At 44.1% G+C, this 72089-nt stretch overlaps 1 protein-coding gene across 1 annotated transcript; it reads left to right on the top strand.

The window, feature by feature from the left end:
• Positions 1–9998: 9998 nt before the first annotated feature.
• LOC119804741 (A-kinase anchor protein 17A) lies at positions 9999–14330 on the top strand. The gene is made up of 4 exons (XM_038316375.2): positions 9999–11905; positions 11990–12138; positions 12328–12568; positions 13349–14330. Exons 1-4 carry the CDS (start codon positions 10592–10594, stop codon positions 14090–14092), a joined length of 2448 nt encoding a protein of 815 aa, XP_038172303.1. The 5' UTR covers positions 9999–10591; the 3' UTR covers positions 14093–14330.
• The last annotated feature ends 57759 nt before the right edge of the window (positions 14331–72089 follow it).

Consider the following 72089-nt stretch of genomic DNA (forward strand, 5'->3'; position numbering starts at 1 on the left):
TGTTCAATTACTTTCTATATGCTGTATTTGGAAAGATAAGCTGTTTCTTTTGAACGTGTATTTAGCTTCTTAGAAGCTTTTGGGAGAAATGCACAATCATTTCTCTCAAAAAAGAAGCACTCTCTTCAAACACATCAAAGCATTGTTATAAGTGAAAGGAGTGTTGCATTTTTTCCTAAATGCTGTACTTTGAATGATAAGCCCTGTCTTTTCAAAGTGTATTTAGCTTCTTAGAAGTTTTCATGAGAAACGCATATTCGTTTCTCTCAAAAGAGAAGCACTCTCTTCAAACACTTTAAAGCATTGTTAGAAGTGAATGGATCGTTAAATTACTCTATATGCTATAGTTGGAAAGAAATTCTATTTCTTTTGAAAGTGTTATTAATTCCTAAAGCTGTCATAAGAAATGCGCAATCGTTTCTCTCAAAAGGGAAGCACTCTCTTGAAACAATTCAAAGCATTGTTAAAAGTGAAAGGAATGTTCAATTACTTTCTATATGCTGTAGTTGGAAAGATAAGAACTTTCTTTTGAACATGTATTTAGCTTCTTAGAAGCTTTCGTGAGAAACACATATGTGTTTATCACAAAAAGAAACTCTTTCTTCAAACACTTCAAAGAATTGTTAGAAGTGATTGGAGTGTTAATTTACCTCTATATGCTGTAGTTGGAAAGATTAGCTTTTGCTTTTGAAAGTTTTCTTACTTCCTTAGAAGCTTTCGTTAGTGATGTGGGAGAGTCTTCTGTTTGTGTTGATTTCATTCGTTAATAAAGAAACTTGGCCCATTTAATAGGCCAGCCCTTAGGTGGGTGGAGTAGACAGAACAGGAAGAAGGAAGTGAGGCAATGGCTCAGAAAATTGCCCTGCCTCTCCTCTCTGGGACAGTCACCATGAAGCCAGCCACCAGGTCAGACATGCTGAATCTTTCCTGGTAAAACACCACTTTGGGGTGCTATACAGATTATTAGAAATGGGTTAATCAAGATGTGAGAATTAGACAATAAGAGGCTGGAAATAATGGGCCACGCAATGTTTAAATGAATACAGTTTGTGTGTTGTTATTTTGGGGCATAAGCTAGCCAGGTGGCCGGGAGCCAGGCAGGATGAAAAATTTCGGGAGTAAAGCTAGCCATGTGGGAGCCAGGCAGGAACACAGCCTGCTGCTCCTCACTACACATTAGAAATGCGCAATCATTTCTCTCAAAAGAGAACTGTCTTCAAACACTTCAAAGCATTGTTAGAAGTGAAAGGAATGTTCAATTACTTTTATATGCTACTTCTGGGGTACTACGAAGGAAGTAGTCTCCTGTGCCCATTTGTTGTAGACTACTTCCCACTTTCTCTTCTATCAGGTTCAGTGTGGTCAGATTGATATTGAGTTCTTTAATCTATTTGAACTTGAGTTTTGTGAATGGTGATAGATATGGATCTACTTTCATTCTTCTACACATTGACATCCAGTTATGCCAGCACCATTTGTTGAAGATGCCCAGTAGCACAGACAATAAGAGCAACAATGAATAAATGGAACCTCCTAAAACTGAGCAGCTTCTGTAAAGCAGAAGACACTGTAATTAAGACAAAAAGGCATCCTACTGATTGGGAGAAGATATTAAACAACCCCAAAACAAAGGTCTGATCTCCAATATATATAAAGAGCTCAAGAAACTAGAATTTAAAATGCTAATTAACCAAATTTAAAAATGGGGTACTGATCTGAACAGAATTCTCAACTGAAGAAGTTCAGATGGCCAAAAGACAATTAAGGTCATGCCCAACCTCCTTAACAATCAGGGAAATGCTAATCAAAACAACTTTGAGATACCATCTTACACCTTTCAGAATGGCTAAAATCAAAAACCAATGATAGCCTATGCTGGAGAGGATGTGGAATAAGGGGTACACTCATCCATTGCCAGTGGGAATGCAAACTTTTGCAACCACTTTGGAAATCAGTGTGGTGGTTTCTCAGGGAATTCCGGATCAACCTACCCCAGGATCCAGCAATACCACTCCTTGGAATGTACCCAAGAGATGCCCTATCATACTACAAAAGCATTTGTTCAACTATGTTCATAGCAGCATTATTTGTAATAGCCAGATCCTGGAAACAACCTAGATGCCCCTCAATGGAAGAACTGATAAAGAAAGTGTGGAATGTATATGCATTAGAGTACTACTCAGCGGTAAAAAAAAAAGATGACATCTTTAATTTTGCATGCAAATGGATAGAAATAGAAAACACTATCCTGAGTGAGGTAACCCAGACCCAAAAAAGATGAATATGGTATGTACTCACTCATAAGTGGATTCTAGACATAAGGAAAGGACATTGAGCCTATAATTCATGATCCTAGAGAAGCTAAACAGGAAGATGAACCCAAAGAAAAACATGCAGTTATCCTCCTAGATATTGGAAGTAGACAAGATTGCCAGGCAAAAATTGAGAGCTTGGGGGTGGGTTGGGGTGGAGGTAAGGGGAGATGGGGAGAGAGAAGTGAGAAGGGGAGGATGGGAAGATTGGAGGAATGGAAATGTTGGGATGGAGGAAGAATGGATATGGGAGCAGCAAAGTATATATCTTAATTAATAGAGTCCCTTTAGGGTTGGCAAGAGACTTAACTCTAGAGGGGTTCCCAGGTGTCCAAGGAGGTGTCCCCAGCTTGTTCCTTGAGCAGCTGAGGACAGGGCGCCAGAACTGACTCTATACTATAGCCACACTGATGAATATCTTGCATATCACCATAGAAAATTCATCTGGCGATGGATGAGACCCATATTGGAACACTGGACTGAGCTCCCAAGGTCCAAATGAGGAGCAGAAGGAGAGAGAACATGAGCAAGGAAGTCAGGACCGTGAGGGGTGCGCCCACCCACACTGAAGGTGGCTGATCTAATGGGAATTCACCAATGCCAGCTGGACTGGGACTGATGGAGCATGTGATTATACCGGACTCTCTGAATGTGGCTGACAAGAAGGGCAAACTGAGAAGCCGAGGACAATGGCACTGGGTTTTGATTTTACTGTATGTACTGGCTTCATGGGAACCTAATCTGTTTGGATCCTCACCTTTCTAGACCTGGATGGAGGGGGAAGGACCTTGTAATTTCCACAGGGCAGGTAACCTGCCTTCTTTTAGGACTGGAGAGTGGGAAGAGGGTGGATGGGGGAGAGGGAGGGAAATGGGAGGAGGGGAGGAGGTGAAATTTTCTAATAGTAATAATAAAAATATAAAATAAAAAAGAAGTGACAGGAGTGTTGCATTTCTTACTAAATGCTGTAATTGGAAAAAAAAAACACTTTCTTTTAAAAGTGTATTTAGCTTCCTAGAACCTTTCGTGAGAAAAGCACATGTGTTTCCCTCAAAAGAGAAGCACTTTCTTCCCTCACTTCAAAGCATTGTGAGAAGTGAAAGGAGTGTTGCTTTTCTTTCTAAATGCTGTAGTTAGAATAGCACTTTCTTTTTCAAGTGTATTTAGCTTCTTAGAAGCTTTGATGAGAAACACACGCATTTCTGTCAAAAGAGAAGCACTTTCTTCAAACACTTCCAAGATTTGTTAGAAGTGAAAGGAGTGATGCATTTCATTCTAAATGCTGTCCTTTGAAAGAATAGCACTTTCTTTTGGAAAGTGTATTTAGCTTCTAGAAGCTTTCCTGTGAAACACACATTCGTTTCTCTCAAAAGAGAAGCACATTTTTCAAACACTTCCAAGCATTGTTAGAAGTGACAGGAGTGTTGCATTTCTTACTAAATGCTGTAATTGGAAAGAAAAGCACTTTCTTTTTAAAGTGTATTTAGCTTCTTAGAAGCTTTCCTGAGAAAAGCACGTTTCTCTCAAAAGAGAAGCACTTTCTTCAAACACTTCCAAGCATTGTGAGAATTGAAAGGACTGTTGCAATTCTTTCTAAATGCTGTAGTTGGAAAGAAAAGTCCTGTCTTTTAAATATGTATTTAGCTTCTTAGAAGCTTTTTTGTTTCTAAGACCTCTCAGCCATCATTCACTTCTGGTTCTTGGGTTGAGAGGGCTGGGCCTGGGGGTCACTTCCTGTTCCTTTCTGTGCACTTTCTGTCTCCAGTGGGCGGTACCCCACTCTGTCCTGTCAATCAATCACGAGAATGGGTACATGGGAGGTAATTTGTATTCTCATGAGCAGGCAGGATTGAGAACACTCAAGGTGATTTGCATATTTATGCACAGGCTGGATGGGGGACACTGGAGGTGATTTGCATATTCATGAGCTGCCCTGATCCAGGGTTCAGAGGTGTAGCACCGGCTGTGATTTATATATTCATGAGGTGACCTGATGTGGGCTGTTAGAGAGATGGGGCCATTTGAATATTCATTAGCCAGCAGCGTTGGGAATAAATGAAGTGATTTGCATATTCACAAACACATGTGATGAGCTAAGATGATTTGCATATTCATGGGCATGTACATGGTGTGCTGGCATGATTTGTATATTCATGATTTGCATTCATGAGGGCGTGTTGGGGCTGATTTGCATGTTCATGAGCATGTGCAGCATAATTTTCATATTAATGAGCTTCAGAAGGGTGTGTCTATAGCGATTTGCATATCCATGAGGGTGTGTTGGGGCGATTTTCATATTCACGAGTATGTGCAAGGTATGTCTAGAGTGATTTGTATATCCATGAGAGTGTTCTGGGTGCTATTTGGATATTCGTGAGCACTGCAGGGTGGTTTGTCTGATTTGCATATTCATGAGCACTGTGGGTGTGTTTAGGGTATTTGCATATTCGTGAGGGTGTGTTGGGAGATTTGCATATTCATGAGCATCCAGGACTCTTTGTCCCCAGCCCATGGACCCTTGGTGTGATTTGCAGTCATGAGCAGTTATGCAAAACTGGAAGTGATTTGCCTGTTGGGACCTGGTCGCTGGGACATAAGCATATTCATGAACTGCTTGTGCATGATGATCAGGGCTGATTTGCATGTTAATGGCCACCAATAGAACTGGAAGTAGAGGTCAGGCCGGAAGTCCATGACATCACTGGTGAGACCCCGGAGGAGGGGGCAGGAGGTCAGAGGTCGATCCCAGGATTCTCTGTGGCTGGAGGCAGGCGGGGCAAGGAGAGTAGGAGGAACAGGGACATGATTGACAGTTGAGGAGGACAGCAAGGAGCATGACGGGGATGACTGACAGCTGTGTACACGAGAGGGGGCGGGACCGGGGATGATTGACAGCCAGGGAGGATAAGAAGGGGCGGGACCTGATATGACTGACAGGAAACCATCCCTGACTCTGTCGGCCCTACCCTCCCTACCAGCGGTCCTCGGTAACATCACTTCTGGGACCAGGGCAGCCTGTAGCTTGTAGCAGAGGTGGTTGTGCAGGAACCCCATGGTGCAAAGGAAGTCGCCCTATTCGTGCTCCACCAACATCTCCCACCAGCATCTCGACCAGTGCCTGCAGCACGTACCCGCCAGTCTTCTCCCTGTGTGGGGGGAGGGGGCAGCAGGGTGTGGATAAGTCAGGGACATACCAAACACCCCCAGAATATGCCCACTTCCTGTCTGTCCGTTGGGGATATGGACAGGGAGTGTGGGGCTTTGTAGGCAACGTAGGAGTTCGTTTCTCCAGTTTCTGGAGATGACAATATCGCGCAGCCCGTCTCGTGTGATGAAGTCACTGGGCCCCACCCTCACATGGTGATGTCAACTGCCTCATCCTTTCACATGGGCTCCCAGCTATCCAGGTAGTCCCGCAGCAGCTGGGACTTTCTACTGGACTGTCAATCATTTTTGGTCCCACTCCTTCCTCCATGACCCCTCTGCACAATCCTTCAGGCCTGGATTACTCCACGCCCAGTACCCACCCACTCAGTTAAGCAGCACTACCTTCTCCAGCTGGCCCCACCCTCAAAACGAAGGAACCTCCTCTACCTTCCCCAAGGCCCTCCTTTTGTAAGACTCTGCCCCTCTGTCAGTCCCACCCCTCTCTTCCCCAGGCACTGCCCCTCCACTCCCACAGGCCCTGCCCGCTCCCAGGACCCAGCCCGGCCCCCTGCCCCTTCGCCTCTCAGACGCCGTCCCTCCATCCATGGCCCCACTCCTCAGTTACTTAGGTCCCGCCTGTCTCCATAAAACTCTGCCCCCCTAAACAAGGAAGTGAAAGATCTATTTGACAAGAACTTTAAGTCTTTGGAGAAAGAAATTGAAGAGGATACCAGAAAATGGAAAGATCTCCCCTGCTCTTGGATTGGGAGGATCAACATAGTAAAAATGGCAATTCTACCAAAGGCAATCTATAGATTCAATGCAATCCCTTTAAAGGTCCCATCAAAATTCTTCACAGATCTTGAGAGGACAATAATCAACTTTATATGGAAGAACAAGAAACCCAGGATAGCCAAAACAATCTTATACAATAAAGGAACTTCTGGAGGCATTACCATCCCTGACTTCAAACTCTATTACAGAGCTACAGTATTGAAAACAGCTTGGTACTAGCATAAAAATAGAGAAGTCGACCAATGGAATTGAATAGAAGACCCGGATCTTAACCCACAAACCTATGAATACCTGATTTTTGATAAGGAGCTAAAAGTACAAAATGGAAGAAAGAGGGCATCTTCAACAAATGGTGCTGGCATAACTGGATGTCAACCTGTAGAAGAATGAAAGTAGATCCGTATCTATCACCATGCACAAAACTCAAGTCCAAATGGATTAAAGACCTCAATATCAATCTGAACACACTGAACCTGTTAGAGGAGAAAGTGGAAAGTACTCTACAACAAATGGGCACAGGAGACCAATTCCTACGTATAGCCCCAGCAGCACAGACATTAAGGGCAACATTGAATAAATGGGACCTCCTGAAGCTGAGCAGCTTCTGTAAAGCAAAGGACACTGTCACTAAGACACAAAGGCAGCCTACTGACTGGGAAAAGATCTTCACCAACCCCGCAAAAGACAAAGGTCTGATCTCCAAAATATATAAGGAACTCAAGCGACTAGACTGTAAAATGCTAATTAACCTAATTAAAAAATTAAAAAAATCTGAACTGAACAGAGAATTCTCAACAGAAGAAGTTCGAATGGCCAAAAGACACTTAAGGGCATGCTCAACCTCCTTAGCAATCAGGGAAATGCAAATCAAAACAACGTTGAGTAACCATCTTACATCTATCAGAATGGCTAACATCAAAAACACCAAAGATAGCCTTTGCTGGAGAGGATGTGGAGTAAGGGGTACACTCATCCATTGCTGGTGGGAATGCAAACTTGTGCAACTGCTTTGGAAAGCAGTGTGGAAGTTTCTCAGGAAATTCGGGATCAACCTACCCCAGGACCCAGCAATCCCACTGTTGGGAATTTACCCAAGAGATGCACAATCATATTACAAAAGCATTTGTTCAACTATGTATATAGCAGCATTATTTGTAATAGCCAGATCCTGGAAACAACCTAGATGCCCTTCAGTGGAAGAATGGATGAAGAAAGTGTGGAATATATACATATTAGAGTACTTCTCGGTGGTAAAAAAACAATGACATCTTGAATTTTGCATGCAAATGGATGGAAATAGAAAACACCATCCTGAGTGAGGTAACCCAGACCCAAAAAGATGAACATGGGATGTACTCACTCATAATTGGTTTCTAGCCATAAAGGACATCGAGCCTATAATTCGTGATCCTAGAGAAGCTAAATAAGAAGGTTAATCCAAAGAAAAACATATAGTTATCCTCCTGGATATTGGAAGTAGACAAGATAGCCGGACAAAAAATGGGAACTTGGGGGTGGGGTGGGGTGGGATGGGGGGATGGGGGGAAGGGAAGAGAAAAGTGTGAAGTGGAGGATGGGGAGAGCTTGGGGGAATTGGATGGTTGTGATATAGGAAGGGTGGATATGGGAACAAGGAATTATATATCTTAATTAAGGGAGCCATTCTAGGGTTGGCAAGAGACTTGACTCTAGAGTGGTTCCCAGGTGTCCAGGAAGATGCCCCAGCTAGTTCCTTGGGCAGCTGAGGAGAGAGAGCCAGAAATGTCCAGGTCCTATTGCCATACTCATGAATATCTTGCATATCACCATAGAACCTTCACCTGGCATTGGATGGAGAAAATGACAGAGCCCCACAAAGGAGCACCGGACTGAGTTCCCAAGGTCCTGATGAGGAGCAAAAGGAGGGAGATCATGAGCAAGGAATTCAGGACCGTGTGGGGTGCGTTCACCCATTGATACTGTGGGACAGAACTAACGGGAGACCACCAAGTCCAGTTGGAATGGGACTGTTAGAACAGGCGACCAAACGGGACTCTCTGAATGTGGCTGACGGTGAAGGAGGACTGAGAAACCAAGGACAACGGCGATGGGCTTGGACTCTTCAGCATGGACGGGCTCACTGTGAGCCTTGTCAGTTTGGTTGCTCACCTTCCTAGACTTAGGGGGAGTTGGGAGGACCTTGGACTTAACATAGTAAAGGGAACCTTAATGGCTATTTGGCCTGGAGAGGGAGGGAGTGGGGGTATGGATTGAAGGGAGGGGAGGGAAGAGGGAGGAGGAAGGGAAATGGAAATTTTTAATAAAAAAATGAGAAAAAAAAGAGAAGAAAAAATCTGCCCCCTCCCTCCATCATGCCCTGCACCTCCTGCTTCCTCATGCCCTGCCCCTCAGTTATGGAGCACCGCCTCCTCTGATCCCCCAGGCCCAACTCTCTGTCCTCAGGCTCCACCCATATATCCAAGGCCCCACCCCTTTTATCTCCAGGCCCCACCCCCTCAAAAGGCCCCTTTCACCAGTGCAGCATCCAGGTGTCCTTGTCCTGAGGCTTCTTCAGAATCAGCCCGGCCATGGCCTAAGGTTGGAGGGGGAGGGGTTGATGTGTGCGTAAGGGGCGGGGCTGACGTGCGGGGAGGGGGGACACGGGGTTGACATGCATGTGTGTGAGGGGCGGGACTGGCGTATACACGAGGGGCAGGGCTGACGTTCTCGCCACCATGGTGTCATCTACAATGATGACATCCTAGGTCCTCTGGTCTTAATGTGTGTGTGGGGGGTGAGGGGTGACGTCAGGGTCGGAGCCTGAGTAAGGGGTGACCTAACCTCACGCAGCTGCAGAGCCTCCTCTAGTGCCTTCAGTGCATGTCTGGCTGCCAGTGACTTAAGGAGGTGGGGCCTGGAGGAGGCGGGGCCTCGAGGTTAATGACAGCTACACTGACAAATGGCCGCCCCTCAACTCCTGCAGCCTCTCCACCACCTCCAGCGCCTTTTGCCGTTCTTTCTCCCGTGCATAGTCGTGCGGGGTCGGGAATGCAACGTGGTCCAGGATCTCACGGACCCAGAGTTTATGACCTCAAACGGGGGGGGGGGGGAAGGGGGAGGCGGTATCAGTATCTGTTAATCATTGTGTGGCACCGCTCACTCTCTTTATCATCCACCCCGGTTCCCGCCCCGCAAGTCGTCACCGTGAGGCAAAGGATGTCCCGCCTCCTCCGGTACGTGCTCGCAACCACCACCCTCCGCCCTCAGAGCCTCAGGAACACCGGGGTCAAAGCCGTGGCCGGACCTCCAAGGCACTTCCGGTGTGCGGCGGGAACTCCGGGTCAGAGAGCACAGCTAACGATCGCTACATTAAGTGAGAGGACTGCTGGAAATATATGTCGAGCCCATCGGGAAACTTCCGGTGTGGAGAGTGTGCTGGTTCACAATCCCACGCTTGGATTCTTCCGTACAGGCAGGGATTTCTGTGAAGACATGTCGGCCCCCATCACACAACTTCCTGTGGTGGAAGTGCGCTTCCGGATCAGAGAGCACGGTTTCCGATCCCACGCTTGGATATTGCCATAGAGTCTGGGATTACTGTGAAGACAAGTCAGGCCACTTCCGTTTTGGAGAGGGAGCTTCCTGGTCAGAGCTGGCAGTTCCCGATCCGTTACTCGACTGTTACCGTACAGGAGGAGACTCCGGTGAAGACATGGCGGCCCCCATAGGCCACTTCCGGTTCGGAGAGGGAGCTTTTCGGTCAGAGCGCGGGGTTCCCTATCCGTTACTCGGCTGTCACCGTACAGGTAGAGACTCCGGTGAAATCATGGCGGCCGCCATCACGGAACTTCCGGTTTGGAAAAGAAGCTGACGGATCAGAGGGCACGATTCCCGATCCCTCACTTGGATGCTGCCGTACAGCCAGGGATTACTGTGAAGACAGGCGGCCCCCCATCAAGGAACTTCCGGTATGTGGAGGAAGCTTCTGGGTCAGAGGGCGCGGTTCCCAATCCGATTACTCGGCCGCTGGCATACAGGCGGAGGCTCCTGTGAAGATATGGCGGCCCCCGTCCGTATACTTCGGGTCCGGAAAGAGCGCTTCCGGGTCAGAGTACTCGGGTCCCGCGATATTCATTGAATAACAGTCAGCGCCCCGTCAATTTAACAAGCAGGTGAGGGCGGCGGAAAAGGGGGTCACGGTCCCATGGAGAAGGGTCCGGAGAAGATCGGAGTCGGACCCGGGAACAAAGCGGGTAGCGGGTACGGAACGAAAGCGCCAAGGCGTCACCGGGCAAGGTACATCCGGCGGAAGCCGACCCGAGTCCACGGGCGCCGGTGTAGTTCGGTTAGGATCGCGGATGCGGCAGAAGCGCTTCCCTCTGTGGCGGTACTTTTTTCGCGCAACCGAAAGAGTTCCTCTAGTCCAACGGTACTTTTTTCGTGCGTCGGGAAGCGGAAGCGCGTCCCTCGTCCGTCGGTACTTTTTTCGCGCGTCCGGGAGCGCGTACCTCGGCCGGCGGTACTTTCTTCGCGCGCCCGGAAGCGGAAGCGCATCCCTCGGCAGGCAGTCGGTTTTTTTCGCGCGCTGGGAAGCGGAAGCGCGTCAGCGAAGTCCGGGCGTCCTCCAGGCAGCGTTGCTGACGGAGCGGCGGAGACCGCGGGCGTGGAAGGCGGAGGCCGCGGCTGCCCAGGACGGAAGCTCAGCCCGCGCCGGTGAGTGGGGAACCGAAGCCCCCGCAGCCATGGCGACCGCCGCCGCCACTATCGTTCACGACCCCTCGGAGGCGGTGCCACTGTGCCCGGCGCTCGGCCTCTACCTGAAGCCTATCACGAAGATGACGATCAGCGTGGCTCTGCCTCCGCTGCGGACACCAGGGAAGTCGATCTCGAACTGGGAGGTGATGGAGCGGCTGAAGGCCATGGTGGCGGGGGCGGGGGATGGTGTGCAGGCACAGTCCGCGGACGGGGCGGAGTCAGCTGCGCCCGCGCCACCCGCCGCGCACGCGCAGTTCTCGGCGCTGCGAATCGCCAAGAGCACGCTCGACTTCATCCGCTTCGAGGGCGAGGTGGAGAATCGCGCGCTTGTGCGCCGCTTCCTGGCGCGGCTGGACGGCAAGACCATTAAGCTCAGTGGCTTCCCAGACGCGCTGCGCGTGCGTGCCGCCGAGTTCCGCCCAGACTTCCCAACGCGCCACGACTGGGACTCGTTCTTCCGTGATGCCCAGGACATGAACGAGACGCTGCCGGGGGAGAGGCCGGACACCATCCACCTGGAGGGGCTGCCGTGCCGCTGGTTCGCGCCCCGGGGTGACACCACGGCCTCCTCTGCGTCTTCTGGCGGCACTTCCATTCCTGGCGCTTCTGCTTCCAGCGCTGCTCCAGCCAACACTACCGCCAGCAGTGGGGCAGAGCGTCCCAGTGAGGCACTGCTGCGCCAGGCCTTCCGCGTCTTTGGCGACATCAGGCGCGTGGACATCCCGATGCTTGACCCGTACCGCGAGGAGATGGCTGGGCGCAGCTTCCACACATTCGGGTTCGGAGGCCACCTCCACTTCGAGGCCTACGTGCAGTACCGCGAGTATGCGGGCTTCGTGCGTGCCATGGCGGCACTGCGGGGCATGAAGCTCATGTTCCGGGGGGATGACAGCAAGGCGGTGGCCTGCAGCATCAAGGTGACGTCATTGTGGGCATTGCCACGGTGATGTCGCGGTGGGCAGGGCCATGGAGTGACCGACGGGCTCACCCCTCCCCTCCAGGTCTCCTTCGATGCCACCAAGCACCTGAGCGATGCCTCAATCCGGCGGAGGCAGCTGGAGCGGCAGAAGCTGCGGGAGCTGGAGCTGCAGCGCGAGGAGCAGAAGCGGCAGGAGAGGGAGGCTGAGGAACGGCGGCGAGCGGAGGAGCGGTGTGGTGCAGGGGTCACAGGCCGGGGCTGGGGCTGTGATGTCACTGGTTAACCCCTCCCCAAAGAGATGAAGCAGCTGGAGAGGGGGCGGGGCAGGGAGAGGAGCCTTGAGGGGGTCACAGTGCAGGGCTTAGCAGGTCATGGGTTGGGGCTGAGGGCGGTAACATCATAGGGAAAATCCTGCCCCAGGAAACAGAAACAGCTGGAGCAGCAGGAGCGGGAGCGCCGCCGGGAAGAGAAGCTGCGCAGGCGGGAGCAGCGCACACGGGACCGGGAGCAACGGCGAAGCCAGCGCAGGGCAGAGAAGCTGCAGGCAGAGGAGCAGCGGCGGCTGCAGGAGAGGATCCGCACCGAGGAGCGGAAGCTGCTGCTCGCACAGCGCAACCTGCAGTCCATCCGGCTGGTGGCGGAGCTGCTGAGCCGCGCTGAGGTGGGTCTATACATGGGTACATGTATGTGTGACGTGTGTATGTGATGTGCATGTGTGCGTGTATGTAACGTGTGTGCACAGCAACCTGTAGTCCATCCGGCTGGTGGCGGAGCTGGTGACCCGCTGGAGGCTACATGTGTGTGCATGTATGTAACATGTATGTCCATGTGTGGTCTGTATGTGGCGTGGATTTGTGTGTGCGATGCATGTGTGTATGTGTTGTGTTTGTGCTTGTATGTTACATATATATGTGTATGTGTGCACGTGCGCACAACCTGCAGTCCTTCCGGGTGGTGGCGGAGCTGCAGAGCCACGCAGAGGAGGGAGTGTATGTGCGTGACATATACATGTGTGAGATGTATATGTGTGTGTGTGCATGTAATATATATATATGTGTGTGTGCTTCTGCGTGTATGTATCACGTTTACTACTATCTCCTGTGTCCTTTCTCTTGTGTGTGCACACTGTCTGTTTGACTGTCACGTGTTACATGGGTATCTATCACATATGCCTGTCTCCTATGCAAGTGTTCTGTCATATGTCACGTATGACCATGTGATGTTTCATGTGTTTGTTATTTGTATATGGGTTACACGTGCACACGTGTGTGTCGCATATGCAAGTGTCACATGCGTCTGCATCATGTATTTGTGACACGCTTAACCTGTGCTGTGCATGTTGCGTGCATGACGTATCCACATGTCGCGTGCCCACGCCCCGTGTCTGTCGGGCAGACATCCATCCCCTTAGCGGGTGTCACAGGTAGTGTTGCGCCCACAGGCCGCAAAGCTGCAGCAGCATGAGCGCAGCGAGGAGCGGCGGCGGCGGCAGCGGCAGGAGGAGCGGCGGAGGCTGCAGGAAGCTGAGCTGCGCCGCGTGGAGGAGGAGAAGGCACGGGCACTGGGGCTACAGCGGCGGGAACGGGAGCTGCGCCAGCGCCTGCTGTCCCTGCTGCTCAGCCGCCGTCCCACCGACCCCGCCACCTGTGAAGACCCCGCAAACCCCGGCATCCCCGCCCGGGCCGATGACCTCCTGCGGCCTGTGCTCGACATCCTGCACCGCGTGACCCACGCACGGGCACCGCCAAGGGACCCCGAGCCCAAGGCCCCCCCCACAGAGCCCGCGGCCCCCGCGCAGGTGCTTGCTTGCATCCGCGAGAACGCACCGCCTAAGCCAGGCGGGTCCCCTGCACGTGAGCCACCTCAGCCTCCACACGACCGTGACGACCACGACAAGTGCAACCGTGAGCCAGAGCCCACGGGGGACACGGATTCTGGGCAGGAGGGGCGTTCGTGCAGCTATGGCGTGGGGGAGCGGCCACGGCAGCACCAAAAACGCGCGCGTGTAGACTGCCACGTGGACACGGATGGGGAGGAGGAGCCCACGCGGGACCCAGAGCATGAGCAGCAGCGGCTCCGCGAGAAGGACAAAGAGCGCGGCCGGGAGCGGAAGCAAAGCCGCCATGGGCGCCACTCGCGGTCCAGGTCGCGCTCACCACGGAGGCGGAGCACGTGGAACAGGTGAGGGTGCAGGCAGTGCCCCTGGACGGCCGCGGTGCATGTTGGGAAGCCGCCATCGGCGCCCACTGACCACAACAGTGTGGTTACGGGGGTTTGTATTTTTGGTTTTCCCCTAAGGAGTTCACGTTACATTTTTTTCTTCCTGGGTGCAAACCCGCCATGCAGACCGGAATAGGTGGGAAACCCCGGGCATCACATGACTATATGCGCCCTTTAATGTTTAATAAAATCTTTTCCCTGCACCCAGTGTCTGCTGCTTGGTCTCTTCCTGCGGTCACGTGTGGGCGCCCTCAGTGTTCACAGTCTGGGTGCGGGATGCTGGGTGATCCAGGTGCTGGGTGATCTGGGTGCTGGGTGACCAGGGTTCTGGGCGATGGGATTCTCTTAAAAGAGAAGCACTATCTCCAAACACTTCCAAGCATTGTTACAAATGAAAGGAGTATTGCGTTTCTTTCTAAATGCTGTACTTTGAAAGGTAAGCCCTTTCTTTTGAAAATGTACTTATTTAGAAGCTTTAGTGAGAAACACGTGTTTCAAAAGAGACGAAATTTTTTAAAACACTTTAAAGCATTGTTAAAATTGAAAGGAGTGCTGCATTTCTTCCTAAATGCTGTAGTTGGAAAGAAAATCCTTTCTTTTAAAGTGTATTTAGCTTCTTAGAAGCTTTCTTGTAAAAGGCACATGCATTTCTCTCAAAAGAGAAGCACTTTCTCCAAACTCTTCCAAGCATTGTGACAAGTAAAAGAGTGTTGCATTTCTTTTTAAATGCTGTAATTTGAAAAATAACTACTTTTCTTTTTTTAGAAGTGTTTGAAGAGACAGCTTCTCTTTTTTTTATTAAATTATATAATTTTACAAATTTTCACCTCCTCCCCTCCCATTTCCTTTCACCTACCCCCACCCCGCTCCCTCTCCCTCTCCAGTCGGAGGAGCAGTCCAGGTTCCCTGCCCTGTGGGAAGTCCAAGTTCCTCCCCTATCTATCCAGGTCTAGGAAGGTGAGGATCCAAACATACTAGGTTTCCACAAAGCCAGTACATGGAGTAGAATCAAAACCCAATACTATTGTCCTTGGCTTCTCATTCACCCTCCTTGTCAGCCATGTTCAGAGAGTCCGGTTTGATCACATGCTCCATCAGTCCCAGTCCAGTTGGCCTTGGTGAACTCCCATTAGATCAGTCCCTTTGTCTCGGTGAATGAACGCACCCCTCACGGTCCTGACTTCTTTGCTCATGTTCTCCCTCGTTCTGATCCTCATTTGGACCTTAGGAGCTCAGTCCAGCTCCAATGTGGGTCTCTGTCTCTATCTCCATCCAACGTCAGAAGGTTTTATGGTGATAAGATAATCATCAGTGTGGCTATAGTAAAGGGCCAGTTCAGGCCCCCTCTCCTCAGCTGCTCAAGGAGCAAGCTGGGGACATCTCCTTGGATACCTGGGAACCCCTCTAGAGTCCAATCTCTTGCCTACCTTCAAATGGTTCCCTTAATTAAGATATATACTTCCCTGATTCCATATCCACTCTTCTTCCATCCCAAATTTCCCATTCCCCCAAGCTCTCCCCATCCTCCCATTCTCACTTCTCTCTCCCCATCTCCCCTTACACCCATCCTGCCCCCACCCCCAAGCTCTCAATTTTTGCCTGGCAATCTTGTTTACTTCCAGTATCCAGGAGGATAACTACATGTTTTTCTTTGGGTTCACCTTCCTATCTAGCTTCTCTAGTATCATGAAATACAGGCTCAATTCTATGTCTAGAATCCACTTATGAGTGAGTACATACCATATTCATCTTTTTTGGGGTCTGGGTTACCTCACTCAGGATGGTGTTTTCTATTTCTATCCATTTGCATGCAAAATTCAACATGTCATTGTTTTTTACCACCGAGAAGTACTCTAATATGTATATATTCCACAGTTTCTTCATCTATTCTTCCACTGAAGGGCATCTAGGTTGTTTCCAGGATCTGGCTATTACAAATAATGCTGCTATGAACATAGTTGAACAAATGCTTTTGTAGTATGATAGGGGATCTCTTGGGTAAATTCCCAACAGTGGGATTGCTGGGTCCTGGGGTAGGTTGATCCCAAATTTCCTGAGAAACCGCCACACTGATTTCCAAAGTGGTTGCACAAGTTTGCATTCCCACCAGCAATGGATGAGTGTACCCCTTATTCCACATCCTCTCTAGCATAGGCTATCATTGGTTTTTGATTTTAGCCATTCTGAAAGGTGTAAGATGGTATCTCAAAGTTGTTTTGATTTGCATTTCCCTGATTGCTAAGGAGGTTGAGCATGCCCTTAAGTGTCTTTTGGCCATTTGAACTTCTTCTGTTGAGAATTCTCTGTTCAGATAAGTACCCCATTTTTTAATTGGGTTAATTAGCATTTTAAAGTCTAGTTTCTTGAGCTCTTCATATATTTTGGAGATCAGACCTTTGTCTGTTTTGGGGGTTGGTGAATATCTTCTCCCAATCAGTAGGTTGCCTTTTTGCCTTATTGACAGTGTCCTTTGCTTTACAGAAGCTTCTCAGTTTCAGGAGGTCCCATTTATTCAATGTTGCCCTTAATGTCTGTGCTACTGGGGTTATACGTAGGAAATGGTCTTCTGTGCCTGTATGTTATAGATAGACTCTTTCCCACTTTAAATTTTTATTTTATTGATTTTTTATTGAGCTCTACTTTTTTTCTAATCCCCTCCTTGTCTCTCCCCTCCCCTTCCCCCCCTCCCCCAGGTCCCCATGCTCCCAATTTACTCAGGAGAGCTTGTCTTTTTCTACTTCCCATGTAGATTAGATCTATATATGTCTCTCTTAGGGTCCTCGTTGTTGTCTAAGTTCTATAGGATTGTGATTTGTGGGTTGGTTTTCTTTGTTTTATGTTTAAAAACCACTTATGAGTGAGCACGTGTGATAATTGTCTTTCTGTGTCTGGATTAACTCAGTTAAAATGATGTTTTCTAGACCCAGATATTAATACACATAGCTTCTAACATCTGATTTTTGACAAAGAAGAAAAAAATATCAAATAGAAAAAGAAAGCATATTTAACAAATGGTGGTTACATAACTAGATATCCAGATGTAGAAGAATGAAGAGACCCATATCTATCACCATGCACAAAACTCAAGTTCAAATGGATCAAAGACCTCAACATAAAGTCAGCCACACTGAACTTTATAGAAAAAAGTGGGAAGCACGGGATACCACTTCCTAAATATAACCTTAGTAGCACAGACACTGAGAGAAACAATTAATAAATGGGACCTCCTGAATCTGAAAAGCTTCTGTAAAGAAAGAACATGGTCAACAAGACCAGCCTACAGAATGGGTAAAGATCTTCACTAACCCTACATCAGACAGAGGTCTGATCTCCAAAATATACAAAGAACCCAGGAAATCAATCATCAAAGGAACAAATAGTCCAATAAAAAAGTTGAGTATAGACCTAAACAGAGAACTCTCAACAGAGGAATCTAAAATGGCTGAAAGACACTTAAGGAAATGTTCAACATCCTTAGTCATCAGAGAAATGCAAATCAAAACAATTCTGAGATTGCATCTTACACCTATAAGAATGGCCAAGATCAAAAGCACTGATGACAGCTTATGCTGGAGAGGTTGTGGGGAAAAGGGAACACTCCTGCATTGCTGGTGGGAATGCAAGCTGGTACAGCCCCTTTGGATGTCAGTGTGGCAATTTCTCAGAAAATTAGGAAACAACCTTACTCAAGACCCAGTAGTACCACTTTTGGGTATATATCCAAAGGATGCTCAATCATGCCACAAGGGCACATGCTCAACTATGTTCACAACAGCATTGGTTGTCATAGCCAGAACCTAGAAACAACCTAAATGCCCCTCGACCAAAGAATGGATAAGGAAAATGTGGTACATTTACACAGCAGAAAAAAATAAAGACATCTTGAATTTTGCAGGAAAACGGAGATAAAAAAAACATTATTTTGAGTGAAGTAACACAGACCCAGAAAGAAAATTATCACATGTACTCACTCATAGTTGGCTTTTAAACATAAAGCAAAGAAAACCAGCCTACAAATCACAATCCCAGAGAACCTAGACAACAATGAGGATACTAAAAGAGACTTACATAGATTTAATCTACATGGGAAGTAGACAAAGACAAGATCTCCTGAGTAAATTGGGAGCATGGGGACTTTGGGGGAGGGCTGAATAGGGGAGGGGAAAGGCAGAAAGTGAAGTAGAGAAAAATGTAAAGCTCAATAAAAATCAATAAAGAAAAAAGAAAAAAATCCCATGAAATAACTAAGGAACATACATTTATTGTTTATTCCAAAGATAGAATGTCATGCATGGAAAGTTGCCAGAGAAATATCAGAGTGATTCTTGTAACTGGTAAATATAGGATACCACATTTCTTAATAACTATTACCAAGAATTGACAGAATTAACACAAAACAAAACCCAGTCTCCAGTATGAATCATGTGTAGACATAACCCTAATCAGAAGACCAGATTATCACAGGTTATAATTCAATGATTGCATAGGAGAGACATCTACTCTTCTCAGCAGAGTTTTTTATTTTGAGGTCAGGAAAGACCATTGCCAGGCAACCATGTACAGAAAAATATATAAGATATTCGAATTTGATAGATTGATCATTATGAGAAGTTAGAGGTGTCAAACAGGGACTAATGAACTGAACTTTATTGAAGAGAATGTGTGTTTACTTAGGCAAAAAAATGATTTTTTCCTCCATTCCATAGATATAACATCTGCACTATATGATCTATATCTAAGTGTTCATCATTCTATAATAATGGCATAGTGATGCTGTCACTTGCATGTGTATTTTCCTGTGTCCATAGAAGTTAGACGTTGGGTAGGAGAAGTAAAAATAGTTACAAGCCATGGAGATTTTTGTCTAAAGTACAAATAAAATTAGGATATTAGGATTATTAAATTGGTGGAATTTGTTAAGTATATGAAGATGTATTAGACTGTGCCAGGATGTGAGGTCATAACTCCTTTCTGGTAACTACCCTGGGATTCTCTCTGCTCACTTCTACAGCCCAAGAAATAGTGAACACATGAAATTAACATTACTTTGGAGCATTTTCTATCATATATAATTGTCCTGTATAATCGCTTTTGGAACAATAGGTGGAAAATTAAACTTTGGCCAAATCCTTGGCCAATGACCTTTCAGAAGGGACTATTTCCCAAGTTATGAGTATCGAACCACACTGAGTACAGTCTCTGGAATTGATTTTAAGAGCATTTTGTGGTTGAATGTACTGTTTTCTGAGAAGTAATTCCCCAGAGGAAAAAAATTAAAGACCTCAGAAGTATCCAGGAAATCGTGAGATTTATATTGTTATCTTCTTTCAACTGGATTTCTTTAAGTGTTACAGCTCAAAAGGAAAGATATGCTCATAGTTAGGAGTCAAGTAATACCACAAAGTCACACCTCACAACAAATCTTACACAAGAAATGATTTGGGAGGTATATAAGTAGAAAGATGACTGTGTCTATTAGGAGAAGGAGCAGAGACATGACAAGAATGAAGGATTTACATAGAGTTATTTGGCTAGGGGTGGAAGTTTTATAGGCACAGCTTTCCAGGGTAAGGATTGGTGGGGTTTATAGTATAGTGCTTGTGATTTATATTCAGATGTTTAGGGGCTGGAATGGGTACTGTCTCCTTCATTTAGGACTGTTATAGTATTCTGTGGGTGGAATCTGTCAGCTGGAGGTTTTCAGGGCAGGGCCTAGGCCCATTGTGTGCCATAAAATACTTATAGATTTTATGTCATTTCTTTTTTTTCTTTTTTAGTAAAAATTTCCATCTCCTCCCCTCCTCCTCCCCCTTCCCTCCCCTCCCTTCCACTCATACTCCCACTCCACACCTCACCAAGACAAAGAGCCATCAGGGTTCCCTTCACTATGTTAAGTCCAAGGTCCTCCCAGCTCCCCCTAAGTCCAGGAAGGTGAGCAACCAAACTGACAAGGCTCACAGTGAGCCCGTCCATGCTGTAGAGTTCATGCTCACTGCCATGGTCCTTGGTTTCTCAGTCCTCCTCCACCATCAGCCACATTCAGAGAGTCCGGTTTGGTCCCCTGTTCCATCAGTCCCATTCCAACTGGACTTGGTGGTCTCCCGTTAGATCTGTCCCACCGTCTCAATGGGTAAATGCACTCCTCACGGTCCTGACTTCCTTGCTCATGATCTCCCTCCTTTTGCTCCTCATCAGGACCTTGGGAGCTCAGTCTGGTGCTCCTATGTGGGGCTCTGTCATTTTCTCCATCCAATGTCAGGTGAAGGTTCTATGGTGATATGCAAGATATTCATGAGTATGGCAATAGGATCTGGACATTTCTGGCACCCTCTCCTCAGCTGCCCAAGGAACTAGCTGGGGGCGTCTTCATGGACACCTGGGAACCCCTCTAGAGTCAAGTCTCTGCCAACCCTAGAATGGCTCCCTTAACTAAGATATATAAATTCTTGTTCCATATCCACCCTTCCTATATCCCAATCATCCAATTACCCCAAGCTCTTCCCATCCTCCACTTCACAATTTTCTCTCCCCATCTCCCATCCCCCCATCACACCCCACTCCCAAGTTCCCATTTTTTATCCGGCAATCTTGTCTACTTCCAGTATCCAGGAGGAGAACTATATGTTTTTCTTTGGGTTCACCTTCTTATTTAGCTTCTCTGGGATTTTTTACGAATTATAGGCTCGATGTCCTTTATTTATGGCTAGAAACCAATGATGAGTGAGTACATCCCATGTTCATCTTTTTGGGTCTGGGTTACCTCACTCAGGATGGTGTTTTCTATTTCCATCCATTTGCATGCAAAATTCAAGATGTCATTGTTTTTTACCGCCGAGAAGTACTCTAATATGTATATATTCCACACTTTCTTCATCCATTCTTCCACTGAAGGGCATCTAGGTTGTTCCAGGTTCTGGCTATTACAAATAATGCTGCTATATACATAGTTGAACAAATGCTTTTGTAATATGATTGGGCATCTCTTGGGTAAATTCCCAACAGTGGGATTGCTGGGTCCTGGGGTAGGTTGATCCCAAATTTCCTGAGAAACCTCCACACTGCTTTCCAAAGCAGTTGCACAAGTTTGCATTCCCACCAGCAATTGATCAGTGTACCCCTTACTCCACATCCTCTCCAGCAAAGGCTATCTTTGGTGTTTTTGATGTTAGCCATTCTGACAGATGTAAGATGGTTTCTAAACGTTGTTTTGATTTGCATTTCCCTGATTGCTAAGGAGGTTGAGCATGCCCTTAAGTGTCTTTTGGCCATTCAAACTTCTTCTGTTGAGAATTCTCTGTTCAGTTCAGATTTTTTAATTTTTTAATTGGGTTAATTAGCATTTTACAGTCTAGTCGCTTGAGTTCCTTATATATTTTGGAGATCAGACCTTTGTCTGTTGCAGGGTTGGTGAAGATCTTTTCCCAGTCAGTAGGCTGCCTTTGTGTCTTAGTGACAGTGTCCTTTGCTTTACAAAAGCTGCTCAGCTTCAGGAGGTCCCATTTATTCAATGTTGCCCTTAATGTCTGTGCTGCTGGGGCTATATGTAGGAATTGGTCTCCTGTGCCCATAGGTTGTAGAGTACTTCCCACTTTCTCCTCTAACAGGTTCAGTGAGTTCAGATTCATATAGAGGTCTTTAATCCATTTGGACTTGAGTTTTGTGCATGGTGATAGACACGGATCTACTTTCATTCTTTTACAGGTTGACATCCAGTTATGCCAGCACCATTTGTTGAAGATGCTTTCTTTCTTCCATTGTGTGCTTTTAGCTCCTTTATCAAAAATCAGGTGTTCATAGGTTTGTGGGTTAAGATCCGGGTCTTCTATTCAATTCCATTGGTCGACTTCTCTATTTTTATGCCAATACCAAGCTGTTTTCAGTACTGTAGCTCTGTAATAGAGTGTGAAGTCAGGGATGGTAATGCCTCCAGAAGTTCCTTTATTGTATAAGATTGTTTTGGCTATCCTGGGTTTCTTGTTCTTCCATATAAAGTTGATTATTGTCCTCTCAAGATGTGTGAAGAATTTTGATGGGACCTTTAAGGGGATTGCATTAAATCTATAGATTGCCTTTGGTAGTATTGCCATTTTTACTATGTTGATCCTTCCAATCCAAGAGCAAGGGAGATCCTTCCATTTTCTGGTATCCTCTACAATTTCTTTCTTCAAAGACTTAAAGTTCTTGTCAAATAGGTCTTTCACTTCCTTGGTTAGAGTTACCCCAAGATATTTTATGCTATTTGTGGCTATCGTGAAAGGTGACGCTTCTCTGATTTCTTTCTCTGCTTCCTTATCCTTTGTATATAGGAGGGGGACTGATTTTTTGGAGTTGATCTTGTATCCCGCCACGATACTAAAGGAGTTTATCAGCTGTAGGAGTTCTTTGGAGGAGTTTTTGGGGTCGCTTATGTACACTATCATATCATCTGCAAATAATGAAAGTTTAACTTCTTCCTTTCCAATTTGAATCCACTTGATCCCCTTGTTTTGTCTTATTGCTATTGCTAGAACTTCAAGCACCATATTGAAGAGATGAGGAAAGAGTGGACAGCCTTGTCGCGTTCCTGAATTTAGTGGTATGGCCTTGAGTTTCTCTCTGTTTAATTTGATGTTAGCTGTCGGCTTGCTGTAAATAGCCTTTATTATATTTAGGAATGACCCCTGTATCCCTAATCTCTCCAAGACCTTTATCATAAAGGGGTGTTGAATTTTGTCAAATGCTTTTTCAGCATCTAATGAGATGATCATATGGTTTTTATCCTTCAGTTTATTTATATGATGGATTACATTGATAGATTTTCGTATGTTGAACCAGCCCTGCATCTCTGGGATGAAGCCTACTTGATCATAGTGGATAATTTTTCTAATGTGTTCTTGGATTCTGTTTGCCAGTATTTTATTGAGAATTTTTGTGTCAATGTTCATGAGTGAGATTGGCCTGTAATTCTCTTTCTTGGTTGAGTCTTTGTGTGGTTTAGGTATCAGGGTAATTGTGGTTTCATAAAAGGAATTTGACAATGACTGTTCTGTTTCTATATTATGAAATACCTTAAGGAGTATAGGTATTAGGTCTTCTTGGAAGTTCTGGTAGAATTCTGCATTGAATCCATCTAGTCCTGGGGTTTTTTTGGTAGGGAGGTTTCTGATAACAGTTTCTAATTCTTCGCGACTAACAGGACTATTTAGAGCATTTACCTGGTCCTGGTTTATCTTTGGTATGTTGTACTTATCTAAAAAAGTGTCCATTTCTTTTACATTTTCCAATTTTGTGGCATACAGGCTTTTGTAGTAAGATCTAATGATTCTCTGAATTTTCTCTGTGTCTGTGGTTATGTCTCCTTTTTCATTTCTGATCTTATTAATTTGTGTGTTCTCTCTCTGCCGTTTGATTAGTTTGGCTAAGGGTTTGTCAATCTTGTTGATTTTCTCCAAAAACCAACTTTTTGTTTCATTGATTCTTTGGATTGTTTTCTGTGTTTCTATTTTGTTGGTTTCTACCCCCAGTTTGATAATTTCCAGTCTTCTACTCCTCCTAGGTGAATCTGCTTCTTCTTTTCTAAAGCTTTCAGGTGTGCTGTTAAGTCTCCAATGTGTGCTTTCTCCGTTTTTTTAAATAGGCACTTAGTGCTATGAATTTTCCTCTTAGCACTGCTTTCATTGTGTCCCATAGGTTTGAGTATGTTGTGTCTTTGTTTTCATTAAATTCAAGAAAGACTTTAATTTCTTTCTTTATTTCTTCCTTGACCCAGGTGTGGGTCAGTAGTTGACTGTTCAGTTTCCATGAGTTTGTATGCTTTCTGGGGGTAGCATTGTTGTTGAATTCTAATTTTAATCCATGGTGATCCGATAAGATACAGGTGGTTACTAATATGTTTTTGTACCTGTGGAAGTTTGCTTTGTTACCGAGTATGTGGTCAATTTTCGAAAAGGTTCCATGAGCCGCAGAGAAGAATCTATATTCTTTCCTGTTTCGGTGGAATGTTCTATAGATGTCTGTTAAGTCCATTTGGTTCATTGCCTCTATTAAGTCTCTTAATTCTCTGTTAGGTTTCTGTTGGATTGACCTGTCCATTGGTGAAAGAGGAGTGTTGAAGTCTCCCAATATCAGTGTGTTTGGTTTGATGGCTGCCTTGAGTTCTAGTAATGTTTCTTTCACCTAAGTGGGTGCTTTTGTATTAGGGGCATAGATATTCAGGATTGAGACTTCATTCTGATAGATTTTTCCTGTAATGAGTATAAAGTGTCCCTTTCCATCTCTTCTGATTGATTTTAGTTTGATGTCAACTTTGTTAGAAATTAGTATGGCCACACCGGCTTGTTTCTTAGGTCCATTTGCTTGATAAACCTTTTCCCAACCCTTTACTCTGAGTAGATGTCTGTCTTTGTGGTTGAGGTGTGTTTCTTGTTAACAGCAGAATGTTGGATCCTGTTTTGGTATCCAGTCTCTTAGCCTGTGCCTTTTTATAGGTGAATTGAGTCCATTGATATTAAGTGATATTGATGACCAGTGGATGTTAATTCTGGTTGTCATTTTTTATTTGGTAGTAGAGATTGTGTGTTTCCTTTCTTTGAGATGTGCTGGTGAAGGGTCGCTAGATGTCTGAGTTATTTTGGGCAATGCTGGACTCCTTTGTTTGTGAATTTCCTTCTATTACTTTCTGTAAGGCTGGATTTGTGGCTATGTATTGTTTAAATTTGTTTTTATCCTGGAATATTTTGTTTTCTCCATTTATAATGAATGAAAGCTTGGCTGGGTATAGTAATCTGGGCTTGCATCCATGGTCTCTTAGTTTCTGCAAAACATCTATCCAGGACCTTCTGGCTTTCATGGTTTCCATAGAGAAGTCAGGTGTTAGTCTGATAGGTTTACCTTTATATGTTACTTGACCTTTTTCCTTTGCAGCTCTTAACATTCTTTCTTTATTCTGTATGTTTTGTGTTTTGATTATAATATGGCGAGGGGATTTTTTTTTTTTTTTGATCCAGTCTATTCGGTGTTCTGTAAGCTTCTTGAACCTTAATAGGAATATTTTTCTTTAGGTTTGGGAAGTTTTCTTCTATAATTTTATTAAATATATTTTCTGGACCATTGAGGTGTAATTCTTCCATAGTCTGGACTGCCTGCTTGAAAGAGTCAGAGTTTTCCCTGGCAGGAAGGTCCAGAAAGCCAACATTTTAAAACTGCCCAGATTTTTTCCTGGTACGGCTGAAAACCCAAATGTTTTATTCTAGTCTTTTTTTAAATTAAGCTTTCTCAGGCTTTATGTGGATGTAGTTATCCACGTTGGGCGCCATTCTGTAACACGAGGGGGAAGCCAAGCTTGCGTGTTCATTGGTTTCTGTCCTGCCCAGTACCCCATAGCCAGCAAGCCCCAAAGAAATAACACAGAGACTTCTTTAAGTTATAAAGCTGATTGGATAGTTTTTCATTTTTATGATAAAAGATAAAATAGATATAAATATTGTAACTGTAATTCTTACTTTATAACTGTTTTGTTATATGTAATTTTACTATGTTAAAGTGAAAGCCTTTCTTTGTTGTTTAAACATAAAAGTGGGAAATGATGGAGGAGGGTCTTCTATCAATCTGTTGATTTCATTGGTTAATTAATAAAGAAAACTGCTTGGCCTGATAGGTCAGAACATAGGTGGATGGAGTAGACAGAACAGAATGCTGGGAAGAAGGGAAAAGAGTCAGATGCAATGAAGCTCTGACCCAAGATGAACGTAGGCTAGAATCTTCCCAGTAAGTCACCCCTTGTGCTGCTACACACATTACTAAATATGGGTTAATCAAAATGTGAGAGTTAGCCAGTAAGAGACTGAAACTAATGGGCCAAAGTAGTGTTTAAAAGAATACAATTGTTGTGTTGTTATTTCGGGTTTTAACCTAGCCATGAGGGAGCCAGGCAGGACAAAAAGCAGGCCTGCCCGCTACCACACTACATTGGTATATGGTACTTATCTAAAAAAGGTACATTTCTTTAATACTTTCCATTTTTTTGGCATAGAATGCAGGCTTTTGTAGTAAGATCTAATAATTTTTTGAATTTCCTCAGTATCTGTGGTTATGTTTCCCTTTTCATTTCTGATCTTGTTAATTTGCATGTTCTTTTTCTGCCATTTGATTAGTTTGGATAGGGGTTTTTCAACCTTGTTGATGTTCTCAAAGTACCAGCTCTTTTTGTATTGATTCTTTGGATTGTTTTCTGTGTTTCTAATTTGTTGATTACAGCCATCACTTTGATTATTTCCAGTCTTCTATTCCTCCTGGGTGAGTCTGCTTCTTTTTTTCTAGGGCTTTTAGCTGTATATATATATAATATACCCTTATCTTGGGTATTTTATTTTTTTATTTTTATTAAAAATTTCCCCCTCCTCTCTGCCTCCCATTTACCCCCCTCCCCGCTCCACTCCGCCTCCCTCCGATGCACCAATGTGTGGCTCTGTCTCTATCACCATCTATCACCAGATGAAGGTTCCCTCATGGTCCTGACTTTCTTTCTCATGTTCTCCCTCCTTCTGCCCCTCGTCAGGACCTTGGGAGATCAGTCTGGTGCTCCAATGTGGGGCTCTGTCTCTATCTCCATCCATCACCAGATGAAGGTTCTATGGTGATATGCAAGATATTCATCAGTATGGCTATAGGAACTGGCCTTTTCTGACTCCCTCTCCTCAGCTGCCCATGGAACTAGATGGGGGCATTTCCCTGGATACCTGGGAACCCCTCTAGAGTCAAGTCTATTAACAATCCTAAAATGGCTCTCTTAATTAGGATATATGCTTCCCTGCTCCCATATCCACCCTTCCTATATCCCAAGAATCTCATTCCCCCAAGCTCTCCCTATCCTCCCCTTCATGCTTTTCTCTCCCCATCTCCCCTTGCCCCCAACCCACCCCACCCCCAAGTTCACAATTTTTGCCTGGCAAACTTGTCTACTTCCAGTATCCAGGAGGATAACTATATGTTTTTCTTTGGGTTCACCTTCTTATTGTCTTCTCGAGGATCACGAATTATAAGCTCGATGTCCTTTATTTATGGCTAAACACCGATTATGAGTGAGTACATCCCATGTTTACCTTTTGGGTCTGGGTTACCTCACTCAGAATAGTGTTTTCTATTTCTATCTATTTGCATGCAAATATCAAGATGTCATTGCTTTTTACCACTGAGTAGTACTCTTATATGTATATATTCCACAGTTTTTTCATCCATTCTTCCACTGAAGGTTATCTAGGTTGTTTCCTGGTTCTGGCTATTAAAAATAATGCTGATATAAACATAGTTGAACAAATGCTTTTGTAGTATTATTTGGCATCTCTTGGGTAAATCCCAAGAGTGGAATTGCTGGGTCCTGTAATACGTTGATCCCAAATTTCCTGAGAAACCACCAAACTGGTTTCCAAAGTAGTTGCACAAGTGTGCATTCCTTACCCCTTACCCCACAACCTCTCCAGCAAAGGCTATCATTGGTGTTTTTGATTTTAGCCAATCTAACATGTGTAAGACAGTATCTCAAAGTTGTTTTGATTTGCATTTCCCTGATAGCTAAGGAGGTTGAGCTTGACCTTAAGTGTCTTTTGGCCATTTGGACTTCTTCTGTTGAGAATTCTCTGTTCAGTTCAGAGCCCCCTTTTTTAAATGTGTTAATTAGCATTTTGAAGTCTAGTCTCTTGAGTTCCTTATATATTTTAGAGATCAGACCTTTGTCAGTTACAGGGTTGGTGAAGATCTTTTCCCAGTCAGTAGGCTGCCTTTTTGTCTTAGTGACAGTGTCCTTTGCTTTACAGAAGCTGCTCAGCTCCAGGAGGTCCCATTTATTCAATGTTGCCCTTAATATCTGTGCTACTGGGGTTATATGTAGGAAACGGTCTCCTGTGCCCATATGTTGTAGAGGACTTCCCACTTTCTCCTCTATCAGGCTCAGTGTGTTCCGATTAATATTGAGGTCTTTAATCCATTTGGACTTGAGTTTTGTGCATGGTGATAGATATGGATCTACTTTCATTCTTCTACAGGTTGACATCCAGTTATGCCAGCACCATTTGGTGAAGATGCCCTCTTTCTTCCATTGTGTACTTATGGCTAGTGTTCATAGGTTTGTGGGTTACGATCCGGGTCTTCTGTTCGATTCCATTGGTCAACTTCTCTGTTTTTATGCCAACACCAAGCTGTTTTCAATACTGTAGCTCTGTAATAGAGTTTGAAGTCAGGGATGGTAATGCCTCCAGAAGTTCCTTTATTGTATAAGATTCTTTTGGCTATCCTGGGTTTCTTGTTTTTCCATATAAAGTTGATTATTGTCCTCTCAAGGTCTGTGAAGAATTTTTTTGGGACCTTGATGGGGATTGCATTGAATCTATAGATTGCTTTTGGTAGAATTGCCATTTTTACTATGTTGATCCTCTGAATCCATGAGCAACGGAGATCCTTCCATTTTCTGGTATCCTCTACAATTTCTTTCTTCAAAGACTTAAAGTTCTTGTCAAATAGGTCTTTCACTTCCTTGATTAGAGTTACCCCAAGATATTTTATGCTATTTGTAGCTATCGTGAAAGGTGACGCTTCTCTGATTTCTTTCTCTGCTTCCTTATCCTTTGTATATAGGAGGGCTACTGATTTTTTGGAGTTGATCTTGTATCCTGCCACGTTACTGAAGGAGTTTATCAGCTGTAGGAGTTCTTTGGTGGAGTTTTTGGGGTCGCTTATGTATACTATCATATCATCTGCAAATAACAAAAGTTTAACTTCTTCCTTTCCAAATCGAATCCTCTTGATCCCCTTATGTTGTCTTATTGCTATTGCTAGAACTTCAAGCACCATATTGAAGAGATGAGGAGAGAGTGGACAGCCTTGTCGTGTTCCTGAATTTAGTGGTATGGCCTTGAGTTTCTCTCTGTTTAATTTGATGTTAGCTGTCGGCTTGCTGTAAATAGCCTTTATTATATTTAGGAATGACCCTTGTATCCCTAATCTCTCCAATACCTTTATCATAAAGGGGTGCTGAATTTTCTCAAATGCTTTTTCAGCATCTAATGAGATGATCATATGGTTTTTTTCCTTCAGTTTATTTATATGATGGATTACATTGATAGATTTTCGTATGTTGAACCAGCCCTGCCTCTCTGGAATGAAGCCTACTTGATTGTAGTGGATAATTTTTCTAATGTGTTCTTGGATTCAGTTTGCCAGTATTTTATTGAGAATTTTTGTGTCAATGTTCATGAGTGAGATTGGCCTGTAATTCTCTTTTTTGTTTGAGTCTTTGTTTCGTTTAGGTATAGGGTAACTATAGCCTCATAAAAGGAATTTGGAAATGACTTTTCTGTTTCTATATTATGAAATACCTTAAGGAGTATAGCTATTAGGTCTTCTTGGAAGTTCTGGTAGAATTCTGCATTGAAACCATCTGTTCCTGGGCTTTTTTTGGTAGGGAGGATTTTGATAACAGTTTCTAATTCTTCGCGACTAACAGGACTATTTAGAGCATTTACCTGGTCCTGGTTTAACTTTGGTATGTTGTACTTATCTAAAAAACTGTCCATTTCTTTTACATTTTCCAGTTTTCTGGCATACAGGCTTTTGTAGTAAGATCTAATGATTCTCTGAATTTTCTCTGTGTCTGTGGTTATGTCCCCCTTTTCATTTCTGATCTTATTAATTTGCTTGTTCTCTCTCTGCCATTTGATTAGTTTGGCTAGGGGTTTGTCAGTCTTATTGATTTTCTCCAAGAACCAGCTTTTTGTTTCATTGATTCTTTGGATTGTTTTCTGTGTTTCTATTTTGTTGATTTCTGCCCTCAGTTTGATTATTTCCAGTCTTCTACTCCTCCTAGGTGAGTCTGCTTTTTTTTTCTAAGCTTTCAGGTGTGCAGAACCTTTAGAGGCTAGCTGAGGTTATAGATAGTTGTGAACTGCCCCTGTGGGTGTTGGTCTTCTGGAAAGGCCGCAAGAACACAATATTGTCAAGTTGGGAGTGTAGGCTCCAGCCCCCAGGCCTGGTCTGGACTCCAAATCCCAGCAGGCCAGGTCCTGACCTCTCCCTGGGGGTGGGGTCAGGACCACTTCTCCAGGTTATTTAAGTGATCTCCTGCAAGAGGATCACGTGGTCTCCCTTTCTTCTTTCTGGTGGTCGCTTTTCGTGGCTTCCTGGTTCCCCCTGGGGCCACCGGAGAGCCCACAACTTCCGTTAAACCTGTATATTTTTTTAATTTGGCTTGTTTTGATTTGGCTTGATTGGGAATTTTGTGTTGGCAGGGAGCTCCCATTAGGAAATATTCCTAACAGTAATCACCAAGGCCTTTCCATTACATTATTTTTTTCTTTCTTTTCCTTCCTTCCTTCCTTCTATCCTTCCTTCCTTCCCTCCCTCCCTCCCTCCTTCCTTCCCTCCCTGTCTCCCTTCCTTCGTTTCTGCACATTTACTGGGTTTCAGTTACTAAGGAACAAAGGAACAGAATATGTTGAAGGCTCACTAATTTTATCTGCCTCAGTTGCAGCTAAGAGTCTCTCATTAAAACTAGTACTGTCATAATGAGCTTGTGTGAGATCAAAACAGGAACAGTATATCTTGCAAGTTAATGGGAGACTAAAACAGGAAAAATATACCTTGAAGGTTAAGGGTTCTGTTTGCAGTTAAGACAGCTAAGAATAACTTCCTGTTTGTCCTGCGTTAAGTCCTTGCAAGTTAAGGTTTCTGTTTGTAGTTAAGAATACATTCCCGTTTCTTAGATCTGATATAAACTACAAAACATGTTTTCAACCTCCACTTGGGACCTCAGTCATATCACATCTGTGATTCTCATGGGATGAGGACCACACCTCCCGGAAGGATCAGTTTCACCCCGCCGGACTGGAAGACTACATTTCCCAGAAACACCACAACGGACAACCACGCCTACGCAGATTCTTATATATACCAGTGTTAAATCCATCCCCTCTCTTTTTCTTGTCCCTCTCTCCCTTGACCCGCACTGTCGAGCACACCCTTCCCTTAATAAATAATTCTCCCACGCACGTGGTCGCGTCCTGGGTCTCCCTTCCTCCGGCTCCGCGATACACCCCACGCCAAAAAGAAGAACAACATTGGTGCCGAAACCCGACGGCTGTGTCCCCCGGATTTCGGGACTGGGGCTCCAGGCTTGGCGCCAGCCTGGTTCCCCCGGACCGTGCCGGACCGGCTGAAGAACTGGAGACCTGAGACCTGAGGACCGGAGGCCCTATGGACTAAGCCACCTGCTTCACATCTCAACACCTGCCTGTGCGCGGCTCTTCATCCAACACCGGCTTCAACCGTGAGTTAGTTCCCTTCCAGCTGGTCAAACGACCCTGGTCTACCCACCGGTCTCCATTGAGCGCTTGGCGGCCCGTGGGCTATTCCTAGGGTCGGGGGGACTTCTCTGAACCCCTTCTCCGGCCTTCAATCCGGCTTGCGTTCCCAGCTCTGACCGTGATTGAGACGTCAAGAAAGCCTCTCACTCCGCTCGCACCCGGGGCCCGGGGCTCCGGCTCTCTTTTCTTTTCTTTTCTTCCTTCCCTGCTTCTGACTCTCCACGTGATCACTACGGTGTGATCTCCCGTCCAGGACGGAGGCTTGGTCTTGCTGCACCTCTCCCGTCGGAGGAACGGTCCTCGTACACTTGGGGTTCAGCCAGCCAAGCGTAACATTCCGCGCGTGTCACCGGGACGCTGGGTCACGCGCCTGAATGTTCGTTGCATTTCACCTGCCAGGAACGGTCCTTCAGGTTTGAAGTGCTACGGTTTTTCTTTGCGGGCGTGTTCACGGTCTAGCTATGGGAGCCAAGCAGTCTAAACCGATCCCCCCTGCCTCCCCACTGGGGCAGCTCTTAGAAACACTCAAGCCCCACGCTCTAATGCCAAGCGTTCATCAAACAAAGTTAATACGTCTATGCTCAAAAAATGGCCCACATATTCCTTAGAGGGTAACTGCAAGTGGCCGCCTAACGGTACCTGTGACCCCGATATTTTACGGGAGTTAGCCAATCATTGCCATCGCACAGGCAGATGTAAGGAACTAATATATGTCTCTGCTTTCTTTTACCTAGCTCTCAAGATAGATTCTTCTGCCCTTTCTCGTTGTTCGTCTGCCCACATGTTTCTAGCTATGCCACCTGCTGCTAATTCAAGACCAGCCACTCCCGCAATGGACCCTGCGGATGAACCCCCGCCTTCCAGGCCCAGGAGAACAGCCTCCCTTCGTTCCGCCCAGGCGGACGACACTCTACTTAGATCCCCCAGGGTCTCTTTTAGGTCTAAGGAGCAACCTCCCGAAGCTAAAGAATCTTCACCTAACCTTGCTTCCTCCAGGTCCAGACATACATTTAAACATTCTTCTTCCCGCTCTCCTCCCAGCAGGTCCTCATCCGGCTCCACCAGCTCCTCCCCCTCCCCTCCCCCTTTGCACAGACGGTCCCGGTCTAGGTCTCGGCAAAGATCACGTGGGACTTCAGGTGCCTCATCCGCCCGACTCCGCCTCCTCGGTCTTCTAGGGTATCGCGGCATTCCCCGCATTCCCGCACTCTAGCCCTTCAAATTCCCCTATTGTCGGGGTAGGGGGACAGCCCTATTTGCCCCAGCGGACTCTGCCACTCAATTGCGTGTTTAGAGGTATTTTTCTCACTCATTCGTTTTTAGTCATGCCAACCTGCCCCGTGCCTTTAATGGGAAGAGATCTTTTAGCTAAACTGGGAGCCTCCATTTCTTTTGCCCCCCCCCCACTCGCTTTGTTCCAGACTCGCCAACGACACAGTTACTGCTGCTCCTGGCTCCCCAGCCTTCTGACACTAATGCCTCTCTTCCTCTTCCAGCCTCCCTAGTGGATCCTCTGGTATGGGACACTCAAAATCCTGCTGTTGCTAAACACCATTCCCCTGTGGTCATTCAATTACAGGACCCCACCAGATACATTACTCAAGCTCAGTACCCTCTCTCTTCCCAGAGCCACAGAGAACTTAAACCTATTATCTCTGACCTTTTGAGGAAAAGACTGCTCCGCACCACCTCCTCCCCCTTCAACACCCCTATACTGGCTGTTAAAAAACCTAACGGGACTTATCGTTTGGTCCAGGATCTCCGGCTTATTAACTCAGCTGTTGTTCCCCTTCACCCAGTGGTTGCTAATCCCTTTACACTTTTATCCAATATTCCTCCAGGAACCTCTCACTTTTCAGTTCTAGACCTTAAGGATGCCTTTTTCTCCATTCCCCTTAGCCCTCAATCTCAAAACATCTTTGCCTTCACCTGGACTGACCCGGACACTAATTTCTCCACACAGCTCACCTGGACCGTCCTTCCCCAGGGATTCCGGGACAGCCCACACCTCTTTGGCCAGGCTTTGGCCTCTGATCTGCTTTCACTGTCTCTCCATAAATCAAAAATAATTCAATATATAGATGATATTCTCCTATGCAGCCCGTCTTTGGAGATCAGCAAGACGGACACTGCCGCCCTATTAAACTTCCTATCCAAAAGGGGCTATAGAGTCTCATCCTCTAAGGCCCAGCTGTCCACTACTGAGGTAACGTATTTGGGTTTGACCATAACCCCAACACAAAAGGCTATTACTCTAGACAGAAAAAAACTAATCCAATCCCTTACAGTTCCTTTGACCAAAGTGGAGGTCTTATCGTTCCTGGGAGTGGCCAATTTCCTGCGTTCCTGGATCCCTTCCTTTTCCCTTTTAGCTCGTCCCCTGTACGAAGCAGCTCTGGGCTCCCTGCGTGAGCCCTTACCCCATTCAATCATAAAGCCCTTCCAGAGGCTCCAACGGGCTCTCATTCAAGCCCCAGCTCTTCATCTTCCGGATTTAACTCGTCCCTTTTCTCTTTATGTAGCAGAGAAGGAGGGATACGCTCTCGGGGTCTTAGGACATCAACTGGGACCTTCTTTTGCGCCTGTAGCATACCTGTCAAAGAAGATGGACCTCACCACTCGGGGCTGGGCACCCTGCATACGTGTGCTGGCAGCTGCTGAGCTTCTGATTCGTGAGTCAAAAAAACTGACCTTTGGAGCGCATACCACAGTCTTCTCTCACCATAACTTGTCCAATCTCCTAACTTACAAAGGCTTACAAACCCTACCCCCTTCTCGAGTTCTTTCCCTACAGGTGGCGCTGGTGGAAGATGCCAGTCTCACGTTTCAATGCTGCCCACCTCTTAATATTTCAAACCTTCTACCTCGACCTAAGGTTGATGACTCCCCATCCCACTCCTGCATTAAAATCCTAGAGGATCTACTACCTCACCCCTCACATATACAGGAGGGCAAACTGTCCCAGGCCACTTATACCTGGTACACAGATGGCAGCTCCTTTTTATGTGATGGGACTCGTAAAGCGGGTTATGCTATAGTATCAGATACAGAGATAATTGAGGCAAAGGCACTCCCTGCTCATACTACCAACCAGCAGGCTGAACTAATAGCTCTCACCCGTGCCTTTCAGCTAGCGGAAGGACAAATTTTAAATGTTTACACAGACTCTAAGTATGCATTTCATATCCTCTTATCCCACGCAGCTATCTGGAAGGAGCGTGGGCTTCTTACGACAAAAGGTGGATCCATAACTAATTCTGATCATATCATGGACTTATTAAAAGCCTCTCATCTCCCTAAAGCTATAGAAATTATTCACTGCCGGTCTCATCAGTCCGACAGTTCTACTGTTTCCAAGGGAAACAATCGGGCTGACAGGACAGCTAAGACAGCAGCACTCCAGAGCCCGGATCTACCTCAGTCTCCCCAGGGAGTCCTTACAGCACAGCCCACATTCCCGCAGACACCTGACACCCAGCAGATCCTGTCCTACCTACACAGGCTCTTTCACCCTAATAATAAGGCCCTGCTCCACTTTGTTAAGGCTCATCTCCAACCTACTCCTGAGGATATAAGATTTCTAAAGGCCATGACTGCCTCCTGTCAGATCTGTCAAAAGTCAGATCCTAAGACTAAATACCGTAGCTTCCCTTTTCCTACCCATCAGGCTAGGGGCTCTCTTCCAGGGACTGACTGGCAGCTAGACTTTACTCATATGCCTACAGTCAAAAGAGTTAAATATCTTCTGGTTTTGGTGGATACAATGTCCGGGTGGGTTGAAGCCTTCCCCACTACTAACAAGAGAGCCCAGACAGTCTCTGATATTCTTCTCCGAGAGATCATCCCCCGGTTTGGGATTCCAACCTCTCTCCAATCAGACAACGGCCCTGAATTCACCTCCCAGATTTCTCAAAACCTGTCTAAGGCCCTCGACATTCCTTGGCATTTTCATATCCCGTACCATCCTCAGTCTTCAGGTAAGGTAGAGCGTGCCAATCGCTCTCTAAAGGACACCCTTCTTAAGTTGTCACAGGAACTGCATCTCGACTGGGTAAAGCTCTTACCTTTGGCCCTTCTTAGACTCAGGGCCCTACCAAAGAGCCCGCTGTTTATTTCACCCTTTGAACTCATGTATGGACGGCCGGTTCTAACCCCTGGCCTTCCACCTAAAACCTCCCCCCTACCTGATCACCTGCTCACGCCATTACTAACCCACTTACGCTCGCTACTGTGGGATTTCACTGATCACTCATTACCTCGACCATGTACTAATCCATGTCCACCACCAATTAAGATTGGAGAACAGGTACTATTTTCTCCCCCAGGTCAACGTCCCTCATCCCTTTCCCCTAAATGGCAGGGTCCCCTCAGAGTAATTCTTCTAACTCCCACAGCTGCCAAGCTCGAAGGACTTCCTCACTGGATTCACCTGTCACACCTTAAACCATTCACTCCTCCAAAAGATTCCTCATTCACAGTAACTCAGACAGGACCTTGCTCTCTCAAGTTCCAGAGGACACCAACTTCAGTCCAAGAAAAATAATGGTTCCATCTACACTTAACTCCTTATTACACTAACACACCCTCTTTTCCTTTTCCTATGTGTGACCTCTAAATTCTAAATAACTACTTAGTTGTCCTTACAGGAATCATCATCGCTCACGGAGACAAGGAATTCAGGTGATAAATATGGTCAAAAAAACCTTATTTCTCTTTTAAGGCATTTTCTTTAAGTTCTAGGAAGCCAGCTTGACACATCTAAACGGATTGGACACGAACAAAATAAGTATTCAAACGGAATAAGTATCATTTAATTTTTTTATCACTCTTGGCCTCAAAAAAACCCTAAAGCCCCCCACTACCTCAAATCCTTAAGCCTTCACCTCATATCCCTCCCCCCCTTAATCTTTCCTTTCCTAATGCGATTCTTGTTTTCCAGCACCTAACGACAACCCAGTTCCTCAAGACACCAACGGATGTGGTTTCAATCAGCCATCCCCGGGACACGGACCACCAGGACATCCCAGGACGTCAGTAAACAGGACATCATTACCAGGACACACCGGAACCATCCTAGGACGCCAGCAAATGGGACCAGGACACCAGGACATCAACCCCCCCCCCAAAAAAAAAAAAACCCTCGACGCCCACAAAGTCAGCAGGAAGCAGCTATGAGACCGGGCTACGCCCCCATTCCCTACCCACTAAGACTCCCCCCCCAAATTTTTAATAAACAAAAAAGGGTGGAGATGTGATTCTCATGGGATGAGGACCACACCTCCCGGAAGGATCAGTTTCACCCCGCCGGACTGGAAGACTACATTTCCCAGAAACACCACAACGGACAACCACGCCTACGCAGATTCTTATATATACCAGTGTTAAATCCATCCCCTCTCTTTTTCTTGTCCCTCCCTCCCTTGACCCGCACTGTCGAGCACACCCTTCCCTTAATAAATAATTCTCCCACGCACGTGGTCGCGTCCTGGGTCTCCCTTCCTCCGGCTCCGCGATACACCCCACGCCAAAAAGAAGAACAACAACATCTATCTTTACCATTGTTTTTTCCTTTCAGTGTATCTCTCTAGCGCTGTCTAACAGCCAACTCTCTTTTCTCTGTAAACAGTTTGTCTTCCTATAAAAGGGACTTTAAGAGGCACGCAGGGGCTGCTCTCAAATCCCGACTTAGGGAAGACAACCAGCTGACCAAGTGCATCCCAAAGTACAGCTTGCTTTAATTGGACAATCATGGATTTGTTTTTTCTCCTTGAGATTCTCAGGTTTAACATTTGTAGGAAGTAAAGTATAAATGTGGCACAAAAATGATTTGCATAAAGCTGCTCTTATTTTTCTTCCAAGAGAAGTGAATGCTTTTTACTAAATGAAATTCATGTAACATAAAATTCATCATTGAAAGTGTATATTTTAATGGTAATAATCATCTCTATCTAGATCCAAAACACTTTCATGATAGGATAAAAAAAAAAAACAAATTGCCCTCTGCCTCTGATAACTGCTAATCGATCTGTATTATTTCTTTCTGGCCACATATGACAGTAGGATCTGAATGAAAATAAGGACATGACTGCTCTTAGGTATGGTCGAGGAGAAGGGTTTTAGTGTAGACATGAAAGTATAGTCAGAGGCACCTGGAAGGGTCCAGAGCAGGGAGAGAAGATAATGGACTAGACATACCCAGTGTGGAACCCTCACGCCTTATTCTCAAAGGGGCGAGAAGAAATTTCCTAGCAGAATGTTTTTCCAGGAAAATAATGGCCTTCCCCTCTCCCTCCCAGGAGATTCCGAGCACAAGGTCACTTAGCTCAACCCAGCCAGCCAAGGTCACTTAGCTCAACCCAGCCAGCCACCTGGTACAGGCTAATAAAGATGGCCTAACTCAGGAACAGTGGCCTTGCTCTAAGAACAAGGAGAAAGCTGACTTAGCAGAATGGGAGGGAGCAAAGTCCTTGTACCCGTGCCAAAGCAGCTTCAAAGATTCTCTTTGTAGTTATGCCTTTAAAAGCTTACCCCACAGAGGAGATACAACTCCTCTCTCTACCTCGCTGTAACAGGGATGGAGATGAGTTCCAAACATGTTTGTATTATGGTGATTAAACCTTGCTTATTACAGTCTGGGCCTCTCTGGTGGTCTCTCTCTGGGGGTCATAATCTGGGCACAACACCCAGTATACTGAACTTGGCCATAAGAGGAGAAGGTGCAGGAGAGTGAGAGAGGCAGACAAGAAAGAGAGAACAGGAAAGAGGAAAAGCAGACCAAGAAAGATGCTGAGAACCAAGAGAAGAACTAAGACAGCTCATGGCCTATGTGGTAGGGTTATACAGGAAAGAGAACCTGGGGGAATGGAAACTAAGCCCCAGGATGGAGAGGTTTAAGGTAGGGGGCAGGGGTAAGAAGTACAGAAAGGAGCCACAGGTACTGAGAGAGCTTGGTGGCCAACATGGGCTTTGGTATGCTAATGGGCACTTCAGTTAGCCATTTGTCATGGGTTTCTTTGTGATCGGATAGGATTCTTTTAGCAAGTGTGGTGCCATCTCACCATCTCACATTCTAAACAATAGTGCCAGCACAAATCAACTGCCTTCTAATTCATTGTACTGCCCCTGCACATTGAGGAGGCAGACCTTATCAGCTGCCTTCACAGCTAATAATCATTTCTTGGCTTTCTTGAAGCAGCAGTGGCCTTTACCCAGACAATGGCTCCTAACTTTTCTAAATTCTTTGTGATTAACTTCCTCCTTCCTGTCTCAGATTCTCTTGCAGCCAGAGGTACCCGCTTAACTAGCTCTGAACAGTGAGACTTGTGCACACGTTGATTGGGTTCCTGGGAGATAGGCTGGAACTTTGTTTTCTTGATTAAAGGAGAGACCACTTGAGTCTTTTCTGCTTCTTCATGCTTTGAAATTAGACCTCATCCTTAGACCTTTAGTACTTGTCAGTCAATTATAACATGTGGTTCTTACGTTCTCAAGACACTGAGTGTACTCTGGCAGTTTCCTCCAGAGAGAGAATGCCTGATGAGCAAGAAATCTTCTATTTGTTTAGCCATCGGATGAAGGTTCCTGCTACTTAAAGTATAAGTACATTTAAGAAAGCTGCTAGGTTCCTTTTCAGTGATCACTTTGCCCATACATGATAGGTGAGAAAATGTACAGCCACCCTGGCAAAAAGGATACCATCAGAAGAGACTCCTAAGGTAGTCTAGCCATGAATAGAGTCTGAGGTAGTGCTTCTCTAGCATGGCTACTAAAATTTAAATATGCAGGCTGTGTACTTTTTGTATAGGTATGAAGGCAACAGTGTTTGGGGCTTCTCTATATCTTTCTACCTATCTTGTTTTTTCTTTCTTTTTTTTTTTTGGAGTATAGCACAGTATCTTTATTTTATTTTTTTAATTTTTAAAAAATTTTTTATGGTTTATTTTTTTATATTTAAAAATTTCCATCTCCTCCCCTCCTCCTCCCCCTTCCCTCCCCTCCTCTCCACCCATACCTCCCCTCCCTCCCTCTCCAGGCCAAGGAGCCATCAGGGTTCCCTACTCTATGTTAAGACCAAGGTCCTCCCAACTCCCCCCAGGTCCAGGAAGGTGATCGACCAAGCTGAGAAGGTGACCGTCCATGCAGAAGAATCAAAGCCCAGCACCATTGTCCTTGGCTTCTCAGTCAGCCCCCACTGTCGGCCACATTCAGAGAGTCCAGTTTGGTCGCATTACTTTAAAAAATTCTCCTCGCCAGGCGGTGGTGGCGCACGCCTTTAATCCCAGCACTCGGGAGGCAGAGGCAGACGGATCTCTGTGAGTTCGAGGCCAGCCTGGTCTACAAGAGCTAGTTCCAGGACAGGCTCCAAAGCCACAGAGAAACTCTGTCTCGAAAAACAAAAAAAATAAAAAAATTAAAAAATTAAAAATTCTCCTCTCATACATTACATTCCAAGCACAGTTTCCCCTCCCTCCACTCTTCCCCAGCTCCCCTCTACCTTGCTCCCCATCTACTCCTTATCTGTTTCCTTTCAGAAAAGAACAGGCCTCCTAAGGTTATCAACTAAATATGACATAACAAGTTACAAGACTAGGCACAAACCCTCATATCAAGGCTGGATCAGGTAACCCAGTAGGAGAAAAATGGCCCCAAGAGCAGGCAAAAGAATTAGAGACACCTGCACTGTTAGGAGTCCCATAAGAATACTAAGCTATACAACCACAACTTATATGCAGAGGACCTAGCTCAGACCCATACAGGCTACATGACTGTTGCTTCAGTCTCTGAGAGTTCCAATTAGCACTGCTTACTTGATTCTGTGGTCCATGTTTTCCTGGTGTCCTCCACCTCTCTGGCTCCTACAATCCTCCCCTCCCTCTTCCACTGGATTCTTCAAGTTCTGCTTAATGTTTGGCTCTGTCTCTATGAATCTGCTCCCATCAGTTGCTGGATATATCTCCTCTGATGACAATTTGGCTAGATACCCATCTATTAGTATAGCAGAATATCATTACTAATAATTTCATTGAGTTTTCCCCTAGTCATGTTTGGTTCCATCCTGGGTCTCTGGGCTGTCCAGCCTCTGGCCATACAGGCAGTGTCAAGCATGGGCTCCTTCTTTGTGGTATAGGCCTCAAGTTGGGTCAGTGGTTGATTGGCCACTCCCACAAATTCTGCTTCACCATTACTCCAGAACAGCTTGCAGCCAGGACTAATTGTAGTCAACGGTTTTGTGACTGGGTTAGTGTACCCACTGCTGGAAGACTTCCCTGGTTATAGAGGGTGGTCAGCTCAGGCTACATATCAACCATTACTAGAAATCTCCACTAGGTTCACTCTCATAGATTTCAGGGAGATTTCACTGCATTAAGTTTCCACATCCACCCCCAAATGCCCCCTAATTCCAGTCATCTCTCCAGTACTCTCTCCTTCACCCCCCCTACCTGATCCTTTCTGTTCCCATCCCTACCTGCTCCCAGTCTTATGAGTGAAGACATACCATGTTCATCTTTCTGGGTCTGGGTTATCTCACTCAGGATGTTTTTTTCTAGTTTCATCCATTTGCATGCAAATTTCAAGGTGTCATTATTTTAAGAGCTGAGTAATACTCCATTGTGTAAATGTACCACATTTTCTTTATCTATTTTTCAGTTGAGGGACACCTAGTTTTTTTTTTCCAGTTTCTGACTATTATAAATAAAGCGATTTTGAACACAGTTGAGCAATCGTCCTTGTGGTAGAATGGAGCGTCCTTTGGGTATATGCCCTAGTGTGGTATAGCAGGATCTTGAGGTAGGTCAATTCCCAATTTTCTGAGGGACTGCCATATTGATTTTTAAAGTGGCTGTACAAGTTTGCAGTCCCACCAACAATGAGGAGTGTTCCCTTTGCTCCACAACCTTGTCAGCATGTGTTGTCACTTGTGTTTTTTGATCTTGGCCATTCTGACAGGTGTAAGACAAAATCCCAGAGTTGTTTTGACTTGCATTTCCGTAATGGCTCAGAATGCTCAACATTTCTTTGACTGTTTCTCAGCCATTTGGGATTCCTTTGTTGAAACTTCCTCCTGATAAATTGTTCCTGTTATAAGTATAAAGTGACCTTCTCCATCTCTTTTGATTGATTTTAGTTTGAATGATAATGAAAGTTTTGTTAAATATTACTATAGCCACACCTGATTGTTTTTAGGTCCATTTGATTGAAAAAAAATTTCCCAACATTTTACTCTGAGGTAAGGTTTGTCTTTGTGGTTGAGGTGTGTTTCTTGTAAACAGCAGAATGTTGGATCCTGTGTTCATATCCATTCTCTTAACCTGTGCCTTTTTATAGATGAATTGAGTCCATTGAAACTAAGTGTTATTAATGACCAATGGTTGTTAACTCCAGTTATTTATTTTTTTGGTGGTAGAGTTTGTGTGTTTCCCTTTTTTGAGTTTTGCTGGTGGAGGGTTGTTAGATACCTGTATTATTATAGGTTTTGTTGGCTTCCTTGGATTGTGGTTTTCATTTTAGTACTTTTTGTAAAGCTGGGTTTGTTGCTATGTATTGTTTAAATCTGTTTTTGTCCTGGAATATCTTGTTTTCTCTATCGATGGTGGAAAAAAAACTTTGCTGGGTATAGTAGATAGGGCTTGCATCCATGATCTCTTAGTGTCTGCAGCGCATCTATCCAAGAACTTCTGGTTTTCATGGTTTCCACAGAGAAGTCAGGTGTAATTCTGATATGTTTACCTTTATATGTTACTTGACCTTTTTCCTTTGCAGCTCTTAATATTCTTTTTTTTATTATGTTTTGTGTTTTGATGATTATATGGCAAGGGGATTTTTTTTTTTGATCCAGTCTCTTTGGTGTTCTGTATGCAACTTGTACCTTCATAGGAATATCCTTCTTTATGTTGGGAAAGTTTTCTTCTACAGTTTTGTTGAATATATTTCCTGGGCCTTTGAGCTGTAATTCTCCTTCTTCTACCCCTATTATTTTTAGGTTTCGTCTTTTTATGTTGTCCCAGATTTCCTGGATATTTTGTGTTAAGCTTTGTTGGATTTGCCTTTTCTTTGATCAACGAGTTTATTTCCTCTATAGTACCTTCAGCGTCTGAGATTATTTCTTCTATCTCTTGTATTCTGTTGATTATACTTGTCTCTATAGTTCCTGTTTGTTTACCCAGATTTTCCATATCCAGCCATCTCTTGGTTTGTGTTTTCTTAATTGCCTCCATTTCAGTTTTCAAGTCTTGAACTGTTTACATGACCTGTTTGATTGCTTTTTCTTAGGCATCTTTGAGGGATTTATTCATTTTTCAACTTTTTCTTTGTCTTATCATTCATTTCTTTAAGGGAGTTTTTCACAGCCTGTTTAAGTGTCTCTATCACTTTCATAATGTTACATTTAAAGTCAATTTCTTCTACTTTCTCTGGATTAGGCTTTTCAAGTCTCCCTGTTGCATGTTCCCTGGATTCTGGTGTTATCATGTTGCTTTTCAGGATTTTTGGAGGAATTCTTGCATTGGCACCTCCCTATCATTTCCTTCAAATGTGAGTGTCTTGGCATTTTGGTCCAGTCTTTGCTGTGGCTGCCTGAGTACTTGGGGGCTTTTCTTGTTCTGCCCTCTCTGAGAACCCTTCAGCACTGGAGTTGGCTCTCAGATCCCCTCCACTTTGAAGTAGGCTGTGGTGGTGGATCTAATGACCCCACAAATTGAAAGGAGTGCTTGGGGGAAAGATGGGATGGGGGTAAATAGAGAAAGCCAGTAGCAAGGGAGACACCCCATTGAATGGCCTGAAATGTTTAGGGAATTGGAGGGGGCCTGAACTCTTTTCCCTGGGGTGGCCAGCTGGGTGGGTGGGCACACAGTTACCCCTCCAGATGGACCTCCTTGTACAGGAGCAGGGCCTCTTGCTGACCAAGGGCCTCACAGACAAAAAGAGTTGGCTTGTTAAGTGCAGGCTCGGTGGCACAAAGTAACTCCTGCAGCACTAGTACTCACCACCGTGTCCTCAGACCCTCAACCCTGAAGCAGGATGAGTTGGGGGATCCTAGGACCCCGCAGATGTAAAGGGGTACTTGGGGGCAAGCTGGGATTGGATAGACAGAGAAAGTCAGTAGCCAGGGAGATGCCCCACTGAATGGCCAAAAAGTTTAGGGCATTGGAGAGTGCCTGTACTCCTTTCCCGGGGAGTCCAGCAGGCTGGACAGGCACACACTTACCCCTCTGGATGGATGTTCTGGTACCTGCCACCTTTTATGAGGCTATAGATACCCTGATACTAAAAGAGCACAAAGACTCAACCAAGAAAGACAATTACAGACCAATCTCACCCACGAACATAGATACAAAAATTCTCAATAAAATACTGCCAAACCAAATCCAAGAACACATGAAAAAAATCATCCATTTTGATCAAGTATGCTTCATCCCAGAAATGCAGGGATGGTTCAACATATAAAAATTTATCAATGTGATCCATCATATAAATAAACTGAAAAAACAAAAAAGCAATATGATCATTTCATTAAATGTCATAAAAGCATTTGACAAAATTCAACACCCCTTCATGAAAAAAAGTCCTGGAGAGATTAGCGATAAAACAATTAAATCTAAATATAAAAAAGGCAATATACAACAAGCCAATAGCTAACATTAAATTAAATGGAGAGAAACTCAAAGCAATTCCACTAAAATCAGGAAGCTGACAAAGCTGTCCACTCTGTCCATATCTCTTCAACATAGTTCTTGAAGATTTAGCAATAGTAATTAGACAACATCAGGCGATCAAGGGGATTCAAATTGGAAAGGAAGAAATCAAACTTTCATTTTTTGGAGATGATATTATAGTGTATATAAGTGACCCAAAAACTCTCCCAGAGAACTCCTACAGCTGATGAATACCTTCAATGATGGCCCAGGTTACAAGATCAACTCAAAAAATCAGCAGCTCTCCTACACACAAAGGATGAAGAAGCTGAGAGGGAAATCAGAGAAACATCACCTTTCACAATAGCCATAAATCACATAAAATATCTTGGGATAATACTAACCAAGGAAGTGAAAGACCTATTTGATAAACCTTTATGTCTTTGGAGAAAGAAATTGAAGAAGATAACAGAAAGTGGAAATATCTCCCATGCTTTTGGATAGGGATGATCAACACAGTAAAAATGACAATCTCACCAAAAGCAATCTATACACTCAATGCAATGTCCATCAAAAGCCCAACAAAATTCTTCACAGACCATGAAAGAACAATAATCAACTTCATATGAAAAAGTAAAAAAACCAGGATAGCCAAAACAATCTTATACACCAAAGGATTTTTCAGACGCATTACAATCCCTGACATTAAGCTCTATTACAGAGCTATGGTAATGAAATCAGTTTGGCATTGGCTTAAAAACAGAGATGTTGACCAATGGAATCAAGTTGAAGATCTGGATATTAATCCACACATTTATGAACACCTGATTTTTGACAAGGAAGCTAAAATTATACAATGAAAAAAAGAAAGCATCTTCAACAAATGGTGCTGGCATAACTGGATGTCAATCTTTAGAAGAATGAAAATAGATCCATATCTATCGCCATGCACAAAACTCAATTCCAAATGAATGAAAGACCTCAATATAAATCAGACCATAATGAACCTGATAGAGGAGAAAATGGGAAGTAACCTTCAATGCCTGGGCCCAGGCCCAGCCATATTATACTTCCTAAGTATAACCCCAGTAGCACTGACAATAAGAGCAACAATAAATAAATGAGACCTCCTGAAGCTGAGAACCTTCTATAAAGCAAAGGACACAGTCAATGAGAAAAACATGGCAGCCTACTGAATGGAAGAAGATTTTAACCAACCCTACATCAGACAAAGGACTCCAAAATATGTAAAGAACTCAATAAATTAGACATTAAAATTCTAAATAACCCAGTTAAAAAATGGGATACTTACCTAAACAGAGAATTCCCAACATAAGATTTCAAATAACCAAAAGATACTTAAGATCATGTTCAACTTCCTTTGCAAGCAGGGAAATGTAAATCAAAACATCTATGAGATACCATCTTACACTTGTCAAAATAGCTAAGATCAAAAACACTAATGATGATAGATTATGCTGGAGAGGATGTCGGGTAAAGGGTTCCATTGCTGATTGGAATGTAAACTTGTGCAAGCAGTTTGGAAATCAGTGTGGCAGTTTTTCAGAAAACTGGGAATCAACCTACCTCAGGATCCAGCAATACCACTCTTGGGAATAAACCCAAAAGATGCTCAATCATACTACAAAAGCATTTGTTCAACTATGTTCATTGCAGCATTACTTGTAATAGCCAGAACCTGGAAACACCCTAGATGCCCCTCAACTGAAGTATGGATGAAGAAACTGTGGCACATCTACACATTAGAATACTATTCAATGGTAAAAAATGATATATTGAATTTTGAATGCAAATGGATGAAACTAGAAAACACTATTCTGAGTGAGGTAACCCAGAATCCCCCCCCCCCAAGAAAACGAATATGGTATGTACTCACTCATAAGTGAATACTAGCCATAAACAAAGAACACTGAGCCTATAGTTCATGATCCTAGAGAAGCTAAGTAATAAGGTGAACACACAGAAAAACATGCAGACCCATGTTTGGGAGCATGGTGGCAGGGAGTAGAAAGAAGGGGAGATGGGAAGGATTGAGGAGAACTTGAGGGAATGGGATAGTCAAGATGGAGGAAGGACAGATATGCGAGCAAGGAAAGAGCTGTCTTGACTGAGGGAGCCATTCTGGGGTTAGCAAGAAACCTGGCTCTAGAAAAATGCCCAGAATCCATAAGGATGACCCCAGCTAAGACCCTAAGCAATAGAGGAGAGGGTGTCTGAATTGGCCTTGGCCTGTAGTCACACTGATGGTTATCTTAAATATCACCAAAGAAACTTTCTCCAACAATGGATGGAAACAGAGGCAAAGTCCCAATTTGGAGCACTGGACTGAGCTCCCAAGATCCAGTTGAAGAGTGGAAGGATTGAGAGTATGTGCAAGGAGGTCCAGCCCATGAGTGATTCACCCACTGAGACAGTTTTCCTGAGCTAATGGGAGCTCACCAACTCCAACTGGACTGGGAAGAAACATACATAGGACCAAACCAGTCCCTCTGAATGTGGTTGACAGTTGGGGCAGACTGAGGGGCCACTGATAGTGACACTGGTATTTGTCTCTACTGCATGTACTGGCTTTTTGGGGTCCTAATTTCTTTGGATGTATACCTTGCTCAACATAGAAGTAGTAGGGAGGGCCTTAGATTTTCCACAGGGAGAGATGCATTGCCCCCTCAGGATTGGAGGGGATGGAGTGAGAGGGTATGTGGAAGGAGTAGGAGGAGAGTGGGAGGTGGGGAAGGAGTGGGAATTTGGAATGGTATTTTTTAAAAGTTATAAAATAAAAAAGATACCCAGACCCCATCCTAACCTTTGCCTTCTTGTGTATAAGCAAGAAACTCAGAACAGTAAATCACACCAACCCATTATCTGGAAAGCCATTGCCTGCAAAGATCCACCAATCCCAAAGAGTGTTTATAAATCCATCAGTTTCTTCCTGAATCTTTCTGGGATGACAGCACCTTTATATTATTAAACCTATATTATATTATTAGTATATCTCTCTTATGAGTCTTAATGTGAGGTATGACTTTTTGGTATTCATTGTCCTTCTTTTGCCTAGAAACCTTTCCATCTGAACTGTAACATTTAATAAAACCTAGATGAAGGAAGGTAGCAATGGAAAACTCACCATTTTAGATACCTCTGAGGCCTTTAATTTCTTACTTCAGAGATTTATATCTCAGTGAAGAAGATAAGTTTCTGAAAAACTTTCCCAGAGATTCTATTCAGTGAGATTAATACTCATGACTTGTTAAATATTGCCAGCCAAGAATCCATAAGGCAAGGGATTGGCCATAGCCTTATTTAGAGAATCACCTTCTACCACTGATGCCAAAAAAATGTATAAGATACTTGTAGGTGATATTAATCCTCCAAATTAAACATTACATCTCAGCTGCTCCCTGCATCTTTGGACATAGAAATGAGCAAATAGAATCCCACGTGATTTGCCTAGCAGCACTATGATCTCACAGCCTTCCAGAATCTTTTTTTCCCTTTTTTTCTTATTGTTTTTTTTTGAGACATGGTTTCTCTCTGGTTTTGAAACCTGTCCTGGAACTAACTCTTGTAGATGAGGTTGACCTGTCTCACAGCGATTCACCTGAGTGATGGAATTAAAGGTGTCTGCTACCACTACCCAGCAACCTATCTCCTTCCACATTCTAATACATGTCCATATTCTAAAGAAACTCCACCCATCTATAGCTCTCACCTTATATCCTTATTTGTTTTGTACAAAGTCAACAAATCTGTATTCTAAAAGTTTTTTTGTCATACATCACATATTCATAGTAAGACTACAATAAAGCACACATGAACGTGACAGCATCACTATATTAGACTGATGAGTACTTCCTTGTAGACCATATACCCCAGATGTCATATATTCAGAATGGAGAGTAACACCCCCTTGTTCCTTTGACCTAGTTAGCACACTTTCGTTGAAATGAAATCCAGCTTCTTAATCCATGTCCACATTCTTTGAGCTCTCAACAAGGGCAATCTATAAAATTCAATTGTCTTATATGCTGCTGTGCACATGGCTGAGAGCCAATGTGTTTACTTACTGTCACAGAAAAGTAAACTACTACTGAGAAGAAAAGTTGTCTCTCTTATGAGTTGCATAAATTATTACATGGAATAGACAGGGATTTGGACTAAGGTTGTATTTACACATGGCTTTCACTGGAGATCTCTTTTGGTTCTGTGTTAATTATTGGTGAGGGCTAGTAGTAAATATGGTGTCCTACATTTACTAATTAAAGGAGTCATTCTGATATGTCTCTTGCAACTTTCCATGCTTGTATTCCTCTGTGTTGAATTAACACAAAGTGCAAGATCCCTAGTTATTTTTGAATGTTATTTTATTTTATTTTATTAAAAATTTCCGCCTCCTCCCCACCTCCCATTTGCCTCCCCCTCCCCCCTCCACTCCTCCTCCCTCTCCTGTTCGAAGAGCAGTAAGGGTTCCTTGCCCTGTGGGAAGTCCAAGTTCCTCCCCCCTCCATCCAGTTCTAGGAAGGTGAACATCCAAACAGGCTAGCCCCCCCCCAAGCCAGTATATGTAGTAGGATCAAAATCCAGTGCAATTGTGGGATTTCTGAAGCCAGAGTTTTAAGCAAAGTATTTAGGCATTATGTTACCCATTGTTTTTCCTGTGAGTTCTGAGTGTCTTCCCAGTGAAGAATGCATTGACATAGAATGCATTGGATTGAAGATTATATGAATTTTATCCCTGATATTTCTCCATGGGATTTGTTGAACAATTTGAAAGAATTTTTATAAAATAAAGAGTATATCAGTTATATCAATATGTATCTTTGGTACATAGTTAACATAGACTGTCAACATGGATGCAAGAATCTCCTTCCATTCCACATTTGATAAAACCTTTAATATGAGTATGGAAATCTCTTGTTACACTAATGTTCACTCTAAGAAAAGTAACAGTCTACTGCTCTTTGATGCTACACTCCCCCTGGCAAAAGCAGAGTCCAAATATGTGTACTAAGCTACATTGTTGCATCAATTTTCAAACTCTTGTTTAGACTTTCATACTCATGATTATACTGTCATAGTGTTTAAAATTTATTAAAATTGGAGAGAACAAACAAAAGTAAGCATGAGGTCTCAGCACTGACAGAGAAAAAGGGAAATAAAATAATATTATGATCTCAGACAATAGAAGGGACATATTTTTGAGTGTAATCAACACAAACAGGAGAGGTCAGAATGACCAGGACATATTGTGCTTTTAGAGACCATCAGAATATCTTGGGTATATGAATCACTAGAGGAAAACAACTGAAACATTAATCTCTGTGCAGTTTAAGAAATGACATAAAGCCTCTCTCTTCCTGTCCCTTCCCATCTTGCACCCAGAACCCTCCCTCCCTCACCCCCCGCCCCGCTTCATCCTCCCATCTTTGGGGCCACAAAATCCCACAGCCCACCCTGTTTGGGTGCCTGGACTGGGAATTGAGTGCACCCAGGCCGGTGGGAGGTCCCCTGCTTCATTAGCCTGCCTGCAGCAAGGTAGGCCCTTTGTCAGTGAGCTGCTTGGCCTGCAAGGAGACCTGACAGTCTGCCAGAGGATCCATCATTCATTGGGGTGAGTGAGTGCCTGAACCGCGGCAGCCCAGAGAGGGACCACCAACATTCGCCAACTCCCCCCTCACTCCCCCCACACTTCCTGCTCTTCCTGCAGGGGTTATTCTCCCCAGATACTGCCTCTCTCTTCCTGTCTCTTCCCAGCTTGCACCCAGAACCCCCCCCCCCTCATCCTCCCGTCTTTGGGGCCACAAAATCCCACAGCTCAGCCTGTTTGGGCTCCGGGGTCCTGGAATTGAGTGCACCCAGGCCGGTGGGAGGTCCCCTCCTTCATTAGTCTGCCTGCAGAAAGGTAGGCCCTTTGTCAGTGAGCTGTTTGGCCTGCAAAGAGACCTCCTACACAAGAACTGTTATAAAAAAGAAACCCAGCTTTGGGTTATGCTGATGGGGGTTTTTAGAAACTTAAAAGAGAAGTAAGAAAGCTAACAGATTTAATGAATCAAATGGACTTAACAGACATCTATATAACATTCTACACAAAATAAAAAGAATATACCTTCTTCTTACCACCTCATGGAACCTTCTCTAAAATTGATCACATACTCAGTAATAAAGAAAACATCCACAGATACAAAAAAATTAAGTAACCCACTGTGTCTTATGGGATCTTTCACTTATTTGGTTAGTATTACCAAAAGATACTTTATGCTATTTATGGCTATCATGAAAGGTAAAGTTTCTCTGATTTCCCTCTCAGCTTCTTTGTTCTTTGTGTACAAGAGGGCTACTGATTTTTTTGTTTTGATATTGTATCCTGCCATTTCAGTGACGGTACTTATCACCTGTGGGAGTTCTTTGGTAGAGTTTTTGGGGTCACTGATATACACTATCATATCATCTGCAAATAATGAAAGTTTGACTTCTTCCTTTCCAATTTGAATCCACTTGATCTCCTTATGTTGTCTTATTGCTATTGCTAGAACTTCAAACACTATGTTAAAGAGATATGGAAAGAGTGAACAGCCTTGTTTTGTTCCTGACTTTAGTGGAATCGCTTTGAGTTTTTCTCCATTTAATTTGATGTTATCTGTTGGCTTTCTGTATATTGCTTTTATTATATTTAAGTATGATCATTGTATACCTAATCTCTCCAAGACATTTATCATAAAGGAGTGTTGAATTTTGTCAAATGCTTTTTCAGCATCTAATGAAATAACCATATGTTTTTTTTTCAGTTTATTTATATGATGGATTACATTGATAGATTTTTTTTGTATGTTGAACCAGCCCTGCTTGTCTGGAATGAAGTGTACTTTTTCATATTGGATATTTTTTAATGTGTTCTTGGATTTGGTTTGTCAGTATTTTATTGAGAAATTTTGCATCAATGTTCATGAGCGAGATTGTTCTGTAATTCTTTTTCTTAGTTGAGTCTTTGTGTGGGTTTGGTATCAGGGAAACTGTAGCTTCATAAAAAGAGTTTGGCAATGGGGTCATTCCTAAATATAATAAAGGCTATTTACAGCAAGCCGACAGCTAACATCAAATTAAATGGAGAGAAACTCAAGGCCATCCCACTAAATTCAGGAACGCGACGAGGCTGTCCACTCTCTCCTTATCTCTTCAATATAGTGCTTGAAGTTCTAGCAATAGCAATAAGACAAAACAAGGGGATCAAGGGGATTCGAATTGGAAAGGAAGAAGTTAAACTTTCATTATTTGCAGATGATATGATAGTGTACATAAGCGACCCGAAAAACTCCACCAAAGAACTCCTACAGCTGATAAACTCCTTTAGTATTGTGGCAGGTTACAAGATCAACTCCAAAAAATCAGTCGCCCTCCTATACACGAAGGATAAGGAAGCGGAGAGGGAAATCAGAGAAGCTTCACCTTTCACGATAGCAACAAATAGCATAAAATATCTTGGGGTAACTCTAACCAAGGAAGTGAAAGACCTATTTGACAAGAATTTTAAGTCTTTGAAGAAAGAAATTGAAGAGGATACCAGAAAATGGAAGGATCTCCCTTGCTCTTGGATTGGAAGGATCAACATAGTAAAAATGGCAATACTACCAAAGGCAATCTATAGATTTAATGCAATCCCCTTAAAGATCCTATCAAAATTCTTCACAGATCTTGAGAGGACAATAATCAACTTTATATTGAAGAACAAGAAACCCAGGATAGCCAAAACAATCTTGTACAATAAAGGAACTTCTGGAGGCATTACCATCCCTGACTTCAAACTCTATTACAGAGCTACAGTATTGAAAACAGCTTGGTATAGGCATAAAAATAGAGAAGTCGACCAATGGAATCGAATAGAAGACCCAGATCTTAACCCACAAACCTATGAACACCTGATTTTTGATAAAGGAGCTAAAAGCACACAATGGAAGAAAGAAAGCATCTTGAACAAATGGTGCTGGCATAACTGGATGTCAACCTGTAGAAGATTGAAAATAGATCCATATCTATCACCATGCACAAAACTCAAGTCCAAATGGATTAAAGACGTCAATATGAATCATACTATACTGAAGCTAATAGAAGAAAAATTGTGAAGTAGACTGCAACACATGGGCACAGGAGATAACTTCCTATGTATAACCCCAGAGCACAGACAATAAGGGCAACATTTAATAAATGGGACCTCCTGAAGCTGGGCAGCTTCTGTAAAGCAAAGGACACTGTCACTAAGACAAAAAGGCAACCTACTGATTGGGAGATCTTCACCAACCCCACATCAGACGAAGGTCTGATCTCCAAAATATATAAAAACCTCAAGAAACAAGACATTAAAATTCTAAATAATCCATTAAAAATGGGGTACTGAACTGAACAGAGAATTCTCAACAGAAAAATTTCAAATGGCCAAAAGATACTTAAGGTCATGTTCAACCTCCTTAGCGATCAGGGAAATGCAAATCAAAACAACTTTGAAGATACCATCTTACACCTGTCAGAATGGCTAAAATCAAAAACACCAATGATAGCCTATGGTGGAGAGAATGTGGAGTAAGGGGAACACTCATCCATTGCTGGTGGGAATGCAAACTTATGCAACCACTTTGGAAATCAGTGTGGTGGTTTCTCAGGAAATTGGGAGCCAACCTACCACAGGATTAAGCAATACCACTCTTGGGAATATACCCAAGGGATGCCCAATCGTACAACTAAAGCATTTGCTCAATTATGTTCATAGAAGCATTATTTGTAATACACAGAAGCTGAAAACAACGTAGATGCCTCTCAATGGACGAATAGATAAAGAAAGTGTGGAACATATACACATTAGAGTACTACTCAGTGGTAAAAAGCAATGACATCTTGAATTTTGCATGCAAATGGATTGAAATAGAAAATACTATCCTGAGTGAGATAACCCAGAACCAAACAGATGAATATGGTGTGTACTCTTTCATCAGTGGGCTCTAGCCATAACAAAGGACATTGAGCCTATAGTTCACACATCTAAAGAAGCCAAATGATAAGGTGAACCCAAAAACAAAACATATATAGATCCTCCTGGAAATTTCAAGCAGACAAGATCCACAGGCAAAAGTTTGGAGCATGGGGGTAAGGGTGGGGGTGAGGTGGGGGGAAGAGGAGAGGGGAAGGGAGAAGGGGAGGATTGGAGAGAGTTTGCGGGAGTGGGAGGGTTAAGATGGAGGATTGGCTGATATGGAAGCAGGGAAGAAGATAATTTCATTAAGGGAACCATTTTAAGGTTGGCAAGAGACTTGGCTCTAGAGTGGATCCCAGATGTCCACAAGGATGTCCCCTGCTAGGCCCTTGGACAGAAGAGGAGAAGGTACCTGAACTGGCCTTGTCCCATAGTCACACTGATGAATATCTCGAATATGACCATAGAACCTTTGTCCGGTGATGGATGGAGATAGAGACAGAGACCAACATCAGAGCACTGGACTGAGCTCCCAAGGTCCAGTTAAAGATTAGAAGGAGGAAGAAGATGAGCAAGGAAGTCAGGACCACAAGGGGTTGGTCCACCCACTGAGACAGTGTGCTTGATCTAATGGGAGCTCACCAAATCCTGCAGAACTGGACTGAACGGGCATGTGATCAAACCAGACTCTCTGAATGTGGCTGACAATGGGGGCTAACTGAGAAGCCATTGATAAACGCACTGGGATTGTTTCTACTTCATGTACTGGCTTTGTGGGACCACAGTCTATTTGCATGCACACCTTCCTAGGGCTGGATGTAGTGGGGAGGGTGCTTGACTTCCCACAGGGCTGGATACTCTGCCCTTTATTAAGACTGCAGGGGGAGAAAGGAGGGTGAGTGGGGGAGTGGGAGGGGAATGGGAACAGGGAAGAAGTGGAACTTTTGGAATGGAAAAATAAAAATATAAAAAGAAACAAAAAAGTTTTTTGGCAATGTCCCTTCTGTTTCTATTATGAGGAACACTTTGAGGAGTATAGGTATTAGCTCTTCTTTAAAGTTCTGGTAGAATTCTGCACTAAAATCATTCACCCCTGGGCTTTTTTTTGGTTTTTTTTTTTTTTTCCTCATGGTTTATTTTTTTTTTTTCCTATAGAAGAAAGCTTTTATTTCTATGGAAAATCCACTACACGCCAAACTATGGGATAGATATTTACATGAGTTACTTTAAGTATGCCATTACCCATAGAGGAAAAATTAAATAGACTCACTATTGCAGGTTAAAAAATGCTAAGACACACAGAACTGATGCAATGTCTTTAAGTTTTGTAGCTAAGTATGTGTTATTTACACCTGGCTATGCTATCACTAAAGCTACCTTTCTGTTACACATCAATTTTATTTGCATCTTTGTACTTAAGGTATTCTACCATGAATCATAGTGACGTTATCTGTTCTGCTATGCCTTCCCCTATTTTGTTCTCTGATCTTGTTCTGTACTCAGGTTGACTTCCAGCTTGGATCCACCTTTTCCACCAGTGAATGCTAGGAATTGTAACTTCACTGTGCCTGATATTCTTTTTTTTTTTTTCCACATTTAAAAATTTCCATCTCCTCCCCTCCTCCTCCCCCTTCCCTCCCCTCCTCCTCCCCCTTCCCTCCCCTCCTTCTCCCCCTTCCCTCCCCTCCCCTCCACCCATACCTCCCCTCCCTCCCTCTCAAGGCCAAGGAGCCATCAGGGTTCCCCACTCTATGCTAAGACCAAGGTCCTCCCAACTCCCCCCAGGTCCAGGAAGGTGATCGGCCAAGCTGAGAAGGCTCCCACAGAGCCCGTCCATGCAGAAGAATCAGAGCCCAGAGCCATTGTCCTTTGCTTCTCAGTCAGCCCCCGCTGTTGGCCACACTCAGAGAGACGGGTTTGGTCGCATGATCCATCAGTCCCATTCCAACTGGAGTTGGTGATCTCCCATTAGTTCTGTCCCACCGTCTCCATGAGTGAACGCACCCCTCTCGTTCCTGACTTTCTTTCTCATGTTCTCTCTCCTTCTGCTCCTCATCAGGACCTTGGGAGCTCAGTTCAGTGCTCCAGTGTGGGGCTCTGTCATTTTCTTCATCTATCATCAGGTGGAGGTTCTTCAAATACGTGGCACAATCAGTAGGAACTCTGTCAACAAATGATGCTGATGCTGAGATTCACCAATAGCCTGGTGCCTTCACAATGAACACGACTGGGGTGAACCTGACAATTCCAGTAGTTAAGACACTGGCAACTTGGTCGTGTGCACAGACTCCTGGGAAATTCAGCAACATTCTCAACCTTCCAATAGCCAAGTGAAATCTCGTTGGCTTCATTGCTTCTTCTTCTTTCCCCTCTCGTTCCTGACTTTCTCCCTCATGTTCTCGCTCCTTCTGCTCCTCATCAGGACCTTGGGAGCTCAGTCCAGTGCGCCAATGTGGGGCTCAGTCACCTTCCCCATCTGTCGCCAGATGGAGGTTCCCTCACGGTCCTGACTTTCTTTCTCATGTTCTCTCTCCTTCTGCTCCTCATCCGGACCTTGGGGGCTCAGTCCGGTGCTCCAATGTGGGGCTCTGTCATTTTCTTCATCTATCGTCAGATGGAGGTTCTATGGTGATATGCAAGAAATTCATCAGTATGGCTATAGGAACTGGCCTTTTCAGGCTCCCTCTCCTCAGCTGCCCAAGGAACTAACTGGGGGCGTCTCCCTGGAAACCTGGGAACCCCTCTAGGGTCAAGTCTCTTGACAACCCTCAGGTAGCTCCTTAAATTAAGATATATGCGTCCCTGCTCCCATATCCACCCTTTCTATATCCCAAGCACCCCATTCCTCCGAGCTCCCCCCGTTCTCCCCTTCACACTTTTCTCTCCCCATCTTCCCTTGGCCCAGTCTTGCCCAACCCTCAAGTTCCCAATTTTGCCGGGCGATCGTGTCTACCTCCAATATCCAGGAGGATTACTATATCTTTTTTTGGGAGTTCACCTTCTTATTATCTTCTCAAGGATCCCAAATTTATAGGCTCAATGTCCTTTAATTATGGCTAGAAACCGACTATGAGGGAGTACATCCCATGTTCATCTTTATGGGTCTGGGTTACCTCACTCAGAATAGTGTTTTCTATTTCCATCCATTTGCCTGCAAAATTCAAGATGTCATTGTTTTTTACCGCTGAGTAGTATTCTAGCATGTATATATTCCACAGTTTCTTCATCCATTCTTCCACTGAAGGGCATCTAGGTTGTTTCCAGGATCTGGCTATTACAAATAATGCTGCTATGAAGATAGATGAGCATATGCTTTTGTTGTATGATTGGGCATCTCTTGGGTAGATTCCCAAGAGTGGAATTGCTGGGTCCTGGGGTAGGTTGATCCCGAATTTCCTGAGAAACCGCCACACTGGTTTCCAAAGTGGTTGCACAAGTTTGCATTCCCACCAGCAATGGATGAGTGTACCCCTTACCCCACAACCTCTCCAGCAAAGGTTATTATTGGTGTTTTGGATTTTAGCCAATCTGACAGGTGTAAGATGATATCTCAAAGTTGTTTTGATTTGCATTTCCCTGATAGCTAGGGAGGTTGAGCATGACCTTAAGTGTCTTTTGGCCATTCGAACTTCTTCTGTTGAGAAATCTCTGTTCAATTCAGCACCCCATTTTTTAATTGGGTTAATTGGCATTTTGCCGTCTAGTCTCTTGAGTTCCTTATATATTTTAGAGATCAGACCTTTGTCAGTTGCAGGGTTGGTGAAGATCTTTTCCCAGTCAGTAGGCTGCCTTTGTGTCTTAGTGACAATGTCCTTTGCTTTACAGAAGCTGCTCAACTTCAGGAGGTCCCATTTATTCAATGTTGCCCTTAAAGTCTGTGCAGCTGGGGTTATGCGTAGGAAACGGTTCCCTGTGCCCATTTGTTGTAGAGTACTTCCCACTTTCTCCTCTATCAAGCTCAATGTGTTCAAATTAATATTGAGGTCTTTAATCCATTTGGACTTGAGTTTTGTGCATGGTGATAGATATGGATCTACTTTCATTCTTCTACAGGTTGACATCCAGTTATGCCAGCATCATTTGTTGAAGATGCCCTCTTTCTTCCATTGTGTACTTTTGGCTCCTTTATCAAAAATCAGGTGTTCATAGGTTTGTGGTTTAAGATCCGGGTCTTCTATACGATTCCATTGGTCAACTTCTCTGTTTTTATGCCAATACCAAGCTGTTTTCAATACTGTAGCTTTGTAATAGAGTTTGAAGTCAGGGATGGTAATGCCTCCAGAAGAACCTTTATTGTATAAGATTTTTTTTGGCTATCCTGGGTTTCTTGTTTTTCCATATAAAGTTGATTATTGTCCTCTCAATCTCTGTGACGAATTTTAATGGGACCTTGATTGGGATTGCATTGAATCTATAGATTGCTTTTGGAAGAATTGCCATTTTTACTATGTTGATCCTCCCAATCCACGAGCAGGGGAGATCCTTCCATTTTCTGGTATCCTCTTCAATTTCTTTCTTCAAAGACTTAAAGTTCTTGTCAAATAAATCCTTCACTTCCTTGGTTAGATACTCCCAGATATCTTATGCTATTTGTGGCTATTGTGAAAGGTGATACTTCTCTGATTTCCCTCTCTGCTTCCTTATCCTTTGTGTATAAAAGGGCGACTGATTTTTTGGAGTTGATCTTGTAACCTGCCACGTTACTGAAGGAGTTTATCAGCTGTAGGAGTTCTTTGGTGGAGTTTTTGGGGTCGCTTATGTATACTATCATATCATCTGCAAATAATGAAAGTTTAACTTCTTCCTTTCCAAATTGAATCCCCTTGATTCCCTTATGTTGTCTTATTGCTATTGCTAGAACTTCAAGCACTATATTGAAGAGATAAGGAGAGAGTGGACAGCCTTGTCGTGTTCCTGAATTTAGTGGGATAGCCTTGAGTTTCTCTCCATTTAATTTGATGTTAGCTGTCGGCTTGCTGTAAATAGCTTTTATTATATTTAGGAATGACCCTTGTATCCCTAATCTCTCCAAGACCTTTATCATAAAAGGGTGCTGAATTTTGTCAAATGCTTTTTCAGCATCTAATGAGATGACCATATGGTTTTTTTCCTTCAGATTATTTATATGATGGATTACATTGATAGATTTTCGTATGTTGAACCAGCCCTGCATCTCTGGGATGAAGCCTACTTGATCGTAATGGATAATTTTTCTAATGTGTTCTTGGATTCGGTTTGCCAGTATTTTATTGAGAATTTTTGCATCAATGTTCATGAGTGAGATTGGCCTGTAATTCTCTTTCTTGGTTGAGTCTTTGTGTGGTTTAGGTATCAGGGTAACTGTAGCTTCATAGAAGGAATTTGGCAGTGACTCTTGCGTTTCTATATTATGAAATACCTTAAGGAGTATAGGTATTAGGTCTTCTTGGAAGTTCTGGTACAATTCCGCATTGAAACCATCTGGTCCTGGGCTCTTTTTGGTAGGGAGGTTTCTGATAACAGTTTCTAATTCTTCGCGACTTACAGGACGATTTAGAGCATTTACCTGGTCCTGGTTTAACTTTGGTATATGGTATTTATCTAAAAAACTGTCCATTTCTTTTACATTTTCCAATTTTGTGGCATACAGGCTTTTGTAGTAAGATCTAATGATTCTCTGAATTTCCTCTGTGTCTGTGGTTATGTCCCCCTTTTCATTTCTGATCTTATTAATTTGCGTGTTCTCCCTCTGCTGTTTGATTAGTTTGGCTAAGGGTTTGTCAATCTTGTTGATTTTCTCCAAGAACCAGCTTCTTGTTTCATTGATTCTTTGGATTGTTTTCTGTGTTTCTATTTTGTTGATTTCTGCCCTCAATTTGATTATTTCCAGTCTTCTACTTCTCCTAGGTGAGTCTGCTTCTTTTTTTTCCAGAGCTTTCAGGTGTGCTGTTAAGTCACCAATGAGCGCTTTCTCCGTTTTCTTTAAGTGGGCACTTAGTGCTATGAACTTTCCTCTTAGCACTGCTTTCATTGTGTCCCATAGGTTTGAGTATGTTGTGTCTTTGTTTTCATTAAATTCAAGAAAGACTTTAATTTCTTTCTTTATTTCTTCCTTGACCCAGGTGTGGGTCAGTAGTTGACTGTTCAGTTTCCATGAGTTTGTGGGCTTTCTGGGGGTAGCATTGTTGTTGAATTCTAATTTTAATCCATGGTGATCCGATAAGACACAGGTGGTTACTAATATTTTTTTGTAACTGTGGAAGTTTTCTTTGTTACCAAGTATATGGTCAATTTTCGAAAAGGTTCCATGAGCCGCAGAGAAGAAGGTATATTCTTTCCTATTTGGGTGAAATGTTCTATAGATGTCTGTTAAGTCCATTTGGTTCATTACCTCCATTAAGTCTTTCAATTCTCTGTTAGGTTTCTGTCTGATTGACCTGTCCATTGGTGAGAGAGGAGTGTTGAAGTCTCCAACTATTAGTGTGTGTGGTTTGATGGCTGCCTTTAGTTCTAGAAGTGTTTCTTTTACATAAGTGGGAGCTTTTATATTAGGGGCATAGATATTCAGGATTGAGACTTCATTCTGAAGGATTTTTCCTGTTATGAGTATAAAGTGTCCCTTTCCATCTCTTCTGATTGATTTTAGTTTGAAGTCAACTTTGTTGGAAATTAGTATGGCCACACCCGCTTGTTTCTTAGGGCCATTTGCTTGATAAACCTTTTCCCAACCCTTTACTCTGAGTAGGTGTCTGTCTTTGTGGTTGAGGTGTGTTTCTTGTAAACAGCAAAATGTTGGATTCTGTTTTCGTATCCAGTCTCTTAGCCTGTGCCTTTTTATAGGTGAATTGAGTCCATTGATATTAAGTGATATTAATGACCAGTGGTTGTTAACTTCAGTCATTTTTAGTAGTAGAGTTTGTGTGTTTCCCTTCTTCTAGTTGTGCTGGTGAAGGGTCGCTAGATGCCTGAGTTATTGTGGGCATTGTTGGACTCCTTGGTTTGTGATTTTCCTTCTATTACTTTCTGCAAGGCTGGATTTGTGGCTGCGTATTGTTTAAATCTGTTTTTGTCCTGGAATATCTTGTTTTCTCCATCAATGGTGAATGCAAGCTTTGCTGGGTATAATAGTCTAGGCTTGCATCCATGTTCCCTTAGTGTCTGTAGCACATCTATCCAAGCTCTTCTGGCTTTCATGGTTTCCATTGAGAAATCAGGTGTGATTCTGATAGGTTTCCCTTTATATGTTACTTGACCTTTTTCCTTTGCAGCTCTTAATATCTGTTCTTTATTCTGTATGTTTTGTGTTTTGATTATTATATGGCGTGGGGATGCTTTCTTTTGATCCAGTCTATTTGGTGTTCTGTAGGCTTCTTGTACCTTCATAGGAACATCCTTCTTTAGGTTGGGGAAGTTTTCTTCTATAATTTTGTTGAATATGTTTTCTGGGCCTTTGAGTTGTAATTCTTCTCCTTCTTCTACCCCAATTATTCTTAGGTTTGGTCTTTTCATGGTGTCCCAGATTTCCTGAATGTTTTGTGTTAAGAATTTGTTAGATTTGTTTAATTCTTTAATCTGTGAGTTTATTTCCTCTATAGTATCTTCAGAGTCCGAGATTCTTTCTTCCATCTCTTGTATTCGGTTGGAAATACTTGTCTCTGAAGTTTCTGTTCGTTTACTCAGAGTTTCCATTTCCAGTCGTCCCTCAGATTGTGTTTTCTTCAGTACCTCCATTTCATTTATCAGGTCTTGTACTGTTTCCCTTACCTGTTTGATTGCTTTTTCTTGTTTTTCTTGTTTTTCTTGGGTATCTTTGAGCGATTTATTTATTTCATCTACCTTTTTGTTTGTCATCTCCATTTCTTTATGGCAGTTTTTTACCTCCTGTTTAAGGTCCTCTATTATTTTCATAAAGTACTGTTTAAGGTCGGTTTCTTCTATATCTTCTGGGGTAGGGTGTTCAATTCTTGTTGTTTCGGGATGTCTGGCTTGTGGTGATGTCATATTGCCTCTCATGTTGTTGGAGGAGCTCCTGCATTGGCGCCTGCCCATCTCTTCCTTCAAAAGGAGCCCGGAGGCGTTTGGTGTCCTAGACCAATCTTTGCTGTGACTGAAACTGGTTGGATCTCCCCAGTGCCAGAGGAGGACCTATTCCTTGCGTCACAATCTGAAGAAGCCCGCACTCCCTTAAAGGAATCCTCAGACCTGCCTGGAGGCCAGAGTCTGACCCCTTTGGGTGGATGGCCTTAGAACAGGAGCAGGACACCTGAGAACACTAAGGAAAACTTGGGAGACACAGGGACCGGAGAACCGACACAAGCCTGCAGAGGGAAGTGGGGTAGGGGGTCTGTGCTCTCTTCCAGGGCAGGTTGCCCCAGGGTCTGCATTCACTCACCAGTTCAGATGGAATGTCAGGGCACAGGATCAGGGATTCCAGGCAGCCCAGGGTCGCAGCCCAGACAAAAGGGCCAAGGTGGGGGTAGGGCGGGATGGAATACCACACAGCGAACCTGGCAGCACAATCTGAAGGAGCCCGCACCCCTCTGCAGGAATCCTCAGACCTGCCTGGAGGCCAGAGTCTGACCCCTTTGGGTGGATGGCCTTAGAACAGGAGCAGGACACCTGAGAACACTAAGGAAAACTTGGGAGACACAGGGACAGGGGAACCGACACAAGCCTGCAGAGGGAAGTGGGGGTAGGGGGGTCTGTGCTCTCTTCCAGGGCAGGTTGCCCCAGGGTCCGCATTCACTCACCAGTTCAGATGGAATGTCAGGGCACAGGATCAGGGATTCCAGGCAGCCCAGGGTCGCAGCCCAGACAAAAGGGCCAAGGTGGGGGCAGGGCGGGATGGAATACCACACAGCGAACCTGGCAGCACAATCTGAAGGAGCCCGCACCCCTCCGCAGGAATCCTCAGACCTGCCTGGAGGCCAGAGTCTGACCCCTTTGGGTGGATGGCCTTAGAACAGGAATAGGACACCTGAGAACACTAGGGAAAACTTGGGAGACATAGGGACCGGAGAACCGACACAAGCCTGCAGAGGGAAGTGGGGTAGGGGGTCTGTGCTCTCTCCCAGGGCAGGTTGCCCCAGGGTCCGCATTCACTCACCAGTTCAGATGGAATGTCAGGGCACAGGAGCAGGGATTCCAGGCAGCCCAGGGTCGCAGCCCAGACAAAAGGGCCAAGGTGGGGGTAGGGCGGGATGGAATACCACACAGCGAACCTGGCAGCACAATCTGAAGGAGCCCGCACCCCTCCGCAGGAATCCTCAGACCTGCCTGGAGGCCAGAGTCTGACCCCTTTGGGTGGATGGCCTTAGAACAGGAGCAGGACACCTGAGAACACTAAGGAAAACTTGGGAGACACAGGGACCGGGGAATCTACACAAGCCTGCAGAGGGAAGTGGGGGTAGGGGGGTCTGTGCTCTCTTCCAGGGCAGGTTGCCCCAGGGTCCGCATTCACTCACCAGTTCAGATGGAATGTCAGGGCACAGGATCAGGGATTCCAGGCAGCCCAGGGTCGCAGCCCAGACAAAAGGGCCAAGGTGGGGGCAGGGCGGGATGGAATACCACACAGCGAACCTGGCAGCACAATCTGAAGGAGCCCGCACCCCTCCGCAGGAATCCTCAGACCTGCCTGGAGGCCAGAGTCTGACCCCTTTGGGTGGATGGCCTTAGAACAGGAGCAGGACACCTGAGAACACTAAGGAAAACTTGGGAGACACAGGGACCGGGGAACCTACACAAGCCTGCAGAGGGAAGTGGGGGTAGGGGGGTCTGTGCTCTCTTCCAGGGCAGGTTGCCCCAGGGTCCGCATTCACTCACCAGTTCAGATGGAATGTCAGGGCACAGGATCAGGGATCCCAGCCCCTGGGCTTTTTTTTGGTTGGGAGGCTTTTGATGACTACTTCTATCTGCTTGTGGCCTATAAGTCTATTTAAATTGCTCATTTGGTCTTGATTTGTTTTAGGTACATAGTATCTATTATAATTGTCCATATCTTTTATATTTCCAATTTTGTGGAGTACAGATTTTTGTAGCAAGACCTAATGACTCCCTGTGCCCATGTGTTGTAGACTACTTCCCACTTTCTCTTCTATCAGACTCAGTGTGGCCAGATTAATATTGAGGTCTTTAATCCATTTGGACTTGAGTTTTGTGCATGGTGATAGAAATGGGTCTACTTTCATTCTTCTACAGGTTGACATCCAGTTATGCCAGCACCATTTGTTAAAGATGCTTTCTTTCTTCCATTGTATACTTTTAGCTCCTTTATCAAAAATCAGGTGTTCATAGGTTTGTGGATTAATATCTGGGTCTTTGATTCTATTGCATTGGTCAACATCTCTGTTTTAGTGCCAATACCAAGCTGTTTTCATTACTGTAGCTCTGTAATAGAGTTTGAAGTCAGAGATAGTAATGCCTCCAGAAGTACTTTTATTGTATAGGATTGTTTTGGCTATCCTGGGTTTCTTGTTTTCCATATAAAGTTGATTATTGTTTTCTCAAGGTCTGTGAAGAATTTTGTTGGGATTTTGATGGGGATTGCATTGAATCTATAGATTGCTTTTGGTAGAATTGCCATTTTTACTATATTGATCCTCCCAATCCAAGAGCAAGGGAGATCCTTCCATTTTCTGGTATCGTCTTCAATTTCTTTCTTCAAAGACTTAAAATTCTTGTCAAATAGATCCTTCACTTCCTTGGTTAGAGTTACCCACGGTACTTTATACTATTTGTGGCTATCGTGAAAGGTGATGTTTCTCTGGTTTCTCTCTCTGCTTCTTTATCCTTTGTGTGTAGGAGGGCAACTGATTTTTTTGGAGTTGATCTTGTATCCTGCCTCACTGCTAAAGGTGTTTATCAGCTGTAGGAGTCCTTTGATAGAGTTTTTGGGGTAGCTTATGTACACTCACTTGTCATCTGCATCTTTATATGGGCACTTAGTGCTATGAAATTTGCTTTTAGCACTGCTTTTATAGTGTCGCATAGGTTTTGATGTGTTGTGCCTTTACTTTCATTGAACTATGGAAGATTTAATTTCTTTATTTATTTCTTCCTTGGCCCAGGTATGATTCAGTAGTTGACTTTTCAGTTTCCATGAGTTTGTAGACTTTCTGGGAGCAGTATTTTTGTTGAATTCTAACTTTCCTCCATGGTGATCCCATAAGACACAGTGGGTTACTTAATTTTTTTGTATCTGTGGATGTTTTCTTTATTACTGAGTATGTGATCAATTTTAGAGAAAGTTCCATGAGGTGGTAAGAAGAAGGTATATTCTTTTTATTTTGTGTAGAATGTTATATAGATGTCTGTTAAGTCCATTTGATTCATTAAATCTGTTAGCTTTCTTACTTCTCTTTTAAGTTTCTGAAAACCCCCATCAGCATAACCCAAAGCTGGGTTTCTTTTTTATAACAGTTCTTGTGTAGGAGGTTCTTCAGTTCATGTGTTGCTTTCATTGGTTAATGAATAAAGAATCTTCCTTGGACTAGCTGATAGAGTAGAACTTAGGTAGGTGGAGAAGACAGAACTGAATGCTGGGAGGAAGAAAGCAAAGTCAGAGAGACACCATGGATCCTCTGCCAGACATAGACATACTAGACCTTTGCTGGTTGGCCACGACCTTGTGGTGATACACAGATTAATAGAAATGTGTTAAACAAATATGTAAGAGTTAACCAATAAGAAGTTAGAGCTAATGGCCAAGTATTGCTTAAATTAATACAGTTTTTGTGTGGTTATTTTAAGTGTAATCTAGCCAGGCAGCTGGAACAAACAAGGGGTCCCCACTCCTTGTAACAGCTGCAACCAAGCTGCTTAGCATTTTAAAAGCTCTTCTGACAGTAGAGAATTACAGACAATGCAATTAGATTCAGACATAAAAGACCTAAAAATGGTCACAGTGTTGGATAAATGTATGTAGGCTTGAAAAAGAAAAGAAAAAAAATAGTATAGAGAGTCATAAAATTAAGTTAATGTCTTTAAAAAAGTAAAGTCTTTAAAGAGACAAAGTACAAAAATCTTAGATTAAAGGCAGTAAAGAAAAATAAGCCACATGAAAATGGAAAATCCAGAGTCTGGATTATGTATTTTATTGTGTCATCATTGAATTTTTTTGACTGTGAAGGAGCTAAGTACAGAAAGACAATTATATTGGCTGCTAAGCAAAACCAGCATGTATATTATAAAGGTATCTTGACTTCAGAATTTTGGTGTAAGGGTATGGTGCTTTGGAAAAAAAAAAGTTCTTTTTTTGTTTTCACAGAAGATGAGAACCTGTGGATTGCTTCTACACCAATATGTTTTCATGGACCAAGGCCTCCTGAAAGGTTTCCGTAAGCATCTGCAAAAATTACTTTGCTCAACTGCTGAGATGAACCTAGCACACAGGATACTGTGGGAACTGCAGCCCCAAGTTATGAGATCCCTGCCCCCATTTGAGGTGCTTATCTGCAAAGAAAACATAATAAATTCCCTCTGCTCCTGGAGCGGAGGAAGGAAGGAATTTTGAGTGCATGGTGACCATTCCTTGATCCCTGCCAGGGTCAGGTTACAGTCCGTTCGCAGCCCCCTCCTCATTTGGTGCCATGGTATAAAAGCCAGCCCCAGCAGGTCAATAAAGAAGCTGTTCCACCTCAACCTTGTGCTCTGTGCATTCATGCAAACCGGACACCCTCCGCCGAGATTCTTGGTTCCAGCCTGCGCTGGTGCGGCATCTGGAGGTCTCCACCAAGATCAGAAAGTGAGGTACAGTGGACCGGGTCGTCCCGTAGGCCGGCTGGGACATATTGGGGAGATTTTAATAAAAAAAATAATTAAGAAATATGGGAAATATCTCGGGTAAATCGGAGTTAATATTTCTGTTAAAGAGATTATTGAAAGAGCAGGGAACAGCTGTAAAAACTAAGACTTTAGAAGATTTTCTTAAAACAATGGAGTCCCTGGTTCTGAATGGGAACAGGTCCTTGGGGATCTTCAAAAAACGTTGAGAAAGGAGGGGCCTGAGGTCCTGCCAATCGCCACGTTCTCCCTTTAGAGACTGATCAGGGATGCTTTGCTTAAAGAGAAAATCTGGGTTAAGCTGGTTTTGGAAGCAACAAAAGAAGTGTTATCTGAGATCCAAGATAGTGAGACTAAAGCTTTCCTTTGTTCTAATATTGCCTCCGACGGGGAAGCCGAACTGCTCTCTCAGCCTGCTAAGGGGAGGCCCGGTAAAGTAGGGGAGAGAAAGATTAAAAGTAAGTGAAAACCTCCAGACGGGGGGGGGGAGGGAAATGAATCCCGGGAAGGAATTTCCTCTCGAGCTTAGGGGCTTGTCCCAAGCAAAATTCTTCAGCGCAAACACGCCTCTACCCTTCTTTGTCTGATTTTGAAGAGAGCTTGGGGGAATCAACAGGTTTAGAAGAAGAAGTTTTGGAGGGAGAGATCGCAACACTGCAGCGGGAATTACGCAGGGCCCTTTTAAAAGAAAAGACAAAAGGGACCTCTGGGGAGCATGACAAGCCCCCTCCCTATCCTCTTTCTGACCAGGTCAGGACCTCTCCGGCCCCTCCCACTTGGTTGGGCTCAGAGGAGGCTCTGCTAAGAGGAGGCTCCCGGCGGAAACGTTAAGTGCTGCCCAGTGATTGCCCCTGTTATAAAAATTCCTGACCCTAACAATCCAGGACAGGGCTGCCTGTCCTTCGATTTGTCAAATGTATGTTGCAGCTTGTTTGGATCCACTTCGGCTTAAGTTTTCCTCCCTCCATAGTATCCTTCATATGGATGATATACTTCTGGCAGCACCAGCAAAAGAGGATTAATGTTTGCAGAGTTACAGACCCTTCTGGAGGGACATGGGTTCATTTTGGCCCCAGAGAAGGTGCAGATGCAGCCCCCCTATTCCGATGTGGGCTTTCAAATCCAATCAATCGGGCTTTAGCCTCAGAGGCTGCAGCTGGATTGTTCCCATTTGAGGACCCTCCATGACTGGCATAGATTATTGGGAGATGTTCAGTGGATCCGTTCCTCCCTTTCCATTCCTATGGGAGCTCTTAAGCCCCTTTATGACATGCTGCTTGGGGACCCTTTCCCTGCCTCCCCCAGGATTGTGGCTCCAGCGGCAAAAAAAGCCCTATATGTCTTGCTTAATGCTCTTGAGCGAGCACATCTCCACCGCCTCGATTATGCCCGCCCTTTTTATTTCATGTTCTTCACAATTTTCTCCTACTGGTGTTTTTTGGCAAGGGGGACCCATTTATTGGCTATTTTTACCCGCTTCCCCTAAGAAGGTGGTGACTCTGTATTATGAAATGGTGCTGCAGCTCCTATGGAAGGCATATGATTTTAGTTTACAAGTTTTTGGCAGGATCCCAAATAAATTTCTAATCCCTTATCAAAAAGAGGAAATAACAAGGCTACAGAGGGTTCAAGATGGACGGACCTTGTTCATTGCCACCACTGGAGCCATTTTTGATAACCGTTATCCTGATTCCCATTTAATTTCCTTTTTAAAGAATCATCCTGTTATTTTTCCAAAAATTATTAAAGCGTCCCCCCTTAAGGGAGTGCGCTCAGTGTTCACCGACGGTTCTTCCAAGGGCTATGCAGTGCTGGTCTTTGATTCAATTAAAGAAAAGCAGCCCCTAGGTCCAATTTCTGCCCAAGCTGCAGAACTCATGGCCTGCCTTATGGCCTTTTCTCTTTTCAAGGATCAACCCTTCAACTTGAATACTGATAGTATATATGTGGCAAGGATTGTTGGGCCATTGGAAACCTCGCCATACATATTACCTACCTCTCAGGTTTTCCACCTTTTGGTTCAGCTGCAAAGTCTTATATGCCAAAGAGTGTTTCCTGCCTTTGTTGGCCACATTCGGGCCCATACTGATCTGCCAGGGCCCTTGGCAGAGGGAAATAAGCTCGCTGATTCCCTCACCTGCCCAATGGCATTGTTCCTTTCTGAGGAACAACAAGGCCATCATCTTCATGAAAAGTATCATTTAAATGCCTCTTCTCTAAAGTTTCATTCTGGCTGTTCTCTAGCCACAGCTACTCAAATCACGTCCCAATGTCCAGCTTGTGCTCCATTTCATAATACCCCCAACGAGGGTGTTAATCATCGAGGCCTCCGTCCTAACCACCTTTGGCAGATGGATGTAACTTACCCATTTGACCCAAGCTGGCAGACTTAAATTTTTTTTTTTGTTTTTTTTTTTTTTTTTTTTCGAGACAGAGTTTCTCTGTGGCTTTGGAGCCTGTCCTGGAACTAGCTCTTGTAGACCAGGCTGGCCTCGAGCTCACAGAGATCCGTCCGTCTGCCTCTGCCTCCCGAGTGCTGGGATTAAAGGCGTGCGCCACCACCACCCGGCTTCAGACTTAAATTTTTACATGTCTCTGTAGACACTTATTCCAAGGTAATTTATGCCTCCCTACATTCAGGGGAAAAGATTAAGGACGTTGTTGCCCATTGCCTACAAGCTTTTGCCTATATGGGCATCCCAGACTTTCTCAAAACAGACAATGGACCGGCTTATACCAGCCAACGGTTTGCAAAATTTTGCCAAGAACAACAAATTACACATACCTTTGGAATTCCACATAATCCCAGAGGACAGGCCATAGTGGAGCGCATGTATGCTACCCTTAAACAGTTTTTTTTGTGTGTGTGTAAAATAAAGAAGGGGGAGTATATCACTGCCACGGACCACCTCTCGTGGAGACCACCGACTGCGGGAGAACAGGGGTGAAGGCTAGGAGAAATCAGGAATCGGCGAGGAAATGACAGACAGACACACTCAATAAGGTTGAATATGCTGCTGCAAATTTACTGAAGTTCAAGCATCAGTTTTATAGGGTTACAGAAGGAAGTTGGCAAACAAAAAGCTTAACATGAGAAGAATGATTACAGGCAATAATCAAAAGCTTTACATGAGAAAAGTTGATTACAGGCAATAATCAAAAGCCTTACATGAGAAAAATGATTACAGACAATTGATTGTTTCCAGTATGTCTTGTGGTTAGGGACAGGTGGGCAGAGCTCTTCTTTGAAATCCGTCTCAAACCATTAACCAACTACTTTCTCATAGCCCTAAATCATATCTGTTCTCATGGTAACACAAAACAAAATTCTTTAGGGTTTTACTCCCAAGTCTTGCTCCGATAGTGAATAATTGGTTTCTTTTTTTTTTTCTCATGGTTTATTTATTTTTTTTTCTCATGGTTTATTTTTTTATATTTAAAATTTCCATCTCCTTCCCTCCTCCTCCCCCCTCCCTCCCCTCCTCCTCCCCCTTCCCTCCCCTCCTTTTCCCCCTTCCCTCCCCTCCATTCCACCCATACCTCCCCTCCCTCCCTCTCAAGGCCAAGGAGCCATCAGGGTTCCCCACTCTATGCTAAGACCAAGGTCCTCCCAACTCCCCCCAGGTCCAGGAAGGTGATCGGCCAAGCTGAGAAGGCTCCCACAGAGCCCGTCCATGCAGAAGAATCAGAGCCCAGAGCCATTGTCCTTTGCTTCTCAGTCAGCCCCCGCTGTTGGCCACATTCAGAGAGACGGGTTTGGTCGCATGATCCATCAGTCCCATTCCAACTGGAGTTGGTGATCTCCCATTAGTTCTGTCCCACCGTCTCCATGAGTGAACTCACCCCTCTCGTTCCTGACTTTCTCCCTCATGTTCTCGCTCCTTCTGCTCCTCATCAGGACCTTGGGAGCTCAGTCCAGTGCTCCAATGTGGGGCTCAGTCACCTTCCCCATCTGTCGCCAGCTGGAGGTTCCCTCACGGTCCTGACTTTCTTTCTCATGTTCTCTCTCCTTCTGCTCCTCATCAGGACCTTGGGAGCTCAGTCCGGTGCTCCAATGTGGGGCTCTGTCATTTTCTTCATCTATCGTCAGGTGGAGGTTCTATGGTGATATGCAAGAAATTCATCAGCATGGCTATAGGAACTGGCCTTTTCAGGCTCCCTCTCCTCAGCTGCCCAAGGAACTAACTGGGGGCGTCTCCCTGGAAACCTGGGAACCCCTCTAGGGTCAAGTCTCTTGACAACCCTCAGGTAGCTCCTTAAATTAAGATATATGCTTCCCTGCTCCCATATCCACCCTTCCTATATCCCAAGCACCCCATTCCTCCGAGCTCCCCCCGTTCTCCCCTTCACACTTTTCTCTCCCCATCTTCCCTTGGCCCAGTCTCGCCCAACCCTCAAGTTCCCAATTTTGCCTGGCGATCGTGTCTACTTTCAATATCCAGGAGGATTACTATATCTTTTTTTGGGAGTTCACCTTCTTATTATCTTCTCAAGAATCCCAAATTTATAGGCTCGATGTTCTTTAATTATGGCTAGAAACCGATTATGAGTGAGTACATCCCATGTTCATCTTTTTGGGTCTGGGTTACCTCACTCAGAATAGTGTTTTCTATTTCCATCCATTTGCCTGCAAAATTCAAGATGCCATTGTTTTTTACCGCTGAGTAGTATTCTAGCATGTATATATTCCACAGTTTCTTCATCCATTCTTCCACTGAAGGGCATCTAGGTTGTTTCCAGGATCTGGCTATTACAAATAATGCTGCTATGAACATAGATGAGCATATGCTTTTGTTGTATGATTGGGCATCTCTTGGGTAGATTCCCAATAGTGGAATTGCAGGGTCCTGGGGTAGGTTGATCCCGAATTTCCTGAGAAACCGCCACACTGCTTTCCAAAGTGGTTGCACAAGTTTGCATTCCCACCAGCAATGGATGAGTGTACCCCTTACCCCACAACCTCTCCAGCAAAGGTTATTATTGGTGTTTTGGATTTTAGCCAATCTGACAGGTGTAAGATGATATCTCAAAGTTGTTTTGATTTGCATTTCCCTGATAGCTAGGGAGGTTGAGCATGACCTTAAGTGTCTTTTGGCCATTCGAACTTCTTCTGTTGAGAATTCTCTGTTCAGTTCAGCGCCCCATTTTTTAATTGGGTTAATTGGCATTTTACCGTCTAGTCTCTTGAGTTCCTTATATATTTTAGAGATCAGACCTTTGTCAGTTGCAGGGTTGGTGAAGATCTTTTCCCAGTCAGTAGGCTGCCTTTGTGTCTTAGTGACAGTGTCCTTTGCTTTACAGAAGCTGCTCAGCTTCAGGAGGTCCCATTTATTCAATGTTGCCCTTAATGTCTGTGCTGCTGGGGCTATACGTAGGAAGCGGTCTCCTGTGCCCAAATGTTGTAGAGTACTTCCCACTTTCTCTTCTAACAGGTTCAGTGTGTTCAGATTGATATTGAGGTCTTTAATCCATTTGGACTTGAGTTTTCTGCATGGTGATAGACGCGGATCTACTTTCATTCTTCTACAGGTTGACATCCAGTTATGCCAGCACCATTTGTTGAAGATGCCCTCTTTCTTCCATTGTGTACTTTTGGCTCCTTTATCAAAAATCAGGTGTTCGTAGGTTTGTGGTTTAAGATCCGGGTCTTCTATACGATTCCATTGGTCAACTTCTCTGTTTTTATGCCAATACCAAGCTGTTTTCAATACTGTAGCTTTAGAGTTTGTATTACTGTAGTAATAGAGTTTGAAGTGAGGGATGGTAATGCCTCCAGAAGAACCTTTATTGTATAAGATTTTTTTGGCTATCCTGGGTTTCTTGTTTTTCCATATAAAGTTGATTATTGTCCTCTCAATCTCTGTGACGAATTTTAATGGGACCTTGATTGGGATTGCATTGAATCTATAGATTGCTTTTGGTAGAATTGCCATTTTTACTATGTTGATCCTCCCAATCCACGAGCAGGGGAGATCCTTCCATTTTCTGGTATCCTCTTCAATTTCTTTCTTCAAAGACTTAAAGTTCTTGTCAAATAAATCCTTCACTTCCTTGGTTAGAGATACTCCCAGATATCTTATGCTATTTGTGGCTATTGTGAAAGGTGATACTTCTCTGATTTCCCTCTCTGCTTCCTTATCCTTTGTGTATAAAAGGGCGACTGATTTTTTGGAGTTGATCTTGTAACCTGCCACGTTACTGAAGGAGTTTATCAGCTGTAGGAGTTCTTTGGTGGAGTTTTTGGGGTCGCTTATGTATACTCTC

Source organism: Arvicola amphibius, chromosome X (genome assembly GCF_903992535.2).
Source record: "Arvicola amphibius chromosome X, mArvAmp1.2, whole genome shotgun sequence".
NCBI classification, from domain to species: Eukaryota; Metazoa; Chordata; class Mammalia; order Rodentia; family Cricetidae; genus Arvicola; species Arvicola amphibius.

Excerpts from the sequence above, each read along its gene's own strand:
- LOC119804741 (XM_038316375.2), top strand. The coding sequence starts at position 10,592 with ATGCGGCAGAAGCGCTTCCCTCTGTGGCGGTACTTTTTTCGCGCAACC. Across the intron at positions 11,906-11,989 it reads CGGTGGCCTGCAGCATCAAG|GTCTCCTTCGATGCCACCAA; the intron begins GTGACGTCATTG and ends CCTCCCCTCCAG. Across the intron at positions 12,139-12,327 it reads CGGCGGCGAGCGGAGGAGCG|GAAACAGAAACAGCTGGAGC; the intron begins GTGTGGTGCAGG and ends ATCCTGCCCCAG.